The sequence below is a fragment of the Parambassis ranga genome, unplaced genomic scaffold (assembly GCF_900634625.1).
Source record: "Parambassis ranga unplaced genomic scaffold, fParRan2.1 scaffold_21_arrow_ctg1, whole genome shotgun sequence".
In the NCBI taxonomy this organism is placed as follows: Eukaryota; Metazoa; Chordata; class Actinopteri; family Ambassidae; genus Parambassis; species Parambassis ranga.
Genome location: NW_021144767.1, coordinates 5,991,904 through 6,063,992, shown reverse-complemented (window position 1 = coordinate 6,063,992; position 72,089 = coordinate 5,991,904). Strand labels below are relative to the sequence as shown.

The window sequence follows — 72,089 nt, the reverse complement described above, 5'->3', positions numbered from 1 at the left end:
CGGCACCCTCGGCTAATAACTTTTAGATACAACTCAGGGATGTAAATGCTATCCAGGTATTTAGATATTTATTATATATTTGAATTTCATACTTTCACTTACTCAATTTATCTTTAATTTCTATTGTCTGTAACAAAAAAGAATTTCCCCTCTGGGATAAACAAAGGAATTCTGATTCTGAATCTGAACTTAACTGGCCGGTAAAGAGCAGCCGCTATGTAGGCTAGGTTATTTATGTTACTACACAAACATAACACTTTACAATCAAATACCAACATTAAAATACAATACAAACACTCAAACAATACAAACAGTCGTACTCGCCGGCAGAAATTAAAATTGCAGACAGTTAGCGGAGTAAATTATCCTGCGGATAGCCGTCCAACAGCGATGTAGCTCGGAAAATGGAATGACGTTGACCATAGCAACAGCGCAGTGACCGGGTCATTCTCCGCCTCCAGCAGTGGTCCGAGCTGAGATTGGCCAGCTCGTTGCCACGGATGTAGGCGGGAGCTGGCAAATTGTGGTAGAGGACAGCTCTGTCATTGGTCGATTCATGGTCAATTCGTGGTAGCACTCGGCCTCGTGATTGGCTGTCGGCGGAGGTGGGGCTAGCAAATCGTGGTAGAGGGCGGCTCTGTCATTGGTCAATTCGTGGTAAATTTGTGGTAGCACTCGGCCTCGCGATTGGCTGTAGGAGGAGGCGGCTTGCTCGACACACGGGCGGCCGGAGGCGCCATACGGGCTCTACATGTTGTTTCAGAGACTAATTCAGACAGGTTAACTGAAACAGAGAGCATTGATTAAGGGTGAACTTCCTGTGTGTGCAGACAGTGGAGGGGGGTTCAGGTGTTATAAATTGGCATCCCCATGGTCCAGATGAAGAAGCGGTTCCAGTTCCTCATATGCTCACTTCTGCTAGTCCATAGGGGACAGTGGTCCTATACACATAAAGCATACATACTTAATGAATTTATGTGTTTTTATAGAGGACTTCTTCATATTGTCTGATTCTGGTGTGAGCACATGTTGCTTTAATCTACAAAGTGAAATTGTTATTTGTTGCCAGTCATACACTCTCAGACTCTGGATTCCATTACAGGACAATGTGGACCTCATGACAGTGTTGTATGGAAAGCCAGTTCAGTTCATTTCTAGTTGGAAAGCTGCCCTGTGATGACACAAACAGAGCGATGACACCAACGCTAGCTAACGTGGGTGGGCGTCGACTTTTGTGGAGGTAGTAGTTGGTTGATGAAACTTGGTGAGTTTCAGTGATATTTAGCGAGTTCCTGTGAGTGCCTGTGAGTGTCAGTGAGTACCTTTGCGTGACAGTAAGTGGCACTGAGTGTCAGAGCAGAGTTTCCAGCTTGTTAGTTAGTTAGCTCTTCATAATGCTGAGGCCATTTTTGGTCTCTTCATCTTTCTGATGTCACAGAAGATGAAGAGAATGAAAGAGAGGAACACCCCAGTTTGACTGAGCTGTCCCTCAGTCTGCTGGTCCTGGCCTGGAGGCTGCGCAGTCTCTTTCCTGATGGCAGCAGACTAAAGAAGCGGTGTGAAGGGTTGGTGGGGTCTCCTGTGATGCGGAGGGCCTTTCGGGTGAGACGGCTGTCGTAGAGGTCTTGGAGGGAGGGGAGAGGGACGCTGATGATCCTCTCAGCTGCTCTCACTATGCGATGAAGCGTCTTCCTGCAGGTGGCGGTGCAGGCTCCGTACCACACAGTGATGCAGCTGGACAGGATGCTCTCAACAGGCCCTCTGTAGAAGGTGCACAGGATGGAGGGAGGGGCTCTGGCTCTTTTAAGCTTGCGGAGGAAGTAGAGGCGCTGCTGTGCCTTCTTGGTCAGTGATGCACTGTTGTTAGTCCAGGAGAGGTCCTCAGTGATGTGCACACCCAGGAACTTGGTACTGCTCACCTGCTCCACAGCAGCACCGTCGATGGTCAGAGGGGTGTGCTGACTGTGTGCTCTCCTGTAGTCCACAACCTTTGTCTTCTCCACATTCAGGGAGAGGTTGTGGTCTCTGCACTACTCGACCAGAAGGTGCATCTCATTCCTGTAGTTTGTTTCATCTCCACTGGAGATGAGACCCACCACAGTTGTGTCGTCCACAAACTTCACAAAGATGTTGGAGTTGTGTGTTGGCGTGCAGTCATGGGTCAGCAGAGTGAAGAGGAGGGGGCTCAGCACACATCCTTGGGGAGCCCCGGTGTTCATTGTGATGGTGCTGGATGTGTTTCTGCCGACCCGCACTGTCTGAGGTCTCCCGGTGAGGAAGTCCAGCAGCCAGTTGCACAGCAAGTAGTTAGCCCCAGCTGGTTCAGTTTGTTGATGAGCTGCTGTGGGATTGTATTCAGACTTAAAATTACGCATAATTATGAGCGTTGGCACTTGAGCGACAGACGGTTGCCATATCACAGCACGAGTTTCTCCCCTAAACTCAGCTAGTGCTACCCCTCTTTGTCCGTATTTTGAGTTTTGGCGGACACAACATGGCAGCGATCAGAGTGTCACCGAACAAACGGGTGATGTCACGGAAGCTCTGTCCATAGTTTTTACTGTTGAACTTAAAACATAACACGACGAGGATGGGATTCGAACCCACACGTGCAGAGCACAATGGATTAGCAGTCCATCGCCTTAACCACTCGGCCACCTCGTCTGTTAGATCACTATGTCTTCACAGCTTCGAGCGAAAACACGCTGCAAAACTTGAACAAGGTCATAGAAGCGCGATGAACTTTCCTCCTCAGTCTTTGAAGGAGAACTTGTTTCTGTCGCAACTTTTGCCTTAAACATAAGCATCTTGTTTGAAGACAAACTTTGACAAACATTGAATGTCTCTCAGAAAGGGCAGGCTGACATGCTCAAACTGGTTGAACACAGCCGAGCATTTGACAGAGATGGAAGGATCATAAGAAGGGAGAGTAATTAGGGCCCTAGTGTATGGAGCCAAATTGGGGTCATAAGTTTTGTTCACCTGAAAAAATAAATTTCATTCAAACACTAAAACTTGAAACTGAAAATTTATGTTTTGATGTTGATTTTTTTCTGTTCAAAATTTTTTTTTGAATCAACTTTGAAATTCTTTTGAATAAATAGTTTATTTTCAGGTTTCATGTCAATAATTATTTTCATATTTACCATTTTATTTTTTCCACTTTCGCCTCTCCTTTTTTCACCTTTGAGGTTTTGACCCCGATTTTGCTTGGGGTGGGGACATGGGTGTGGCCTGCTGAGTGACAGCATGACAATGAAGGCTAAGGGCTTTGCTCAGCCACGGTGCATTCAGGGAACATTGGACATGTCTAAGAGTTACCTCAACACGCGCTATCTTTCATATTGATGTGACCTGCTGCAAAACATTGACACCAGTCAAAGTATAAGATGCTTCAAAGCAGACCTGGTAACAATCACTATTTTGAGTCAACACATTATGGAATAATCTACAGTTTACAGTTGACAAATCTGTCAGTGATCGCGTGCCCGCAGTACTCATGGCGCATCATGGCCTCCGCTCCACCAGGGCCACAGACATCAATGCAGGTAAGAATTGGTAACTATTTCTTTTCTATCTAATGAGTCTTTCTGAGTTTGACCTCAGCAATAAACAGACCTGTCATTTATGTAACATGAACAAAGGAAAGACGCTTTTATTCTGCACAGGATGATAATGACGCATGTTGCTAGCTTAAACTGTCTTGCGCTAACAGCAAATAACCTATTTTTTTGCCCGTTTTATCCACGTATTTAAGCTTCCCCTTCGATAACTGGTGATACAGCTAATTTTAGTTTTCTGAAATGTCTTTGTTAACATCTGTGTTTCAGTCATCGGTGATTGCAGCTGCACAGACCCTTATCAATGTACTGACACAGAATGTGTCTCAGGGGCAGCAAGAGCATGGAAGACAACTGGAACAAGCTTCTCCTTCTGTAGAACAAGAGATGGCCAGGTTTTAGATTTTAATGCAGTCTCATTTTCTATGTTAATTAAAAGTATTTTGAATGGTACATGTGATGCTGTGTAAGTATATGCAATATTCATATTTTATTTTTATTTTAAAATTATTCAGATCTTTCCCTGGATTTTTCATTCGGAAGAGGAAAGATTCCAAAGAGCTGTGGTACATCATCTACCAAAGCTTGGAAGCCATTTACTTTCTACACATACCTGCTAAACCAAAATGCAGAGACTACCCCAAACCCATCAGAAGAGTTTGAACTTACCCTGGCAGGACTTGGAAAAAGGCATCTCACCATGTCAAAGGATTTAAGCCATGAGGAGGTATTGCAGTAATCAAATATAATTGATTAATAATAATTTTAAATTAGAATTGACAGATGATACCTTATGTAATTGTAATTGTCTTAGTTTGACAGACTACTCCAACATGAGTACCCAAAGATGCATGGGCTTAATAGAGGAGGATGGCTGCTCTATAAGGCTTCAGGTGGAGCAAACCAATAATATAACAACTATAATACATAGCAATGTGTGTGATAATGCCTTTCAAGTGCAAAGACACACAAATACAATAATTTTTGTGTTTACAGGTGGCCAGGGGAGGCGGCGACTGATCATGATTCCACCTGATTCTCATGGATACACTGGCTCTCACATTCGCACTGTCACAGGGCCAGGGAAAAACAACTTTGACAGTTACCTTTTTTGGGGAGGCAGGAGTGGACACAGGTGCTCTCAGAAAAGAGTTTCTCACAGGTAAAAAACAATAGCTCTTACATTTGTTGACAGACCAACAAATAGACATTGATTGGGTTGTGGGTGTGTACTCTCTTCTGCTTATGTGTTTATGCTGACACAGACACTGAAACTGCTAGGACTATGACCATAAGTGTTTGTAATTGTGTATAGAAATGGTGGCAGGGATCGAGAGCCGTTTCTTTGATGGACCGCCACATCAGAGGAGCCCCCGGTATTCTCTCAATGACTATGACAGTGGCCTCTACAGGTGTGCTTATGTTCTTAGCAGATAAAGAGAAACAAATCAATGTTTTTAGCATGACATTCACTTATGTTTGGTTTGTGTTAATAGGACTGTAGGCGAGATTATTGCTGTCAGCCTTGCACAAGGTGGACCAGCCCCTGCCTTTTTCAGCCCGTGGACCTACCAATACCTGTGTAGTGGGCAGATAAACCCAACTCTTCTCACCAGTGATGCTGTTGCAGATGTCCAATTGAAAAGTTTAATTGACCAGGTATAGGATCTATGTGATGGAAGTATTGGATTGATCCTTTCTTCACTTTTAGGTTGCGATGTCAACTGAAGATTCAATCAGGGACTTAACTGCTGAAATCTTAAACTGTGGATACACTGGTGTGATCTCCATTCAAAATAAGGATTCCATTGTTTGGTATGTTCTAATGTGCGTTTGTTTATGAAGGCACTGGTGTAGTTAATAGGTACATGAGTAAGATTGTGTACTCTCTACTGTTTTAGTGCCATCGTACTTCACGCGGTGCTGAGGTTGCAGCCTATGATGGAACAACTACAAGAAGGCTTGAAGCTGTACAACCTTCTTTCACTGATGAGACAGTACCCAGATATCTGCCAGCCCCTGTTTGTTCCCATGGAAGACAGAAAGGTAAAGACAAACATGAGTTACTATAATTATGAACAAGAAAAACTTTCTAGAAATGTATAAAACTTAAAAGCTGATACCTGTATTTTCTGTCGTCCTAGGTCAGTGCTGAGTTTGTCTTGGCTTCCATTCAGCCACAACTGAGTGAGAAAGATTCTACTAAGCATCAGATGGAGCTGGAGATAATTAACTTTTTGCAAGACTTCCTGTATGAGGCTGAAGGTATTTCTTATAGTTCAATTTTGTTTATATAGCATCTTTTACAATCAAAATGCTTTACAGGAAGTAAGGACAGTGGTAAGGAAAAACTCCCTTTTAACAGGAAGAAACCTTGAGCACAACCTGGCTCACAAGGGAGATCTGCCCTCCTTTGTTTATATTAAACAACCACTTAGATGTAAATAAAAAACACATTGTAATGTAACACTTATTTTCATATTGACTCCATAGATGGAGGACTGGCTCATCAAGATGACATTGATGGCCAACCCGTCTTCACACCTGCTAAGTTTTTACAGTGGATCACAGGGCAAGGTCATGTTCCGCTTCCATCAGAGAAGAAGGATTTCGCACTTATTGTAAAGTTTAATCATGACTGTGAGGCAGATTATGGAAGGCACAACGTCTGCTACCCGGTTGTGTCTGCATGTTTGAAAAGTGTAGTGTTTCCTGTGAAACACAAGTGTTATTCCGACTTCAAAAAGCTTCTCATTGAGGCTTTTTATTTGGGCCAGGAATTTGCCAATGTATAATGTAAACTGAATTTGTCTTTCAAAGGATAAACTACAACCTTATGTTAATTTTTCCTCAGATGTTCATTTTCAATGTTGTGCAACAGTTTTAGTCTTTTGTTCTGATTAAAATAGGCATGCATGTCTAATCCGTTGCAATATGTCCAAATAGGGACACTAACACAAATTACTGGTTTGTTGAGTTTTATTCAGTAACAGAGTATCTTACATATAAATGATACATCATGGTGTAGTTTTAGTATCAACTGTAACATTACAAGTAATGTAATTGTAATTGTCACAACAAGTACAATAAAGTGGTTGTGATAACAAAAAGATTGATTGAGACATGGTGCATTCAGGGACACATCTCACTGACCACAGATCAGATGTTACTGTTGCTCCTGAGAAGTTTAATTATGACTGCAGTGCAGCTTTTTAGCATTACAATGTCTGCTAACCTATTGTGTCAGTGCATTCAGGAAGTGTTCTTTTATTGTGAAACAATCAATACATCAATACTTGCCCTAAGGCCTGCCATATCCTGCTCACTGAGTGGACATTCAACAGGTGGAAGAATCAAATTTGGCATTCAATCACTGGCAACTACCTGGCATTTAAAGCGTTAAACTCCTCCAATGATGTCATGTTTGGTAGTTCTGAGCAGTCCTGAAGTTGTTCCACATATTGATGCAGAAAAATATGAATCTGTTCAGTTTTTAGAGCAGTTTTTAGAAGCGGACATTTTTGTCCCTGATGACACAAAGGGTAGTAAATGTGTTTCCCAGTGTTCTGGTGATGGATCAGAAACATTTACATTTGAATTCTAAAATTTGTGTTGAACTGCCCGATTGCCCTTTTTCTCCTCAACCTGTGACGTCGGCGGAACTGCGATCACTCACCTGCTCCTGCCCGGGACGTTAAAAAGAAGCAAAGACACAGAGAAAGACTCAGAGAGACACTGCAGCGCTACCACGCAGCTGTGGACCTTTCTGAACCAACCCTGAAGCACAGCCGGTCAGAGCGCGCTACGATCGCTGCGTTTAACTGCGCTAAATCTTTGTGGCGCTGTCGCGGTGCGTTCAATGACGCCCCGTAAATGTGCGCTTTTACACGTTTATTTTGTGTTTAGTTATGTTGATAAGATTGATTTAAACATGTGGTAAAAGCATAAATTATTAGTAAAACACTGCTTCAAACTAAAGCTGTGGAATCCAAACATGTTCAGGGACATTAGTGGCAAACTGTCTGTTAACATACAGTCCTTAATTTAAAGTGCACTTACCTGCATGGTGTGCTAAGCAAGCTGCTACAGTTCTCACTGTTAATGTCATTTTAAAACATGTTCTGGTCATCTGGAGTATTGTTGCTTCCACCAACACTAAACACATTTATTGTAAATATGTAGCTCATGATAGGACCAACAAGGCAAAGTTTAAATGTTGCTGTGTTACACATTTACAATAAGTCGTGGTGTGTTCACTGACGCTCCGTAAATGTGCGCTTTTACACGTTTATTTTGTGTTTAGTTATTTTGATAAGATTGATTCTGACACTACACGATTCAATAAAGCAAAGCAGAAATAAACCGAGTTTCCCTGTGAAGAACATTCATAGACAGCCATTCAGGTATTGTCTGAACCACAATTCAGTGTTGGTGGATTCAAAAAGAGGAAATATGGAAAAATGGCTCTGACACAGGTCAGTGTGACTCTTCAGCTATAAGATAGGTTTGTAGTTACACAGTAACAAGTTTGAACTGATGAAGCTGCTTGGATGAGCAGCGAAACGTCTTCTAGAAAACTCTACAAGTCCAGACGCCTTGCTTCAATCTTCTCTACGAACAAGTTTGAATGGTTTTTACATGTTTCACTTGAAATTCCCTCAGGGTCCAGCTGGGCTCCTTTTGCTCTGTTGGGACAGTGACTAACAGCTCTCCATAGCAGCATGGATTGCTGTCTGCAGGCCAGTGCTGTTCACACTTGGTCTAGAAAGAAGAAAACATCTGATTGGCCCTCATATGACCATTTATTAACCATGTTTCCCACCAAACAGAACTGATGAAGCTGCTCTAAGCAGCATCCACACATAAGAAGACTGCAGGTCCAGAGGCCTCGCCTCAACCCTGTGAATGAAAGTGACCTGGATGACTGAGAAGCTTCATCAACAAGACAAATGATTAACAGCAGCTTCCAAGGAGCGGCGTGTCTGCAGCCGCCCTCCAGAAGGCTCTGGCTGCCGGAGGATACGATGTGGAGAAGAACCCGCGTCAAGAGCCCAGAGCCCCCACTCAGAGAGCTCATCCTCACTGCCCGTTCAAACAGGAGCTCTGTGATCATGCTGCTGCACACTGCACAGCTCCACCTGGTTCACTGGGGTTTGTTTTGTTAATGTTAGTTCATGTGTTTACTTATATACTAAAGCAGTGATAAACCTATATTTACTAAACATATAAAACTATAGAAACAATACATGAATATTTTCAAGAATGACTTTATTAATCCCTGTGGTTAAATTACATGATGAGTCTGATGGCGGACTGCAGGAGTCACCGCCTGTACCGTTCCTGGAGCAGCAGAGTTTTTTAGTGTTATCATTCCATAGGTCATCATGCTTTTACACATAATAAACCTATACTTATTAAAGCTATTTATAAATGATATTATGTATTTATTGTAAAACATTTATTATATGACATGACAGCCATGACAGCGGAGCTCTGGAAGTAGTCAGCTCCATGTTTGATTATTCTAGATGCTTTAAGGCTGTGAACCCCTCACTGCACACTTTAAACTCCGTTCTCTCTGTTTAAACACTGTCAGAGTTCAAACCTTCGTAGGAAATAAGTCCAGTATTACAGAATGAAACCAAAGATCAAACCTGCTTTCAGCAGCATTCTGCATTCTGGAGATGGACTGACACTGGTCTACGGACTATCCGGACCAGAACTCAATGAGCTGTAAGAGAAAACAAGGTGAGAGGTGAACTGGTTATAGGAGGGACCACTGTAATGCAAACATGTGATTTGCTGATTCTGGTGTTTTTAGGTTTGATTTAAATTTCACAAAATAATTTATTTGCATTCAATTATTTTTGATTGTAACCATATATAATTCATACTTCTGTCTGTGTTCTAAGAGTCTTAAAATATGTGGTTTCCTTTTTATTTACAGTGTGCATGTCATGTGACTTATGAACGTACAGTTTGTGCATATATATAAACAGTTTGATTTCCAGGTTGATGCAGCAACAGCTGCTGCTCTGACACCATTGTTCATGTCTTCCTCTCTCTGCACTGTGTTAACACACCTGAATGCTGCAGAGCATCTTCTTCTTTCCTGCTAAATAAATAATGGCCCTGTGGTCTGGTGGTGTCGGTTCACCTTGGACAGCGATGGACAGGAGGACAGGAAGGTCCGGCTGCTCTCAGCTGGGACCTGTGTGTGTCTGGGTGCACACACACCTGCAGTCTGCCCACAGTTACTGACGTAGCCACTCCGTCACACCCCAGCTGACACATGACCGCACCAGGTGGCTGCTGGTATGACAGATGGTGGTTGTCAGCATTCCTCGTTAGTATAGTGGATAGTATCTCCGCCTGTCACGCGGAAGACCGGGGTTCGATTCCCCGACGGGGAGAAAGACTTTTACCAGCAGATAGGATGATACTGACCCTGTACATTGCTGCTGCAATAGAAAACATTTCCCAGTTTGGGATAAATAAAGTATTTGTTCTGGTATCATCATGGTCTCAGAGAGAAGAGCTGAGTGTGTCTGTTCTGATCTTTGTTGTGTCTCTTCTCCTCTGTAGTTTCTGCTTGTTGCTCCGTCACACGCCCTCTGCTGGTGAGCTGCGTCATTACACACAACCTCTGCTGCTGTCAGACTGTATAATAACCACTTCTGATAGGTGCAATATTCACACACCACAGTGTACAACACATTATTTATTTAGTTATTTATTTAGTTTCTCCACATATCGACACTAATGCTCCAGATATTTCACGTTCACCAGCTGCAGTCTGAATATTAACACCATCATATAGCATTTTCAAGTCCTCATACAACCTGCCCAAAATTCCATCCACTCCACAATCAGACAACTCACTCTTCTTTGCAACAGCCAGTAGAAGGATTGCAGCAGGTTTTGATCTATATTTTGGATGAATGTTTCCTAATGTATAATAAAACATCAGCAACTTATTCTGGGAAGCATGAGATCCACGTGCATTGCAGATTTCAAATAATGATCTGTAAAGCAGAAGGTGGGGCTGAAAATAAAGGCTGTGATTTCATGAGCTCTCCATCTATGATGTCATAGAGAGAGCCACTTCTGTATTTTTGTGGCTCATCTATCAGTTCTAACACTTTTGGATGGGACAATAACTGTTCTGAACTTGTAATCAGAGGTATGTATTGAAAACATTCAGGAACTGTGGCAAGAACCCTTTTTGTCCCTTTTTCCTGCAGCAGGCGGTATAGCCAACAGAAAGCTCCTCTGACTCCACACACTTGACATTGTTCTTAATCACATTGTCCTGCCTGTATGCTGTCCAAACAGATGTGAATGGATCCTCAATCCGGTCCAATACTGCCAACGCTTCCTTTTCAAGTTCACTTCCCTGATGTTGAAATACAGTTTGTAGCTGACTCCTCAGACTAGTCACCAACAGAGCTTGATATTGCTGCATTGCTGCCAAGACATCATTCACACCTCTGCAGAACAGACAAGAAATAAGAGCAAATTAAATACAAGCAGTCCATGTTTTTAATTTATTAGCATGCAATCTCTATTACAAAGTGTATTATATTAACATCCACACAATGATGCTATTTAACTCATTATTAAGGCATTCAAAGTACATTCAAATCCTAATTAGATAGCAGAGAGCAAATACAAGGAATTATTAAACATCACATCTCATAGAGAAATATGACTAATGACTAATAGGGTCACTGTAAATGTATTTTTTATTTTCAATATATATACACAATATTTGAAACACAATGTTTTCAATTGCAGGCATCAGCCCAGATGTGCACCATTCAGTGAGAGTTAGGCTTGTCCTTGACATGCAGATAATCAACAGAGCCACAAATCAAAACAGATGTAATAATGTTGTATGTAGACAGACCTGTGAAAGATGGTGCTTTCTCTTGCAGTCAACATAACAGCAGTAGCTTGTCTGGTCAGACGGTTACACCTGATGTCCTCCTTAAAAAGAAAATCACTGTTCCTCCACACAAAACATGATGCTGTTATTAAACTGGACAGGACTCACCTCTGACTGACTTGATGCAGAGAGTCTACAGGAAGACATGACCCCCTGTTTCCAGCACTGCTTCATCCGTTCGCTCACTGGTTTCCCCCGTCGCTCAGCTGGACTGTATGCCCACACGGTTCTGTTCACCTGATGAAGCTGCTGTTGTCTTCTCTCCCTGTGAATGGTTGCTGCCATGTTCAAGGTGTTCGCGGTGGTTTCTTCCAATGTGACCATAGTGAGTTGTAGACTCCATATTCTTTGGTGCATCCATCAATTCCACAAACAAAGTCCGGACTACGACTATGAGCCGTATTTATATGACTCAGTAAAGACTTGAGAGTGAGAGCTACAAACACAAAGCAGATAACACAGCGCCAAATCATTCCCTGTTTTTAGCCTTAGCTAGCAGCTAGCTGCCTGCTCTGCATGAAGCCGACCTGCTGACACGTCATGATGAAGGTACGTACCACAATTCCATGTCTTATAACAACAGAAACCACTTACTATTTATCAATTATCCAGATATGCCGATATATTATGAAGCAATATGACCTTATTTACGTAAATATAGTTTGTAAAAATGCAAATTAAACGTATTTAGGCTTAGTGCCCCTCCCCGCTCCCTCTTGGAATATGGTACATTCCACCTGTCGCGTTTTTTTCCACTTGGAGTCCGTGAAGCTAAACTTTAAGCTAGAGGTTACCTGCTGCTGCTGTGAAATCATAATTCTCAACAAACTGTGGATGTCAGACTCATAAAATGGACAAACTGGACGAGGTTACACCTGCCACAGTCAGAGGTATGCTACAAGGGTTACTTTGATGTTGTGCTGGTGTTAATGGTGAGTTAATGTAGTTAGCCTAGCTTAACAAGTTGTGGATTCGCGGCTAAAGTTTAGCAGCTAAAACACATAAAACGGGCTAATCTAGTAATAGCTTATGTCTCATTGAGCTGTGGGGCCATTCTCTCAATGTCAAGGACTGTAAACACTGAAAATACAGCAACAACTGGTCATTTGTAAGACATGAATACATGATGTTAAGTTCACATACTACTCTTGAAGTAGAAGTAGCAAGAAATAAAAAATGTGGAAACAGGTGCTGACAAAATATCCTCACCTACTATGTAAAAATCTGAAGGAATTTAATGATAACCTCTGTTTCTTGGCCCTGACTAACTTTTCTGTTTTACAGCTGCTAATATTGGAGAAGACTTGATCCCATCGCTTTCCCGAGATGACGTTAAAGACCTCTTTCCTGGTCCTGAACATTTCTGGAGGCGCCGGGCTATATGGCTTGTAGTGAATCAAAATGAAAAGGTCAGATCTGTCTGTCACAGTATAACAGGACTGATAAACAGCACATGGTTCAATATCACTATCTGTTTCAAATACATTTTTTAAAAGTTATAAGTGTTTTTTTCATTCCCCAAAATGATAATGTGACTATGACAAAAATGCTCAATAAATGTTTGTGTAAATGTGTTTTAGGTGGATACTGCTCTGGAAATTCATCAATCTCCCCCACTGGAGGCAGTGACCTTTCAAAAGAGGAGGCAAATACTTCTAAATTTGTGACTATGTCCAACCCAGAATACATGGTGTTCACGGACAGTGAGCTTGAACAGGTGCGACGCTCCTACTTCGAGCAGAAAGGACTGGGAACTGAGCACAATGTGACCTTATCCAAGGAGCTCTTTTGCCGACTCATAAGAAACACTATGACTGATATGATCTCCATCGCCAGAGCCACAGAGGACTCCAGATGCCCTGCCAAACATGAGGTGCAACCAAAGTTCCACCTTCCAAGAAACCACGGCAAGAAGTCAGTTCTGGAGATTCCAGTGCATCCACCATTATTCTGGAACATTCACCTGTTAGTTCCATGGGCATCCCAGTGTCACCTAGAGCCAGCACCCCAGTGCAAAACGGGACAGCAGTGATGAAGAATGTATGTATTGTATTAAATATAATTTTGGATGAGTTCATTCATATGGCACATTCTGGACATTCAGCAGCTTTGGAATGTTTCACTATGTGTCCAAGAGTGTCTGTACTCTGGTCCAATATTTTACTTTTATATCAAGCAACACAAACATTAATGAATTAATGCTACCACTTACTCAGTTTATTATACTGACAACTTGCTTGTTTGGATATCTCATGCCCTCTTTCCATCATAATGTCCCTGTAATGTCTTCAGCTTGTTCAGTTGATGTCTGGACAGCCAGAAAATCCAAGCAGGACACTACAAGACCCTCCAAGAAATGTACAAGTCCAAAAAGCCAAACAAAGCTGCAGTAACTCAATTGCTGAACCTTGAATCCGAGTCTCGAAGACGCTTCATCACCTCTGACGTCTTAAAGGATTCTAGAGGCTTACCCTTGTTTCAGGGAACTGGATCACGTAAGTAATGTTGGTCCCACTTAGTTCACATGGCTCAGTTTGTAGCCTGACATAAATAGCATAATGTTCATATGTCTCACACATTATAGATTTGTTTGGCCTGATGGTGAATCATTTTAGATAGAATGTTAGACTTTTTTTTAATTCTTCACTGAATCTGTTTTTCAGGTGCTTGACGAGCTGCAGCCAATTCTCCAACCAACCAACTTCCAGCACATATCAGAGATGCAGAACAGATGGAAAAGGTCCAGTTTTATGGTGTGATGAAGAAGGCCATGAAGCCTCCAAAAACTTTGAATGGAGGTGAAGTCATGATGCATTTAGTTCTTTTTACATAATAATGTCTCAGTTATTTATGTTACAGTTACTTATAGTACCACGTTGTATTGTGCCTTTTCCATTCAACCAGTGGAGCATATCACAGCTGTCTCCAGAGCCCTGCCACTGCTCTGTCCGTCCAGCACTATGCCACCAAAGAAACTGGGCTCAAGCAGCCAGGCTCTTTTCCATGTCCTTTCGGTAAGATTGTTCATAATATATTCCTGTTTTTCATACATTTTATATTTAGTTTAGTTACTTTGAGATAAACTTTGATCATTTCCAAAGTTCCAGGGGAAGGGGAAGTGTTTTCTACAGTGTGCTTAATGTAGTACTGACTTCATTGGCTCTAGCTGTGCTGCAGTCAGCATTTGCAGTGCTGAATGCTAAGGGGATTTATTGTGACCATAGAATTTCACTAATGTCCTCATCCAGGTCAAAGTTCTGTTTTTCTAATCTTCTTCATTTATTTGTGTCATCCAGACTTCTGAGGATCCTGATGGGTTCATGCAGCAGCGGGGCCTGTCTTCTCCTGTTCTGCTCGTTTCTGAGGACAACTGCATGATCGCCGTTGGAAACACTCCAGTGAGCACCTTCACCATGGACAGACTTAATGAGGGACTTCTCTACCTCATGGCATATTACTATGCCCTGCACATACCCAAAGTGCATTTCTACACTCCTGTCAGTACTGCAAACAGAGGTACACAACCATTCAGTCCACGAGCAGGATTTGACCCCCCACTACAAAGAAGCGATTGGTGAGTGGAAGTCCTTCCCTGAGTGAGTGAGCCCCTTTGTTTGTAGAAGCTTGTGTTTGATTTTCAAAGAAAAGTTCATCACATTCGTCACATTTGTTGTTGATGTTTTTTGGAATGTGGAAGTGGTCCGGTTTTGAATTAAATACAATATATTGAATGAAAAACTTTTGGTGTCTTGATTTAAGACAACTTCACTTATATTTGTTATACTGTTTTAAGAAATGATGTCTTATTTTAACTACATTTGTGCAGATTAAGGTGTCATTTCCTAAAGGTACTTTAGTAGATAGACTTAAATTCTAATTTTAAGTAACTTAATCTTAAATTAGTGGTTTTTCATTTCTGGTTTTAGAACAAAATGGATTAATTGAAGGTTTTCTGTCATGTTTTAAGTTGCATTTTAGTCTTACAGAGCCAAGAATTTTGTGCCTATTTTAAGAATTCTTGTCAATGTCTGGAGTACATCTTCCAAATCACAACGGTTACAGCACCTCTGATTGACCCCACACCCCTGTGAATAACCCAGGAAGCGGAAGACCTTAACACACATGGAGGAGGCACATGTTAGCCCCAGTGGCCTAATGGATAAGGCACTGGCCTCCTAAGTGCAGAGGACAGTGGACCAAACCAACCTGTGTGAAAATGCATCTCAATGTTTTCCCTAAAGAAGCAAAGTCCACATGTCGGTGTGTCTCAGCAGCTCACTGTTCATGAGCACTATGCTGCACTGAACTGATATACACTCTAAAAACTGTAAGCAGGCTCTACTCAACGTCTTTGGTGAAACATTTTTACACTTCAAAATATTAAGTAAACATGAAACTAAGTATGTCACTTCTTTCATTATGAGTTAAGACTCCAATAAGTTCCATTAAACTCACAGTGATGTATCCAGACTTCATAGTAAAGCCTTTCTTCTTCATGCCTCCTCCCACCTTACCCATTAAGCACATGTGTTTGTTACCAGCAGCATGATTGTACCAACCAGCTCAGAGGGGAAGAAGAAGGAGCAACACCACATCAGGAAGGTCCTGCAAACCTGTGGCTACCCCAAGTGGGCACTCAGCAAAGCCACAAAAACAAGACCCCCCAACAACAAGAAGGAGTTCATCAAACATCAAATGATCAGTTAACCATACGCCTTACCAAACAGAAAAGTTTACAAATGATCCACTATTGTAGCTCTGATGACATCAGTAATTCTATTTCTTCTTACCCTTCCTCTTCATCTCCTCGTCCTCTTCCTCTACATTCACCTCCTAGTCTTCCTCCTCCTCCTCTTCCTCATGTCCTCATCCTCCTCTAATCTCTCTCTTCTCAGTCTTCTCCTCCCTCCATTGTTCTCCACACTGAAGCTTACCTGTGGCTTATTGACAGAGCTCATGCTGATTGCAAAGTGAACTAATGATGTAAAACAGTTCTCACATGTGACAGTGTAGCCAGACAGTTGGTAAAATAGTGTAAATACCAGCCATACATGTGTGTAGTTTTACTAGGAGTGTGTTGATCATTGTGATCAATGATCAATTGTGTGTAAAGCAGTGAGTTGTGTTTACAGTTCAGCAAAAAGATGCTGTGCAGTGGATTATATTTATACATTTGAATGATGAAGAATATTACTACTTTATGTAGTTAGTGTCTGAATTGCAAATCACAGCATGTGTCCAAGACAAAACATTCTCTCATTTCACTGAAAATAACATTGATTTGTCTTTGTGTGTTTTTAGAATGGCTATGACAAAGAAGCCCTACCAACAAATGGAGACAACTAAATGCAAAACAATTGCAATTAAAGAAAAAAAAATGGCTAAATGGACAATTGAAGATGGAGAACTAAATGTGACCCAAGTTTTTACAAATTGTTCTCTTTGACGATTTGGCCTCCAAAATTAAAATGGGTAAAAGCTATGTGATCAAAAACTTAGTGACCAGCACAAGCTCACCCAACACCCTGCTGTGTCGAAAAAACACAGTCATCTTTTGCTGCCCTCCTGTTACTGTGGATGGCCATCTGGAGGAAGAGGGCAGGAAGACACTGCAACCACCCCCACCAGAAGTCACTACAGCAGATTTGATTGCTCACCCTGAGCAATTTGAATATGTGACAACATCAGGACATGTCACAGCTGTAAGTTTCGTATGACGGCCTCCTCCCAATCTCACTGAAGCATTACATTAATATTGATTTTGCATCCACATGATTTCACATCATATTTAATTAAGTGTTGATGTTGATAAACATTCTTAGTGATGATGATTCTTAGTGGATTATATTTATACAACATCTGCTATAAATGCAAGATCCTGCATCTATTCTGCGGAACGAAATTCTTGCACTGGTTTGCCCCTTTCTTCCATGAACTGTTTCTTCTCGTAAATCAAAGAAACGCCTCAGCACAGCACCTCGGCCTAACCATCTTACCTCAGTGTGGTAAGGCAGGCTATAGATGTGGTCTTTCTCTCTGAGAAGGCTGTCAAACTGACGGTGGTTCAGTTTGGATGACCACCTTCATGACATTATCCATCTTTAGTGACTTGCAACACAAAGCCTCCTCGTGCAAAATACAGTGAAAAGTCCAAAAATCACGTCCTCCATTTGCAGATTGCACTTTTTTTGCCTCCTTTTTTTGCTTTTTCCTGAGGGCGCACCATCTGTAGCCAGGCTGACAGCACGGGCCCAGTCCACTCCGACCCTGTCCAGCGCGCCGACAAGTGCAGTGAAAATATCAGCTGCTGTCGTTGTGTCTGTCATCGGCACCAACTCCACGAACTCCTCGGTCATGGTCAATGTGTCATCAACTCCACGGATAAAAATGTCCGTGCTTTCATCAATTGCAACTGAAAACGCAATAAATGACTTTACTTTTTGCTTCAACTGGTTGTCCAAATCACCCAAAAGATCGGAAATCCTGTCAGCAGCTGTGTTTCTTGTCAGGCTGATATTTGCAAAAGCCTGGCGCTTTTCAGGGCACACAATCTCCGCTGCCTTCATCATACATGTTTTACAAATTCGCCCTCGTTAAATGGTTTTGAAGCCAGTGCGATTTCATTAGCACTGAGGTAGCTAGCTTTAACTGCAGCGTCACTGATGTCGCGGCTGTGAGTAAACGCAGACTGCTGTTTCTTCAGACCTGCCAACAATTCATTCACCTTCTCTCTTCTCCACTGTCCTTGAAAGTTGTCATATTTGTCGGCATGAAGAATCACATAGTGCACTGCAACATGCTGTGAACACACCAACCATACAGCTTTTCCATTCACTTCCATGAATAAATAGGAGGATGACCATTTTTCTTGGAACACACTGCAATCTGCGTCCACTTTTCTCTTTTTTGACAGAGACATGTTGGGACAAAGATGGTGCCAAAGCACGGAAAAGTAGAAGCCATAATAAATATTGCAGGCAAAACAAAGTAGCTCATCCAGACTGGCTGCACTTGCTTGACCTACTTGCTCTGCCCCGGTATTACGCCATCCGGTGGACACAATTGGAACAGCGGTTTCTTTTATTGAAAAATTGCAGCTTATTTTTTACTTACAAAATCATCTCGGGGGCTGGATTAAACCTGTTTGCGGGCCTAAGCCCGTACGTTTGACTCCCCTGGCCTAAATCATCTTTTGTCTTTTAGTCCTGTGGCATCAGGACGCATGAGAGATACAAAATACAAACATTGCAACACTGGCATGACTCTAAAGATTCAGGAAATGTATAATTTACCCATATTATCTCATTCTGAGGGGCTTATGTCAGGTGGACAGTTATTCTAAGAAAGCAGACCAAACAGTAAGCAGACTTCAGTGAGATTACACTTATTTTATGCATGTCTTCAACTCAGTGGCAATATAGAATAATCATTTAGCTCACAGTGAGGTTACAACTATACAACCTAAATAAATAATTGTATGAATATATCTGATATATTACTACATTTGGTAGTCTGTTTAATCTGTATGAAGTACAGTATTTGCACTGGCAAGATTCTTGCAACACCACCTCTGCACTAAAACAGGGTGAACACATCATCCTAGGCTCCTGCGTAAGGTAATGTCCCATGACATAATGAGGTAAGCAGTCGTAGTGATTTTTAATTACAGTTTTGTAAATATATCAAAATCAAGTAAGCTGTTAATGTACATAGTATTATGGTTTCTGTTTCTAGTTAACTGAATTATCATGGCCACTAAGCAAGTAAATAACGGTCCAGATCCAAAGCAATGAAAAATGGAATGCATCATCCACTACTCTGATGACAAAGACAAGTTTATTTCACTTCAAGGAGTTGACTCTTGGAAAACTCTGCTCAGGGCAGCTCAGATACAGAATCACACACCGGTTTTAGAAATATTGGAAGACCTTCCTGAGGGTCGGAATCCATCACTCTACTACCACAGGAAGTGTTGTAATATCTTCACTATGAAGAAACTTCTTGATGGCATTCTTAAAAAAGAAAAACAATGTGCTAGTGGTTGTAGTGAGGAGAAAGAATGTAAGAGAGCATTTAGAACTACGTCTTAGAATCTATGACTTTTGACAAGTGCATATTGTGTCAGAAAACTGGCAAATGTGTAAAAGTAGACAAAATAGAAGAGCCATTGGTACAGTGTAGAGAACTGCGAGCTGATGAAAAGATCCGAAGGGCAGCCACAAAGACAATGGACAGTAGTATACTGGCTATAATGAGTAGAGACCTTGTAGCAGCTCAGGGACACTAGCACAGGTCTTGCTACAGATTATACACAAAACAGGACGTCCCTAAATATGTGTTAGTCTGTGATCAATGTGATGATGTTGATGGTGCCTGTATGAAGCTGCTGTAAAAGAATAATTTGATGAGTTATTCCAGTTCATCAGGGTGGAGCTTTTTGCCAATCCTAAAGTGATGTCTATGGCTGAACTAACTTCTAGACTGACTGCTTCAATGAAATCCAAAGGAATGACCCAAGTCAAAGAAACAACCAAAAAGCACATACGGCGAAAGCCCGAACATGAGTTTGTTGGAGCCCTGCACATCTTCACTGATGATAATGGAAAACTCCTGTCAGGGTTTGTGGTGTGGGAGGACACAGTTGCAGAATGCAGAGCGGTTTAAAGTCCAAGAGTCTTTATTTAATGCCAGGAGGGCAAAACAATGCAAAAACCAAAAATCTCACTCAGTGTGGTCAGAGGAAAAGTACAAAGTAACTAACTAAAAATCACACTTAGCGTGGCAAAACTAGATTAAGAAAAAACAGGCACATGGCGAAAAAGGCAAGAACAAAAAACAAAGCATCAACAAGGCTTCTACCTGGAGCACGGTGAGGTCAGGCAGAAGTACATGACATCGAAGGCGAGGATCAAAGCATGGCATGACATGGATGAGACATGGACAGAAACAACCCTACACCAGACGAGACGAACTAGCAAAGACAGAGGGGAAGACACAGACTATATACAAAGGGACCAGGGAAGACAACGAGGCACAGGTGACACACATGAGGGCAGGGCGGGTAATCAACAAGGAGGGAAAACACAGGAAGTAAAACACAACACAATACACAAGGAGGACAGGACTACCAAAGTAAAACAGGAAACACAAGACAAGACTAGACAACTAAACACAAACCCAGGGAAACAAAACACCAGGACTACAGGAAGATAACAATAACTAAACACAGATTAAACTAAAAACCCAAAACAAGGAAAACAAAACCAAAAATAAACACCAGGTCATGACAGAACCCCCCCTTCAAGGAAGGCTCCCAGACGTTCCTAACAAAAATACAGGGAGCCAAAGTTCCAAGTCTCTGAAACGAAAAAAAAACTCAAGGTCCAGAGTTCATGAAGGCCCAGGCCATGGGCCAACAGGGGCAATGGAGACAGAGGTCCTGTAAAATGAGAGTCTGGGGTGCTTGAGGGACAGAGTTAGAAATGGAGGGGACAAGGACCTTCCGGGGTCCGGGCGGAAGTACAGTCAGCGGAAGTACAGAAGGACAGTCTCCTCATGGAGGACAGTCTCCTCATGGAGGACAGTCTCAGTCTCCTCATGGAGGACAGTCTCAGTCTCCTCATGGAGGACAGTAATATGCAAAGTGTTCAATCTTTGTTGACACAGTTAGAAGAAATCTTTGTTCATATCTTTACCAATGTCAAACTAAGAAGAACATGTGCTTTGTGTTGTTGACACTTTTCAGTTCCTCTCTAACTACCACACAGCTTTACAAAGCTAACAAAGTTCTATTCAGACTCATCCCAATCCAGAGCAGTTGTTCCACAGTAACACCTGCAGGAGGACGTCATCACCCAGTATGTGACCTGCACTGTGAGCTGTAAGGTCTTATACAGACAGGTGTGTGTCTGTCCTCATCAAGTCCAATCAGTATCATCAAAGACAGCTGGACTCAGATGAAGGTGTAGAACCATCTGAAGGACGATCAGAAGAAATGGACGCACCTGAGTTCAATATATGAGTCACAGCAAAGGCTCTGATACTTAGGACCATGTCATATTTCACTTTGTCTTTTTAATACATCTGCAAACATGTCAACAGCTCTGTGTGTTTCTGTCAGTATGGGGAGCTGTGTGGACATTAATGAGGAAAAATGAACTTCAATGATTTTAGCAAATGGCTGCAATATAACAAAGTGAAACATTTAAGGGGGTCTGAATACTTCCTGCACCCACTGTACACATAACAACTGAATGTGACTGAAACAACAGCTCTGTGTGTAATATAAATATACAAACTAATGTGATTTGATCAGAACATTTTAAAAGACATTGATGATCTGTTCTTATTGTCTAAACAGGAACAGTTGAAGCACAGCTTGCAGCCCCTGTATCTCAGGCTTCTCAGCTTCTCTTCAGCTGTCGTTCTATGTCAGCCATTTTGTCTCTGTTAAAACAGTGGGTGTTGTGGAACAAAATCTAAACCTGTAGATAATTAGCTGCCCCTTTGTAATAATATTGACACTTTTTCTGCTAATTGCATTATGTAATTGTTGATCACAATGAGAGGTTAACAGGAGTACAGGATTACTAATGAATTTTGAGTTCATTCGATTAGCTTAAATCAGTTGTTGGTAATGTTTGCTGACAGTCCTAGTATCTGGATCATGGCTGTTTCAGGCTGTTCACTTTAATGAAGATGTGTTAAAGCACCAGAGCTGCTGAACTCCTTGTGTGTGAGAGCCTGTTTGGTTTATGTCATTTGAAATTGAACATGATCAAAGTGTTGTGCGTTCACATTAACTTTATTAATACCCATGGAGTCATTGGGTTGTGTTAGCAGCATATACAAGAAGTGACAGTAAACACAATGCATGTGTTGATGATTTTCTGTGTTGATACCCCAGTATTTTCTGAGCCAGTCATCTACAAAGTAAGTTACTAACACAGCCACAACTGTTATGTTGTGTTATTTTAAATGATACAATGATTCTGTACATGGTTTGTAAACCTTCAGCTGTAATGGAAACAGTAGTGCTTTTTATATTGTTTGAATGGAAATGTAACCGTGCCCTGACAGATTTGTTTTCTTCTTTTCTTCTTCTTAGAATTCTTTTCTTCTTTCGCATTAAAAAGAAGAAAATTAATCATAATATTAATTAATAATAATTAAGAAGGAGAGGTTGGTGTCTTTAGATAAGCATGTGTTTCAGAGATTCAGTGTAGTTTTGAGTGTGAGTACCAGTATGTGTTTGGCATGGTGTGCTGCTGATTTTGATTGAGCTTTGTATTCTTTCAGGTCTTGTATACATTCAAAATGAGTACTGTGATTAAGTTTGTGCGGCATTATTATCAATACGTAGGGAGTGGCAGAGATGCGTGATTGTCAGGGCTCCTTGTACAAACAGAGCACAGTGTTGAGTAATAGGGCATAGAAACTTCAAGGTCCGCCAAAGAAACTGTTATTACTAACAGCAGCGTTACAGTGAGGAAACATACAATAATTATTCTATAACCCTATTCCCAGTTTGTTGGGGTGTTGTCAGAGCTTATTGCCTTTGATTAGGTGGTTGTTGTTGCAAAGAGCGTAAGGGAACCACACAGCCTCTGCTCTCTTGTTTCTGTGGTCCTGTAATACCTTTCATTCTGCTCTGTAGCCACTTAAGGTTTATATCCATTTTGATGTTGTTGTTGTCACATACACACTGTCACAAATGTTTAATTGAACGCTGGCTATCATACACAGGAAGAGGGATGCGATAGACGTGTATCCAGTGATTAGCCTGGCTGCCTCTCTAAACCCCTCTGGAAATGGTAAAAGCATTTTTGTAACTTCTATACAGATCCACAGTTTACTAAACATCGCAGATTGACACTAAGAGGAAAGATGTTTTATATAGGCTACTATGAATGAGCTGAGACACTCCATAAATCATGTGTACAGGTGTACCTGAAGGGGCAGATGGAAGCTACAGACAGCAGGTCATCAGCTCTAACAGAAGAGACGACTCAACAAAAAGGCACGAGACGTCGTACAATATGTGGTCTTAATAATACAGTTACATTGTTCTAAGTGTTTTGTTGTTGGATTTCAGTTACCACCCCCATGTACGTTGGTATCAGACGGTCAACTGTGCAGTTGCAAGAGTGATCTTGGTGAACCCAGAAAGTCAGCGCTGTGATTTCTTCTCTGACAGAGTCATCTACAGGTCTGTCAGGACCAGACCACCAGTGTTTGCTCACTCACTTTCATCACATCCAACATTCAGTGGAACTTTCTGTCCAGAGCATTTTACACTGGTGGTAGTGGGTACATGTTCGGCATGCCAGTCTGTAAATTAGACAAACAAACGGTGTCACACAGTTCCGGGTTACAGTTTAATGTAAAGGGCATCTCATTCAGTCACTTTCCTTTGGTGCTACTGTGATTGTTCTGTATTCTGTTGTTTCTGAATAATACAGCTGTCTCATAATTGGATTTAAAGGAAATCGACATTTAATTTGTGATTACATTATCATGAAATTTGATTGGCCTAACATTATACTAATTTAGCAAAGATATCTTTACTCTGCTGCAGTTACATTCATTCATGTCAGGGAACAAACTTCTTTGTTTGCACAGACTCAATATACCCGCCCTCATTTGTGTCAGATTTTCATTGTATACATTACATAACAGTAGAATAAAGCTTGCCCATCTGATTCCTAAGACCTTCTATCAGCAGCAAATATGTAACTTGGTTGTTGGTGCATTTCTTGACTGTCAGTATACATGATTCCTTGTGGTTGCTCACCTGTGGGAAGCTTCCAAGGAATTATAGTGGTTTATTGGTTCACCCTGACAAAGAATGAGGAGGGATATAGGGGGAGATTATAGAGTTTGAGAGATGATCATGAAACAATGTAGAATATTAATGTTCCCTTTTGTGTTTTTGCAAATTGAAATCGTAAATTGCCTTAAATGCTTCAGAATTGCAAACAAGTGACCTGGTATGGAGGAAACTTGGAGTGTGTTGATGCCCTCTTTTTGTTCTGCAGTGGCAGAGTGAATGGTCGTCAGTACAGAGCCGACCTGGAGCTTTACCAGAATATTGTTGCTGAACAGTGCTGCTGGGAAATGAAGTCCAACCAACCCGTTCTCAAACTAGTCAAACAGCAGCAGGGACACTGGGAAAGACTTGTCAGGACTAAGGTACTCAACTTGTGTTCAGTCTACAGCAGAAATATAGAATTTTTCCACATCATCTTTTGATTGATTTCAAAGGTGATTTATCTATATATATATATCTAATATTTTTGTGAGTCACGACATGGATCACCTTGACGACGAGGAAGAAACACCAAACGGTAAGCTGCTGGAGACTGACTTAATTTTTGTGATAATACCTACTTTCAGTGAGAATGATTCGCCCTCTTGTGGTTTTGTGGTTTATAGGGAACACAGGAGAGGACAACTGCTATGTGAATTCAGAGAGCGGTAGTGAAAGTGACTGAACATCTAGCTGTGCATGCATTCATACTTATTCATCATAGGATCACAGGACTGTTATAAAGTTTACACAGTTAAGTGATCTGATTTATACTATAGAAAGAGATTTTTGCTCTGAGATGCAGAGAGCCGTTTGTGTTTCATGCAAATATTTTACATCAGACAATGTTACTTTTGAATTATTAGTCTGTTGGAAAAAAAATATTCTCCCTTGCTGTCATCAAAGTAAATAGTGTTCAGTACAGAGTAAGTAATAAGAGTAATCAGAGTAATTAATTCTCACCAAGTGGCATCAAAAAGTATGGAAAAAAATCATATAAAACAAATAACATAAAAAAACTATGAAACCTGTAGTAATATACAAATGCTCCACCATAGTATAAAGTATAGTTCACGTGAGGAGCAATATTGTGGTTATTATATCAAACGGTCATTCTGCCTGTTGGCATTTTGGAGAGAGAGAGAGAGAGAGAGAGACACAGTTTGAACATTTCTAACTATTTACCAGTGGGCATTATGAAAATGTACAGTTTATTATTTATAAAAGATCAGCAGAAAATACAGCAGAAAACACTCTGACTGCAGACACGCACACGCGCACACTCTGACTGCAGACACGCACACGCGCACACTCTGACTGCAGACACGCACACGCGCACACTCTGACTGCAGACACGCACACGCGCACACTCCGACTGCTCGCACACACACGCACGCACGCACTCCCGACTGCTCTCTGACTGCACACACACACTCCCGACTGCACGCACACACACTGACTGCACTCCCGACTGCACGCACACACACTGACTGCACTCCGACTGCACACACACACTCTGACTGCTCTCTGACTGCAGACGCACACACACACTCTGACTGCACACACACACACACACACACTCTGACTACACACACACACTCTGACTGCACACACACACACACACTCTGACTACACACACACACTCTGACTGCACACACACACACACTCTGACTGCACTCTGACTGCAGACGCACACACACACTCTGACTGCACACACACACACACACACTCTGACTACACACACACACTCTGACTGCACACACACACACACACTCTGACTACACACACACACTCCGACTGCACACACACACTGACTGCACTCCCGACTGCACGCACACACACACACTGACTGCACTCCGACTGCACACACACACTCTGACTGCTCTCTGACTGCAGACGCACACATACACTCTGACTGCACACACACACACACACACACTCTGACTACACACACACTCTGACTACACACACACTCTGACTGCGCACACACACACACACACTCTGACTGCTCTCCGACTGCAGACACGCACGCGCGCACACTCCGACTGCACACGCGCGCACACACACTCTGACTGCGCACACACACACTCTGACTGCTGTCGTGACCTTCCCTGGTCACCCCGGATTGTCAGACTCCGTCTTCTGTAATCAGAACATTGAGTGAAAGAAAATACCCTGGGTTTTGTAGTTTCACCTTTGCAAAGGGAGAACACAGTGAACACAGGCCTTTCAGTCTGCTTCACTCCCCTCCATAAGTGTTCTGCCCCTCCCTGGACACAGGCTCGTGGAGGTACATTTGCATAATCTATTTGCATAATAGATCAACAGTTTTTCAAGACCTTCGTTGGTATTACCATATTGGGACATGTTGCCCTGTTATTCCCACCTACCAATTATAATAATTGGTCTAACATATTTATGACTGTGAAACACTCTGTATCCCTCCTATGTTGGATGATTTATCTTACGTCCGATGCCTCCCAGTGCTTCGCCTTCACCGCATCAAAAGGGTTCCAGGAATGATAACATCCTCCCGAACTCCCTGTAACGGAGGATGTGTTTGTGTGAAAGAGTGTGAAAACCTCCCTTTTTCTCTGAGTGAAAGCATACATACAGGTAAATATGTGCTCTGTATCATGTCAGTGCATAGGTAACCTTATATAATTCCACACTGCGCACACACACACACACACACACACTCTGACTGCTCTCTGACTGCACACACACACACACACACACTGACTGCACTCTCACTGCAGACACACACACACACACTCTGACTGCACACACACAGACTGACTGCACTCTGACTGCAGACACACACACACACACAGACTGACTGCACTCTGACTGCAGACACACGCACACGCTGACTGCTCACTGACACACACACACTCACTGACACACAGACACACGCACACTCTGACCTCCTGACGGACTGTGACTAACCCGTCACCTTCTCTCTCTCTGTGTGTTCAGAGTCGGATCCTGTCCATGTTGCTCTGCTTGTCATCTTCCTCTTCATCCTCCCAGGTACAGCTGGACTTGCAGGTCCTGGTCTGGGGTCCATGTAGAGTCAGTGACTGTTCACACCTGGGATTAGCGTGTGAGGTGACCACATCACATGGCACAGCTGTGATTGGATCACATGCTACAGGCAACCTTGCCTGTTTGACCTTTGACCTCTGTGCAGCTCTGTCACTCTGTCTCTGCTTCCTGTTTTCTCTCCTGTCAGGTTCATGACAGACCTGCTCCTCCCACTAAGCCACTCCCCCCTGATCCCGCTCTAAAACCTCAGCCACAGGTAACCTTGCCTGCCGGTGTCCATGTGCTGTTTCCGTGTTAATGTGTGATTATTAGAATAATTAGGTAATAGTGTATCATTTATGAAGTCCTCTCTATCTACACACTGCCACCATCAGGGCAGACTGAGAGCTACAGCACTGGCCTGTGGCAGATCAGTAAAGATGGAGAATTCTGTGATGTCACTCTCTTTCCTGGTCATCACTGCCCCCCGACCCCCCCACCCCCGGCGGTTTTCTTTGTTGAGTGTTTGTCTGCAGTTCATGTACAGATCAGATCAGGCTGCAGCTCCACCTGCTGGTTGGAGGAGAAACAGCATTAAATATGATGTGGAATATAAAAGTACTGTAAAAGTCATAGGACATCTTCTGTTCGTACAGTAGGGGGCGTCACACTTCTGTCTGCATGCTGTGATCACTTAACAGAATTTCACAATATAGCTCAGTACACAGCATCCCATTGCTAAGGCTCTACTCTTCCTCTTCTGCTCTTCTTCATCACTAACCTCTCAGCTGCTAGCGAGTCAACCAGCTCCACCCAACAAGCCACTCCCCCCTGACCCCTGCACAACTGGACAGGTACGACCTGCCTCTGGCTGCAGCCTCTGATAGTGCTGAGTAGAGAAGCCGCTTGATTGATCAGTGTAATGTGATCAGGTGGTTGATCACTGTGATTATTGAACTCACCTGAAATCTGGTGTAAGCTGATTGGTCAGGGACACAGGTGAGCGTCAGGTCCTGGATTTATGTATGATTCTGATAACATTCCCTGAACTACAAATTCTCAGGGTTAGTTCGACCCATTTAATCAATCAACAAAACTAATCAGCTATTTGAACGACTAATCATGGTTGATGACATTTGATGAAGATTCCACTTTAGATATAGCGTAAACATATAAATTCTTCAAGTATCAGGTTCCACTCAGACCGGTGCTGCCCAGGAAGCCTCCCCCGGCCTGCTACCCCGACCTCCTACAGCCCCCCGACTACGCCTCTGACATCAAACCCCAGCGGCACAGAAGTGTTGCACCAGCTGCCTCTCCTAACAGGTACAGTGGTTCATTCCAGACCAGGAGAGAAAGACGTTTTAAAGCTCAAACTGTAACTGTGTGTCTCTGCAGACGGCCTCCTCTTCCTCCCATTCCACCGTCTAGCGCCTAAGATGGAGGCCATGAAGATGAAGATGATGCTTGGTCATTGGATTTAATCCTCCTCAACGCTGCTCTGTAAACAATGGTGCCTTGCTAAGCAGCCCCTCAGCACTGATCATGTCACTTCAAAGCCTGGAGCTACGCCTCGGGTCAGTGCCTTGCTCACAGATGGAGTCATGTGATGACTCACAGAGAGCTGCCCACACTCTCTGAAGACGGACTAGAAGTCCTTCAGATCGTAATCAGATTACTTTACAGACTGAGTCTTCATCAGATTGTAATCAGATTATTATTTCTATGGTTCAGGCTGAAAGGTGAAAAATCTTTAGTCTGAAGTTTTGATTTTAGAATGAATGGGAGAAGTTGAGCTGCTGAAATGAATAGACGTTATTGAAAGTGAGATGTTTTAGATGTTTTCTTTTTCTCTGAGCCTTTTCAGTTAGAAGGACCTTTCCCCACCTTTGCTGAGGTGGCCAGTGAGTTTGTGGAAGCTGACACACTTCCTGGATCTGTGCTGGACTCTGAAGTTAACTGAAAGCCTTACCAGCAGCACCTGTCTGTCTCTGTGTCTCTACAGTCTTCATCTGTCTAATGTGTCTTCAGCTGCCAGAATGTACTCAGTGAGTTGTCTGCTGTTGTATTGTTATGCCAAAGAGGATCAATCATTCTGAATTAAAATATTGATCTGTTGAGAGCAGAAATCACTGAGAATGCTGTTTCAGCCCTGATTCTTCATCTGAGTTCTGCTAAAGTTATGTGAGGCAGAGCACTGATATCTGAACAAAACCTGGTCTGAAAAGGTCTCACGCGGTTTGGTCTTCAAAGAGGACCAGGAGTAAATCAACTCTGCTGGGTCAGCTTTAAATCACACAATCGGTCCTTTTGTCAACACCTGCCCAGCAGCTTTCACCCCATCCAAACCCTAACACAATGGGGCCGTCAACTAGTCCTGCACAGTGTCTGGTCCTTAACTGACCATTAACCAACAACAGGGATCTTAGTCATGTGAGTCAAGATCCCCCCACAGAGGTCCTGAACACATAAAAACTCAGATTCCACACCAGAACAGCAGCAGGACCGAAGAAGCGACGCGGGGGACGAAACGTCTTCAAAACACCATCCTTGAGTCCAGCTGCCGCCATCAGACTCCTGGACACAGCGGCTCTGTTCCACCTTCACTCAAACCAAGTGTGATGTGAAATAGGAGCAGCCAGGTAGCCGTTCTTAGCTAACCTGCACAAAGGGGAGGGACGGAACTTTTGTAACAGTTTGTCTCAGCTCAGTGTGAGAGAGCGGCCTCATCACTCGGTCGTCAACAAAGAAATATGAAACAATGGAAACACTCATGTCACATCTTTGACTTCAAGCCACAGAACAGTGACTCACTTCCTCTGAGTCTGAACGTTCTACTAGTCTTCTTACAGATATCAGATCTATCATCTGATACCATCAGTTCATTGTTCACTGACACTGATTGAGACAGTTTGGTTCTGTAAAGAAAATGTATCCTGTCCACAGCTGAGTCAGCTGATCACATGCTCTCACATCTCTTTTCTCTGTATTCTGACCACATGACACTTCCTTTCATCACTTCCTGTATTTCAGACCCATCGTTTGTCGGCTCGTCTCTGGACCAAGCCGAGAAGAAACTCTACTTCTTCTTTAGTGAAATTGGGAAAGAGTTTAACTTCCTGGACGAACTGCAGATCTCCCGTGTGTCTCAAGTCTGCAAGGTAACATAAAAAGTGACAGCAGGATGTGATGTCATCTGATGCTACAGTCTGATGCCTGTGTGTGCAATTACAGGACGATGTGGGAGGACAGAGGACTCTGCAGAGGAAGTGGACGTCCTTTGCCAAAGCAAAGTCCCCCAAACAGCTTCCCTTCAACATCCTCCAGGATGTGTTCACACATGGTGGCTGTCTCCTTCCTGCTGGTGCTCTGCATCTGCGCCCTGATGATTGCTGCACTTTACGTGTGGCAACAAAGACAAGCCGACCGCAAATCACACCGTCTGGTCTGTCCAGAGGAGGGCAGCAAAAACAACAACTGTCTAGAGATCTGCTCTCTGAGCAGCCCAGAGGACCCTGGACCAGACCTGAAGGTGGTCGAGTGAAAACGTGTTGGTCCATACACCTCTCCTCTTCCTCCCAACCTGTGTGGCCTTACACTCTGTGTAATGTGCAAAGTGGACTTTAGCCTGTAGTTGTTGAACACACTGTTCTGCTTCGTTTTCACAGACGACGGGATTATTGTTTGATTGTAATGATGGCTGGGAGATCAGTTATCAAGTGATCAATATTTGCACATTTGTAATGTTAGTTTAATTGATTGTGTACAGAGCTGTTGTGTTTGTTTACAATAATGCAGGGATTGATTGTTTATTGTTTTGAATTGATCTCTGACCTCATGTGAATCTGCAGCTTTAATAAATCTTCCTCAACAGCTGGTCTCCTGTTGGTGGAAACACTGCCACCAAAATTTATGACGTCGCGCCACAATCAGGAAGTGCTTTGAAGGCCAGACGGTCCCATTTACCAACGGTTGAGGATCCTCCAGTTTTCCTGGTTACCACAGCGCGGCAATACCGTTACTATAGTAACAGACCTAACAAAGCCAGTGGTTTCTTCGGGCGAGCGTAAAACACAGTAAAGAGAACTGTCGGTGCTGGTCGAAGCTGGAGGAGGTAACGTCAGTGTCATCCCACAAAGTCCAGCTCATGCTGAAGCCTGACTGTTTGTCACATGGCCCCAGGTGACGTTAGGTTGATGTTAAAGAAACTTAGAAAAGTTGGGAGGAAGCTGCTGTTTACTTCAGTTACAGTAGACGGTTTTATGTGTCTGACGACATGTTGTTGCCTTTTCTGCTCCCTCCGCACACACAATGGACATGAGGAGATTCCAACAAAGACACGGAGAGTTAGAGTTGTTTTCAGCATTAACCCATATTGTAATAAAGCCAGGTTAGCTCCTGTTAGCCTGCTAGCTTCAGCCTCGCTGTGCCAGTGCACATAGCCACCTGCTCCTATTCTTATCAGCAAGAATAAAACACATGTGATGGACCGTCAGGACACAGTGGAGCATTATATGAACAGGAAACACTGATGTAGCAGATGAGGCAGGGCGTCATTATAAACACATCCACAAGGTTTGTTGTGAATTCAGCAGTTTTATAAGCAAATAAAGATAAAGACATGCATTTTTGTAAGTTAGTATTTTTAGTGTTTCTGTATTATCTGCATTAAGCAGAGTTTGGTTCATGGTCCAACAACTTTTTGAAACTCAGATGAAGAGAACTGTGTTAAATCAACATGCTGATGTTATTTCATTGATGATATATATATTTAAAGCTCACTTATATTGGTTGTTAATTCAAAAGTATGCTTGCTGAGGTGAGTGATGACGGGGAAACTCTATCAGGTGGACATGAGGGAGATTTGCCAGTGTTTTGTCTCTGTAAATGAGAGAAGGCCTCAGATATGGAGGTTTTGTATCATCTGTTAGTGTAGTGCCACCAGTGTGTTTGACAAAACTGTTGTTTCACTTGGAATTAGTTTCTGTCACCGTGTTTTAAAATCAATGAGTGTTTATTGAATCTGTCTCTGAAATAGTCATTAAGTGTTTACTTCTGTAGCTAAAATAGTTTAACAACCTGTTAAAATCTGCAGGAAATCTCAACTACTTCATATTATTATATTTCATAATATACTAATGTACCTTTTTTCACCACCAACCCACAGAAGGTGTCCCCCCCGTAATGAAGGGCGTCTTCATTACTGTTAGCAGTGGTTGCTAGCACAGTTAATCTTTTTTTAGTTCACCTTTAACCCATGTAGGAGCATGATTTTTGTTTGTGTAGTGGCAGTGGGATGATTGATAAAATAAAAACACAGCAACATGGAGTAATTATTTATTGTTGTAATCGCTTGGTGGGACCGGGTGTGTTCAGGGATATGACTATATATCAATATATAGTAATAGATCAATCAGTTAGATAGTGAAATATATTAGATACATTGATACATTTATCAGTTTGAGATTCTTTAAATATGAGTTAAATATATTACTTGGATGCAAACGATGCACATTTATTTTTTATTATTTATATCTAAGAATTTCATAGCATTAAACGCAGTTAATCGCAATTTGTCATTGTGTACATTTTAGTAGAAGAAAAGTTATTGATCACGTTTCTCTGGCATGTGTGTGTGTGGAGGATCTCTTGCTGATTCGCGTATCACAAGTTTTGAACCCGGACCCTCTCGCACCCAAACCGACGATGATTCCCCTACACCACCATCCAGCTTTGTTCTCTGCCGCAAATGCTTTAATTGTGTTAAACATTTTAATCGGATTCATCATGATGTTTGATTAGCCCTAATTATTATGTATCCACTTCAAATGTAACTTTGTAACAATTGTGTGCAGTGAAAGTGAAAGTTTAATGTATTTTATTGTGTCAGCCATGTAGTGTAGTCGAACGAGGCTGCACGGAGATTCAAATGCCAAACGATCCATGAACCAATAACACACACCGCAATTCATTTTATTCACCACTAGATGTCCTACTCGAGCACTGTGTCATTGAAGCCTGGAGTAATGAACCTTTTTCTTGAATCAGGTGTCGAAGCTTCAACAAAGCCTTGAAAACCCATCACTAGCTGTAGGTATTATCTGTAAGACACAAGAAACAGATGCTGAATTAACTATACAATGATCGGATTGTGGGTTTTTAATGATTGTTTATTGTTAATGTGTGATGGTGTGTGAGCTCTTACCTTTTGTTGTGGCCAGGGGTGACAGTCAAAAGAGTCCCTCTTGGAACAAGCAGGCATTTATGGTTCCGGACCAGTCCACTCAGGAAATAGGTGCAGGGGGAAGGACAATTTTAGTTATGAGTTTTAAACCAGCTTTTAGCTTTTAATAAAAAGGAATTCCATGTATTTATTGTACATATGTGTTGTATTTGGTGTGAGGTGTATGGTGGGGTAAGTGTAATGGAGGGAGAAGGAGATCACCTATCTGGGGATGGGAGAGGACTCCAGGTGTGGCAGCAGCTATTTAAAGCGGCCATTTTGTACGTATGGTGGTTTTTCTGTTGTGTGCTGTCAGGACCACATGCTGCCTGTGGTTCCCAGCATGTGGGTACATTTATTGATGTTTGTTATGTGCTTGCTAAAAAACATCTACATAGATGGTACATCCAACTCTGTCTCTTCTTGTGAAGTTGAGCTGCTACATGGCCATCCTAGAACTGTGTCACAGGAGTACAAAGCTTTCCACCTGAACAGGGACTTGAACCCTGGACCCTCAGATTAAAAGTCGGATGCTCTACCGACTGAGCTATCCAGGCTCTACATGTTGTGTCAGAGACTAATTCTGTGCGGACAGGTTAACTGAAACAGAGAGCATTGATTAAGGGTGAACTTCCTGTGTGTGCAGACAGTGGAGGGGGTGGAGGAGGAAGTCCTGTTCATATCAGCTGACAGGACCAATTCTGGTGTAAACACATGTTGCTTTAATCTACAAAGTGAAATTGTTATTTGTTACATGTCAGTTTTCTCTTCCAAGGACTCAGTTTAGCATGACATGATCAGCTTGATGTTCATATATGTGTTACACATTATTACTAGATGAGCTGCAGTGAAACATCCAAGCGACCACGTCCCAGCACATATCAGAGATGCAGAACAGATGGAACAGTCTTATGGTGTGATGGAGGCCATGAAGCCTCCTAAAGCTTTGAATGGAGCTGAAGTCATGATGCAATGGTCTTTCTTATATAATGTCTCATAAGTATTTGTTATAATATTGTGTCATTGAGCACTTTGCATATCACTGTCCTCCATGAGGAGACTGTCCTCCATGTCTAGATAAGGTTAGGCTGTCTAGCAACTATTGCCCTGCACACTGGCTCCCAACAATGCCCAGCTTCAGCCTTGCTTCAGTGGTCTCTATGAACATGACCTGGATGACATGTAAATATACAGTGTGCTCTTTGTAATCTGTATTCTGGCTCTAAAACAAGTGCCCCTTGTGAGAGTTGAAGTCACAATCTTCAGATTATGAGGCTGACTCGCTGCCTACTGCACTAACGAGGCTCAGAAAGAGGTGAAACATGGTCTTTTCTCTTTTTCTTCTTTAAATAAAGACATCTACAGTGCTCATGCTGGCTACTGCACCAACAAACATTCTTAATTTAAATCAAATGAATGTGTTCTATAAAAAGGCTCTAAAGGTAAAACATCACAGTAATTCTTCCTGTGACACCTTCACTACCAGTGATGGTAAGTGCTCTTGTTTCAAATGTGATGTGCACTGTACCACTGAAGCTCGTCTGTGAAGTGTAGTGCCTCTGTGTGTATGTCACAGTGATGTTAACAGAAGTCAGATAGGTCTGTTAACACATATAAAAACAACATGCTGAACAACAGCATAGATGTGAAGGTGAATATATGTCCCCTCACATGTTCCTCAGTTAAAAGGGTCATTGCATTGGCCGGGAATCGAACCCGGGCCTCCCGCGTGGAAGGCGAGAATTCTACCACTGAACCACCAATGCTGTGAAAAGCTGACATCTAGTGGTGCCATCGCAGGTTGCAGCCTCCTCATTCCAAAATCAATCCCTCCTCCACATGAAGTCAAAAGTTATAAATTCGCCTCATTACATGAGCGGTTGTGTGTAATGACGCGGCTCACCAGCAGAGGGCGTTTGACGGAGCAACAAGCAGAAACTACAGGGGAGAAGAGACACAAGCATCCACAGATCAGAACAGACACTCAGCTCTTCTCTCTGAGACCATGATGATACCGTCACATATCATCACTGCACATGTTTTTGGCTGCACGTCTGGAAATGAGAGGAGACAGAACATTATCATACATGTTGCATAAGTAAAGTCACATGACATGCACCACTGTAAACAAAGGAAACCACATATTCTCAGACTCTTAGAACACAGAGCTGAAGGATGAATGTAAGACAGCAGTTTGTTGCTCTCTGACTTTTCTGCCATGTTCAGTTCGTAGCTGCAACACAAGCACAGTCAGAGTGTAGTTATGATCAGCTGAGAGCGGGAGGCGGTCCGTGAACACACCATGAGAACCGCGGAGACTCAATCCAAGGCAGCTCCTCTGCAGGCTGAATGTTCCGCTCGTGTTTTCTGTGTGTGGATGAAAGAGTCCAGATGAGTGTGGGAGCAGCGCTGCAGGCCGACAGTGAAGGAGCTGCTAGCGGACTGTGTCTCTTCATGTTCAGCTCATGTGGAGCTCTGATGATCTCTGCACTTTGCTGCTGGAGAGAGTCCGCGCGCTGCGCAGCGGCTTCTCCCTCTTCTTCCTCTCAGAGATGAAGTCAGACTATCAGAGCTCCATCAGAAGCTGTTTTCCAGCTGAGCCGCATGTTGCTTCAGAGACTCAGAGGACAACCCGACATCTGCTGACGTCACTTTGTCCCAGAGTCCGGCTGTTGCAGCAGCATCAGACCCTGATGATGGTGCAGACAGACTTCTATCAGAGCTGCTCGCTGCTTCTCTCGCTGAGCAGGTTGAATAAAGTCCATCACTGTTCTGTTTGTGTCACAGCTGTTATCATGTAAACAGACACAGACAGAGCAACAACAGGGAGGCTGCTGTACATGGAGCAGCAGACCGTTAATGAGCAGATCACTGCTGAATAACAGAAGCTCTAGTTCAGCTCCACACTTCAGAGCTGCAGCCTCAGCACTCTGTTGTTTCATCATGTGACTGTTTGCAGTCATGATAACCTGCGGCCGCTTGCTGACGTCATGTGATCGTTGTTCCTTCCTGCAGCGTCACACAACGGGGGACTCAACAAAGTCTGCACAGTGACAGAGAGCTGTGCGCACATGTTGTATGAGTCACATGTTCTGATCAACTCAAACATTTCAACCATCTTCAGCAGTTTTTAATTACATTTTATTGATGGAATGCAGGCAGTGAGATTCAGGGTATATAAATACAGTTTATTTTATTTCTTATATTTTATGAGCTCACACAGACATGAATAAACTCCATGAACTCCACAGTCCTCCTGAACAGATGTGTGTTATCTTAAGAATAACATGCAAAGAATATTGGAGAATACAGACCATAAATCCACAATATAGAAGTAATATATACAGTGAAATAAAAGAAGACTGAGCCATCTGAGGCTGCACTGCAGCGCCACCTGCTGGCAGAGCGCGGTCACAGCAGGGACACAGTTAGTGACATACAAGCTGTTTTTATGTCACAGTTCTTTACACGTGATGAACACAATAAATGAAACAAGTGAAGTGAAGGAAGTGCGAGTGAAGGAGTGCCACTGCGCCACTGTTCTCCACTTATTTGAGGTGCTTGCAGTCTTTCCTCAGTTCATTTTGTGCTCTCTGTAATTATTTTGTTCTTTTTAATACAGTGTGATAGTATCACTCAGCTGCCTCTACACACAATAGGTTCAAATAATACAAGAGGGGGTACATTTTAATGGGGACCTGACACTAAGATAAACAGTCAATAATGGAGTATATACTTTTTCAATGAATAAATTAAATTCATACAAATTAAAAATCTATTTTGTAATCATATATTCACAGCTCATTTAGATTCAATTCAGAATTCTGACTTTAAATTCTGACAATTTAGACAATTTCTTTCCCCAAAATCCTTAATCTAAACTCAGATTTCTGATTTTTGAGATTTATCCTGCTCCTGCAAAGTCTGAGGGAGAAATCCAATAAATATGCTGTTTAAAGTTCAACAAATGAGGCACATAAATAGGACTCCTGCTCTACTGAATCACCTCCATCTCTACCACTTCTTCAGCCTGTCTCCTCTGACTGGATGCAGAAAAGAGGAGATAACTGATTTGTGGATTCCTGGCGTTGAAGAAAGGATTGATACACGAGGGAATTCTGATGATAAGAGGCAGCACCATGGAGGTGGTCACGCTGCAGAGGGCTTCTCTCTTCAGCGTCATAGTAAAGATGATATGAAATATGATTGATGACAGCTGGAGCAACAACAGTGAGAGGTAGAGTCCTATGGTGCATCTGGCTCGGTGGTTGCTGGACTTTGTGTTCACTCTGAGTGCAGCCCGATACACACACACATAGCAGTAGCAGATGGCCAGCATGCAAAGACACATTATTACAGACAGGGGTCCAAACAGCAGCAGGTCCTCCTTTGTGGCGAGTGGGAGGCGGCCTCACACACGAGACCACTGGTTGGCTGCTGGGAGTCAAACTTCATCTGGCTGAGCACCAAGCCAGACCATAAGCGCTCATGGTCCCGCTCAGCAGCCAAGTCTCACTGATGCTCATGTAGATGTTGTGAGTGTTGACCAATCTGAGGTAGTGAATGTGTAACGGGTACCGTAGCAACGGCACCGGGCTGCCAGATAAACTCCTGAAATTCAGGAAAGAAATGATGAGGCAGGGCGACAGCGTGTCAGTTCACAGTGCGTTCTCTGCAGTCATTTATTTGGACATTTCCTTCAGAAAATACTTATAACAATAACTCTTATTGTTCAGACTCATTATGTCCAATGTATGTGCAATATTGAATGTCCGTTCAACATGAATCAATCATAAATCAACATCAATAAATTACAGTCCATCCCAAAATAACATACATTTCCAAAAATGTCTTTTCTTACTCTTTATACTCAAAATGTATGGACTGTTGTAATATTAAGCTATTCAAAATGTTTTTACAACTTCTATTAACAGTCTTTAATATAAACTGTCCTTCGATGAGCATAACTCATTCACTGTAATCACCATACTGCAAAGACCCATCAAACCAAGGTTAACAACTCTTTACTTAACTCTGTCTTACTCATATTCAATCCTAAACATTTTATTCACAACTCATTTGGCGAAACAACTCATAACCAAGTGGGAGCAAACTTATACGGAGCTCACTTGCACACACTGCGCGGAGGGATATGTGTGTGCCAAGCTAACAAAGTATCTCAGGCTCAGCCTGCTCGTCACGGAGCACAGCAACTAATTAAACCCATGTTTCTACAGAGCTATTTGGCCAACATAACTCACTCAACTCTTAAACACATTTTCACATCGTGTTATCCTTATTCTGTGTCATTTTACACATCACTAACCTGAAATTCAGGAAAGAAATGATGAGGCAGGACGACAGCGCGTCAGTTCACAGTGCGCCCTCTGCAGTAATGAGGAAAATCCACCTGTAGCACAGAGAAACCCAGCACTCGACGCTGCCCCCTGCTGTTCTGGAGTGGTTATTACAGACCCATTTTTTTAAAGGAAAAGCCTTACAAAACACACACTTTACGTTTCTCAAGTACATACCTATTCCAAAAACAAACAATACATTACAAACGTGTTATTCCCAAAACACAAATGTGACACTTTTGTGGCCGTCACAAATGCCATGGCAGATAAAATCACAGTCATTTACTTTTTGTAGGACCGTGTAAGGGCCAGTGTAACAAGCCTGCAGAACTGACCCTGGATACATGCTTGTACATAAAGTCTGCACTATATGCTTGAAAGGGAGTGGAAGGAAGTAGAACTGATCTGACACCACCCGTCTCCATCATTCATAGAACATAACCTGTAGCTGCTTCCTGTCATACTGTAAGCACATACATAACAACAGCACAGGATGAATCTATGCATAGAAACAGAGAATCACACAATATACTACAATCATCCATAATTTAATATAACTGATTATTAGTATTAACCCTTTGACTCCACATACAGACACACAGACTCTTCCTGGTGCTTCTCACCATCAGGACTTTAAAGTTGCCATAACCTCTCAGACTGTTAGACTTCTCTCTCAGAGTGAAGAGTTTCTGGATGGTACCAGGTAAGAAGTTATTATATGCTTTAAACAGGATCTGTGCTGTGCAGAATGTAGCAAGAAGGACCTAATACTGACCCCTGGTGGACACCTAGAAGCAAACTGCCATCTGCACATATTGCACTCTATCAGTTAAACCACTTTGACCCAGTTCCAGGCAGATTTCTTTATTGTGCAGCACATTTGAGATTTCTTCTGCTGCATCAGTTGTTGCCATTGAGGTTGATCTTTTCAGTCTAAATCCATGTTGGCTTTCATTTAATAACTGATGTTCTTCAATAAATGTTTCTAAGCGATCATTAAACAGTGTTTCAAGGACTTTAGAGAAGTGAGGCAGCAGTGAGGCTGGTCTGTAGTGTGTGAAGTTGTTAGGAATAAAACCCAAAATATCAGCTGTTCATCACTCAAGTGCTTTTATTCCTGCAGGAAGGAGCAGGTCCTGTTTTTATCTGATGTCTTGATGTGTGGCTCACCTGAACATCTGATGAGAGACTAAAACTATCAGGAGGACGCTGCCAAACCACCACAGACAGTCAGTCCTGCAACAACAAGTGTTTGTCCTCACAAGTGTGTGAACTGCAGGAGAAGCACGCTCGTGATAAGCACTGCAAAACATGCCCCATGATCTGCATGAGCCTCTGACTTCTGTGACCGGGCCAGTGGTTTGCACTTTTGTCCACTAGGTGGAGCCACATGCTCAGACAGGCTCAGGTCTGCCTCCTTTCCCATCCACACAGCATGCTTTAAAAACATATGTATGTGTATAAATATGTATGAGTAGTAGTTTATAACACAACATGTGTGGGTGTGTGATGACACAGTTTTCAGTCTGGTTAGTAAAAAGTCATTAATAAGTCCAATTAGTCCAAACCCTCATCTCTCCTGTTCTCCAGCCTTCCTCACCACCACACACACACACACAACAAACTGTGGTGACAGGATGATACCAGATATCATGGCACTATTGAACTCTTCATAAGAATTCTTTTCTTTTCTGTTAGCAGTGATCAGTCTCATCTGAAGCTCCTCCTTCATGGTGTGGTTACAAACCACAGCACTCAGCAGTCTTATCTGAGGGCAGCAGGGGCTGATGGGAGTTTTGAGCAGCTCGTCCTCGTTTGGCCTCAGCTGCATCAGAGCGTCACTTCTCTGTGAGTTCACCAGAGGAAACATGCTTCTCCTGCCGGCTGCTGCTCTCTGCTGTCTGTGTTCAGGTGAGTGTTTCCAGCCAATCAGGCGCCGACGAGCCGCACCTGTAACAAACACTGACCTCCACCTGTCTCTGCAGCGCTGGTTTCCATGGCAGCAGATCTGACCCAGGACGATGCCTCGCTGACCAGGAGAGTCGGTGGACATGTGTCCTTCAGCTGTGGAGGGCTTCAACAGTGTAGTGACAGCTTTGTATTCTGGTACCAGAAGAAAGACCAGGACACATTCAGACTGATTCTCTATATTGATAATGATAATGGTGACATCTATGGAGGTTACAGTCATCCTCAGAAAGATGATTTCTCAGCTGTACAAACACAGAAGGGCTGGAGCTGGAGCTCAAGACAGTTAAAGAGGATCATTCAGCCACCTACTGCTCCTGTTGGTGGAGTGGAAGGTCCCACAGTGAGAGATTATGGGAGCAGCCTGAACAAAAACCAGCAGAGAACAGAAAACCACATCAGCTTCATGTTTCACCTCCATCTCAGACTCAAACACTCAAAGAGCTCTGAAGCATCGAAAGCTGCACAAATGCATGTTTGATCCCAACAAAGGAAGGAATGAGTCCATGTGACCAGAGGGGGCGCTGACTGGGAGTCTTCCAGTCGGAGCTTCACATGTTAACAGAGGAAGTTTAGAACCAGCAGGAAAAAGCTATGATGAGGACGCTGTGGTGCTTTTTACAAACATGGAGATTTTCAGTGTCTCTGTTTTACACAGACGTTCCTGCAACATGGAATTCTGACAGACTCCTGCCTCCTGATTGGATGCTTCACTCAGCAGGTTTTTGTATGAGCCTGTTTCACTGTGTGAGGATCTTTGGTCCTGGAACTAAACTGATAGTAACAGGTAAGAACTAACATTTGTTTTTACTGTTGGAATGTTGAAGCTGTTTAAAGTCACTTTCTTCATGGACTGTTTCTACTGAATCAAAATTATACAATATATAAAATACATATTTTGGTTTTAAAGTAAATGATGGTAAATAGACATCAATATGTAATAATTATAATATATAATAACTCATCATAATGTGTTAAATGTGATCTGGTAAATATTTTATCTAGCATGTCCATCAATAATATTTCATGAACAGAAATGTATAATATTTGACATATCCACACATACTGCCCGTGTCTGTTAAATCAATATTTTTGTTATCATGACTATTACAGTAAAATATTGAGACATAACTTCAAATATGTAATATGAGGACTTGAATCATATTTCATACATAAATCTGACCAATTAAAACAGATTAAAACAGAAGTGATTAAATAACATGAATTATATGTGACAGATTCATTATAAAGCAGTTTGGTTATTTGTTACATGTGTGTAAACTTTATATATAACCTCATATTATAACAGTGTATTTTTCATAATAACCAGTTGTAGGTCAGCTACAGTTTATAGTTCAATGTCAGAAGCTCTGTCATAAATTGATGTTTTATTTGCTTTTAGCTTCCTTAAAGTTCAGAATGTTTTATGTGCTTGTTCTTATATTTAGTCATCAGATGCGTCATGTGACATGTCCTCCAACATTCCAAGACGTGCATGTTAGGTTCATTGTCTTTGTCTTTCTGTGGCAGCCCTGTGATAGACTGGCCACCCATCAAGGCCTGTCTCCCACTGACAACTACTATAGACTCCAGCCAGAGGTGAGAAACCATTTTGAAACCAAACATGTGGCAAATGTTTTAGTCAAAATAACGATTTAACTGTTCACATCAGAACCCGTACAGGTGAGAAGCCTTTATCTAGCACAATATGAGGGAACTGTTTCAGTTGTTTTTAAAATTGAATGCTATTTGTCACATGAAGGATGCATAGATAAGAAGCCATGTTTGCCAAAGAGGAAAATGTTCTGAAACATCTGTGTGGAAAAGTTCCTTTGGGGAGTTTTGCTTGAGTCAATGATGTTATATCCAAATGTTTCTGAAACGGGTGAAAGGACAAAGAGACTAAACTGGACAGAGTAGCAAAGTTCAGTCTGCACACAGCTGACAAGAGAAAAACACTCTACAAGCGATCTCAGGAACAGGTGCAGTTTTGTGAGGAGTGTGAAAAGCGATGTCTGCAACGTAAGATGAGGTGGGAGATTGCTATGCATAAACGGGGATCTGCTCGTGCAGTTGATGGCTGTATGCACAATTTTTGAACAAAATGTACTAATGACGTATTCCCTTAAAGCTTAATGAATTATTTTCAGGGTGTCTTCTATGTAATAAATATAAAAAGTTACAATGCTATGCGTATCCATAACGTTTTAATTAGGGATGTCCCGATCAGGTTTTTTTGCCTCATTTTGAGTATCTGCCCATACCGAGTGTGTGTGTGTGTGTCCAGAGTGCCACGCTAGGAGATTGCACACACGCAGCAGCTCATCAAGGTCTCGAACCACGATCTCTCGAGCCAAAAGCAGCTGTCATACCCCTACACTACAGGACACAGAGCCACCCTGCACAGAAGGAATTCACTTTGAGAGTCCTAATAAATATATTCGAGTCCTGATCGGGAGGTAATGTCCGATTCCGATCGAGTCTGAAATCACGTAATCGGTCTCACACTGTGCTGAGGCTTGCTTCGGTCACGTGACTAGTGACGTTTGAACCACTTCAGTGACGTTTGAAGCAGTTGAGTGCTTCGAACGGCATACGAGTCATGTGATTGGTTCGGGTTGTGAATCGCTTGGTGGGATCGGGTGTGTTCAGGGATATGACTATATATCAATATATAGTAATAGATCAATCAGTTAGATAGTGAAATATATTAGCTACATTGATACATACATCGCAATTTGTCATTGTGTACATGTTAGTAGAAGAAAAGTTATTGATCACGTTTCTCTGGCATGTGTGTGTGTGGAGGACCTCTTGCTGATTCGCGTATCATAAGTTTTGAACCCGGAACCTCTCGCACCCAAACCGACAATGATTCCCCTACACCAGCATCCAGCTTTGTTCTCCGCCGCAAATGCTTTAATTGTGTTAAACATTTTAATCGGATTAATCATGATGATCACTTCAAATGTAACTTTGTATACAAATTTTGTGCAGTAAAAGTGAAAGTTTAATGTATTTATTGTGTCAGCCTGAAACCATTCAACCATGTAGTGTAGTCAAACGAGACTGTGCGGCGATTCAAATCCCAAACAATCCATGAACCAATAACACGCACCACAGTTCATTTTATCCACCACTAGATGTCCTACTGGAGCACTGTGTCAATGAAGCCTCGAGTAATGAACCTTTTTCTTGAATCGTGTGTCGAAGCTTCAACACAGAACACTGTGCAGTGACACAGCTCCCCATCAGCTTCAAGTAATGTTCTCACTCTGAGCAGCAGCCAGGTTCAAAGTCTTTAATGCAGCCATAAAATGGTGGAAACCTGTGCAGTAACATGTTATCATCCATCACTGATTAACAAGCAGAGATCCAATGCAGCTGTAGAGATTGAGTTATGATGCACAGATGGTGTTCAGGAATCATACCAACATTTCTAACAGCATTCTGAGGCCGTCTCTCAAAATGAAGTGTTTCCAGAAACCTGTCTTCATATTATATAAACTGAGAATACCTCATCTGCTCACTTCTTTCATCCACCCACAATCAATCTGCTCAGATTATTCATTTTCAGGATCTGGACCACTGTGCTGGCAGAACAACCAAAGCATTGATGTGTCTGATCGTATCAAATAATAATTTTCTGCAAATTTGTAAATCTGTTCTTTGCTTCTGTCACAGTCTCGCTGTGGGTTGTGATCTAACTACACAAAGTCCTCACACAGTTTATTCATAGTAACAGTCAGATAAGAACATCAAATGTTACATTTATAGTGAGTGTAAATGATGTGTGGAGCTGATGGATTTGTTTTCACTGAAACACACTTTATTAAGAAGGTGTGTTTCTCCTTCCTTACAGTCAGATCAAGGTCTGTAACTGTAACTGATAAGAACTCTGTGCTGGTTCAGTCTGTGAATGTTTGACCTGAGCTCTTTGTTCCAAAGGTCAGAACACCGTCATCATATTTCCTTAAAGAAGCCTTGAGTGTGACGGTGAATCCAGAGAGCTGAGCCTTTCTGTGCATCAACAGAGCGTTGAAAAGCTGCTGCTGTGAGTTCCATGTTTGTTCTTTCTCTGCTGTTTTCCTGCTGATGGACGTCACCTTCACTCCTCGGCTTCATCCAGATTCTTTTCTCCATCAGGAGGTAACAAACAGCAGTTTATTGATCAATGTTGTTGTGTTACTGTGACTTTTGATTGTGTTTGGTGTGTGTTTGATTGTGTGTGTTTGATTGTTGTGCTTCACTTGGAACATTTACTGTATCTGTTCGTCTCGTGCCGATCATCTGATTGTTAGAGAGCTTTGTGTCATTCTAACAGACAGTGTGATTCAGCTAGTGAGAGGCGTTCACTGTCCTGTTGTGGAGGACTGCTGGCTGCTTCATACAGTCATTAAACATGTTCCAGATGTTTGAAAATGTTCACAGTCAGCATGAAACAGAAAGTCTGTCATCAAACTGCTCTTTGTAGAACAATGCAGCATCTGTTAACACTGTGTCTCCATCATGTGTTCAGTCAGATACTTTTGACTTTTTACATTCTCACTGTGTCACTCATTCATGTTAAACTGTAGATGGAGCTTTTACTGAGCAGCAGCCAGGTTCAAAGTCTTTAATGCAGCCATAAAATGGTGGAAACCTGTGCAGTAACATGTTATCATCCATCACTGATTAACAAGCAGAGATCCAATGCAGCTGTAGAGATTGAGTTATGATGCACAGATGGTGTTCAGGAATCATAAGAACACTTCTAACAGCATTATGAGGCCGTCTCTTAAAATGAAGTGTTTCCAGAAGTGATGAGCTGCAGCAGAGAGCTGCATGTTTTCATGGATCTGTGAAAACTCTCAGCTGTTTTTAAAGCTTGGAGAAAGATGGAGGTCCTGCTTATAAACAGTCCAAAAGCACTTTTTATGAATCCTACAAAAACATAGTTTTATAGATAAGTTACAATCCAATGTTTCAGACATCATATGAAATCTTTAATGTAAAATGCTTCTTCACTGTTTATCATGACGTTATTTCTACACTCTCTGTACTCTGACCCATGTTTACTTTGTCTCCATCTGCTGGTAGAATCCAGAGTGACAGTGGTATTCAGTGGTGTAAGTGTTGGGGGGAGTGTTGTGTTTGTATGAAGGTGTGTGCTAGCAGGTCCCAGGTGTCTTTTTAGTCATTTCATTTTAGTCTTTTAGTCTTTAAAAACGTGAGGTCAGTCCTGATCCGGTCCGTTTGGGATGAAATGAAATAAATGATTAAACATTCCAGTCATTAAGTCACAGCATCTGCTCACATAAACAGCTGCAGCCATTTGAAATCATTTCAGTTATTTTTTGTACGCACAGCACCCCATGTTGACAGGAAACATTTCTGCAGATGAAAAAACAAAAAGTGAAATATGATTCAGATGGTTCTAACCTTCATCTGAGTCCAGCTGTGTTTGATGATGCTGATTGGACTTGATGAGGAAAGACACACACCTGTCTGTATAAGACTTACAGCTCACAGTGCATGTTAGAGCACATGAGGAGCATGAGGTCAAAGGTCAAACTGACTCTGACTGTCTGTGGGACCCTTTGTATTTTTCATCAACAGAAAAATGATCCAACCAATTATTGTTTTAAACTGAGACTCACTGGCCCTGGCTCATTGACTGTGATGAACATATATCTGAACACATTTTCATTGACCCACACACACACATTTCTATTATATACAGGATGTTTGGGTCTACTGGACCCAGGCATATAAAAGTGTGAAAAGTGCAGTGTTGTACCCTCATACCTGGGCCTGCTGTTTGACAGTCCCAGGTAGTGAAAGTGATCTCAGTGAGTTGTTGGATCAAATAAATGTAATTATGTGCAGTTTCATTAACATTTGTGTGTTTGGTTTTAAAACCTAAACTTAAAATGTAAACTTGTTGAAGCAACACAAACCAACTAAGTCAATGCAACACAACATTGTTGAGTAAACTGAACGATCACCAACCTGATACCTACACCTGACACCGGGTGGCAGCACTTGGCTGTGTGACATGCACAGTTCCCCTTTGATGAAGTTGTCCAATTTACTTAATATAGTTACGTCAACAAGTTCCACAGAACTTAGTTGTGTTCAATCGAAATAACTAAATTATGTGAAGCTAACAAGACTGTGTTAAGTCGTTTCAACATAATCTGACATTTATTACACTGACACACCTAACACCAACTAAACAGCTCACATTTCTACACTGAAATAAATGTGGATTGATATTTCCTTAAAGAGCTTGTCACGTTTTGCACTCAGAAAGTGCCTGTAATCTTTATTCAGGAGTTTAAATTAATGAGTAAACATTACATTAGTACATGTTAATTAGTTCCTAAAATATGGACTTGAATTGTGCCTTTATTATGAGAATAAATATATAAATATTTACTTTCAAATGTATTTCTGTAGATTTATTGTGATACTATATTTGAAAGATGTCGGCAAGAAAAACACACGAGGAGCAGGAAAAAACAGGACACAGGTGAGACACATTAGGGCCAGCAGGTGATCAGCAGAGGAGACACAAGGAAGAGAAGACACCTGAAACGAGAGGCATGTTAGAACTACATGAAGCTGCTTGGAGGAGCAGTGAAACCTCTTCAGACAACTCTATAACTCTGCAGGTTCTACACTTGTTCAGCAGCTACTTCACTTGCAGCTAGTTCAAACTTTGAAGGTCCAGCCACTGTCACTGACGGTGTCTCCTTCTCTGTTTCAGCTGAAGACACAGCTGGACTGATGGCAAAGCCCGCTGACCGTGAGTACAGTCTTCTCTCTGTACACCACACACACCTCAGTGCGAGTATTTGGGTTTTTACTGACCTGACCTTTGACCTCTCTGACCTCACAAAGAGGGCAGAGTCCAAAGGTCAGCACCAGTTCCTCTTGAACACACCATAAACCAGCTGATAGACTGATGATCTTTATTCTTTGACTGATCCCAAACTGGGAAATGTCAGGCACTCAGCGTTCTATACACCCTGAAGCCCATCAGTCCTCACAGGACAGAGGGCAGGGGTTCCTGAACGCACCACAGAGGTCATCATCTTTCTCTGCTCTCCTCTCAGACACGCACTTTGTGGATGAACACAGAGCCGACCTGATCCAGAGAATCAGCAACATCGACCCCATCCTGGACCAGCTCTTGGGCTCGGTCATCCAGCAGGAAGCATATGATCGGATCAGAGCTCAGCCCACCAGCCAGGACAAGGTCAGGGAGCTCTACACGTCCCTGCAAGCTGGAACAGAGGCCAAAGAAAAATTCTACCACATCCTCCAGACGCACGAGCAGCTGCTCATCGATGACCTCAATAAGACGTAAGCTCTGTGAGGACACCCAGGCCTGAACACCAGTGTCATCATGAGGGAACAATATATATTCTATATTTTACTCGTGTTACCTTTACTTTTCCCTTCGTTTACATATAAACAGAGTTTTCGGCTCTGAAAGATCTTGAACCCAGGGATCCACATAAAGAAAAGACACCCGGCCTGTATAGGCCAAAATAGGGTTACAATAATATTCTCATAACAGAATATGTCTTTACATATAGATAAGGACATATAAACACATGTATACACAACCATGTACCATGTAAAACATGGCCTCTCAATGATCATTATAAATATTCTCATTATCAGCTTAACTGATTATAAATATCAACATTAACATGAGACAATTTGGCTGGACCATTACTTTCCATACTAGAACTACTCATCTCCCATTTTCTTTTTTTTAAACCACTCACTGTCAAAAAAACAGAGAGGAAAATGTATTTTAACATCGTAATATGAGCAATATTTTTAAGCACAACACATGAACTGAACGCCTCCTTACTCCATATTATCATTATTATTATCAATTATTATTACCATATTACCTTGATCTTCATCTTTCTCCATCATAAATGTCCATTGTTTTAACGTCAGTTTTCCTTATACACTTCATACAGTTTCTGTATGTGTATTTATATGCATTGTGCCAGAAAACTCTTCTACCCATGACACATGTGAGCCAGGGTTGTGTTTGCATATAGAGTTAAACAGTCAGAGACAGTGTGGCTTATCAATGACTAATTCCAGTTTATTTCAGCCATATTGCAAATGAAACAGGTCTCATACATCAGCAACAACACAAATAGATTGAGGACTCTGCAACCAACACCAAAGGAAAAAACACTTAGACATACTGTCCTCCAGATAATAACAACCAATACTAATAATCATATCCAGCACAAGGCTGCAGTTACCTCTGGCATAGTTTCAAACCACGTTAGACATGCTGCTACTCTGGAGACCTTAAGAGGACTGTTAGGACTATTATACAGCGATTAGCCTGTTAGATGCCATGCATTAATTATTATTATGATGAACTAATTTCATTAGTGAACTTTACATGACTGACAGGCTTCATTACAGAATAGCTCCTTATATAGACGTTCTTTTTGGCTGCCATCTCTTGTGTCTCGAACTCACTGTCTCACATGTGTTTTGATGCTGCCAACCAACGTAGCTACACACATGACAGCCTTTGATATAACACAGTCAGAATGTGTTTCTTCCTGCAGGGTGGACCATGGTGGAGAGCAGACGTTAAAACCTGATGTGAGGAAGGGTAAGTTTGACTCAGTCTTTCCTCATGTTATTGTGCATGAGTCAGTGTTCTATCAGTCCATCAGAAGTCCTGTCTTTAATGGACATTTGTCTCTTGTATTCAGTCACAGTGTCATTGCACACTTACTGGATCCTTATTGTTCTGACCCACATATGCAACAAGAAAAAGGCTTTTGTCCATCAAACGTCTGGATGCGATGTCATTGGAGTGAATATGGACTGTGACCTGCTAGCATGTCCCAGGTGTCTTTTTAGTCTCATGTCCTCCTCACTTCCACTCTCACATGAGCCAGATGATTTGTGTGTCTTTAGTCTGTGTCTGAGTACCTGTTGTGTTGATGTGTTTGTGTAGCTGGAGTCCATCTTGCTTTTGGATCAGTCATTGTCATTTGTAAGTAGCTCTGTATATATTGTCATGTGTAGCTGCAGCTTGTAGGAGGGAGACGCCCTTTTTCTTTGTTCTGTTTTTGGGTCAGGAGTTTTAGGTTCCAGCTTTGTCATTTTTTTCTTTTGTTAGGGAACCTTAGTGTGTTTTAGTGTCTTTTTGTTTGTTGATTTGGGCACTGCTCCCCTCTGAGTTCATGACCTACAGCCTAACACTGAATCCAGCCTGTGTACCAAACACTGCAGTGTTTAAGGTGCTCTAATCACTTGCTTTGTCTGTCAGACTTACCATGCAATATTCAGATTTTCGACTGCTTTCTTTATGTGTCCACACTATAAAGTGTTAAATTAAAACTTGAAAGTGTACATTTTAACACCTGTTGAGAGTTATTTCAACTCTGACAGGTGTTAGAAAGTAACACTGGCTGACAATAGTGTTAAAACTCTACACTAGTGTCAGTGTTGCAAAAACAAAACTACCACATTACACTCACACTAATACTGACACTTGATTGTCCATTTAAACTCATATGTTTTAATGTGTTTCGTTATTTTAACATAGAAGCTCAAGTTAAGTTTATTTATTAGTTGTTTGTACCATGAGTGAAGGTGGTTAGGGGGAGCAGTGAAATGTTTACAGAAAACAACAAAGACCATCCATGTGTTCAGTTGCCTTGATTTACTCTCTTAGCCATAGCATTGCCAAGATGAATTCGTTTTTTTGGATGATAATGGATCTGTTTTGCTTTGTAGGAACACACTGAACTACCTGGGAAAGTTAGTTAAGACAGACAAGGTCTGCCTATATGTGTAAACACACACTAACACTACTCACTGTCTTTGACAGATGGGATGGTTCCAGTACCGGAGTCACGCCACATCACATATTACCAAAGAATTCTTCAATCAAACTTCAAGGGCAAGATTCTGTATACACGAGAAGGCTGGGCAAACGATAAAAAGCGTCTGGTTGATATCTACACAGAGCTGTACATCACAGCCGGCCCTGACATACACATCAACACACAGCATGAGGTCCAACAGATCCAGAAAGCCTGGAGGCCCAGAGACACTGAGACATCTGTCAAACCCAGAGACATGTTCCAACATCCTTCTGGAGAATACATACCTGTAAAAACAGTGCTGACCAACGGAATCGCAGGAATTGGAAAGACCTTCCTGGTGCAAAAGTTTATGCTGGACTGGGCTGAAGGAACAGCCAATCAAGATGTGCATCTCATTTTCCCCTTCTACTTCCGCCAGCTGAATCCACTGATGGGAAAACAGTTCAGTTTGGCAAACCTCATTCATAAATGTATCCCAGAGGCTAAGGGCATCAAAGAGGAGGCTCTTAACTACATCTTTACTGCTTTAGAATCATCAGGAAACGGCAACTACGACGACAGCGAATTCAAGCTTCTCTTTGTGTTTGATGGACTGGATGAGAGCCGCCTTCATCTGGACCTTCATGTTGATGATAGTCACTCTGTTGATGTAACTAAGTCCACCACCACCGATATCTTGGTGAAAAACCTCATCAATGGAAAACTGCTGCGCTCTGCTCGCATATGGATAACCACACGACCTGCAGCAGCCAAACAGATCCCTACTGACTGTGTGGATGTGGTGACAGAGGTCAGAGGGTTCACTGACCCACAGAAGGAGGAGTACTTCAGGAAGAGGTTCAGAGAGGAGGAGCAGGCCAGCAGGATCATCTCCCACATCAAGACATCACGAAGCCTCCACATCATGTGCCACATCCCAGTCTTCTGCTGGATCACTGCCACAGTTCTGGAGGACATGTTGGAAACCAGAGACCTGCCCAAGTCCCTGACTGAGATGTATGCAGAGTTTCTGATGTTTCAGGTAAATCAGTCCAAAAAGAAATGTGACCCTGAACAACTGTCCAGGCAGTGCATTTTTTCACTAGCAAAACTGGCTCTTCAGCAGCTGGAAAAGGGCAACATGATCTTCTATGAGAAGGATCTGAAAGAGTGTGGCATCGATTTCAGTGACGCCTCAGTGTACTCAGGAGTGTTCACAGAGATCTTCAAAGAAGAGCGAAGAAGGAAACAGGAATTCACAACATTCTGCTTTGTTCACCTGAGCGTTCAGGAGTTTCTGGCTGCTTTCCACCTCATACGCTGTTTCATTGATGGGGACGATGAAGAGCTGGTGAACTTCCTGGGAGAGAAAAGTTGGTCATCTCTGGATGACATCCTGTACAGAGTCATGGAGAAATCTCTGAACAGTGAAACTGGCCACCTGGACCTGATGGTTCGCTTCCTTCATGGTCTCTCCCTGCAGTCAAATCAGAGACTCTTAGGAGACCTGCTGGGTCAGACAGAGATCAGTTCAGAGGCCATCCAGAGAGCCATCAACAACCTGAAACGGAGAAACACTTATAATGTGTCTCCTGACAGAAGCATCAACATCTTCCACTGTCTGATGGAGATGAACGACCTCTCAGTGCATCAGGAGATCAGAGAGTTCCTGCAGTCAGAGACCAGATCAGAGAAGAAACTCTCTGAGATCCACTGTTCAGCTCTGGCTTACATGCTGCAGATGTCAGAGGAGGTTCTCGATGAGCTAGACCTGATGAAGTACAACACAACAACAGAAGGACGATTGAGACTGCTTCCAGCTGTGAGGAACTGCAGAAAGTTCAGGTGAGTCCAGATGTGACCAATCAGTGTAGATTACTGGTTTAGTTCTTAGACACATTCACACTGTGTGTTTCTCTCTAACAGAGCTCCTTGTGTTCATTGACACATCACATCAGCTGTGTTTTTGTCTCAGATGTTCTTCTACTGTGAAAACATTGTTTTGTATGTTTCTGTTTGAAGCCGTCAAATGAATGGACAATAAATGTGTCTTTATTTGTAGTTAAAACAGCTGCATGTGGCCAAAGAGCTGCACAAACTACATAGATACAAAGACTGCAGCACAACATCATGGTATGCAAACATGCAGACACATACCATTACACAAACAGTTCAATCAGGATGTCACACAACAGAATAACTCTTAAAAGTCTCTGAATGAAAGACAAGAATTTATCTTTCAGCAATATCAGCTGGAAGAACCTACAACAGAGGAATAAAGTGAAATACACTGTCAAAATGAGACGATGAGAATGATCAGAACTATTGTTACATGTCAAACAGTCAGATCAAATGAGATCACTGCTACTACTTAAAGTGTCCCTTTCATAATGTTCTGATATTTCTGTCATCACAGACTTCCTGACTGTAAACTCTCAGAGACTCACTGTGAAGTTGTGGCCTCAGCTCTGAAGTCCGACCCCTCCCATCTGACAGAGCTCGACATGAACCGGAACAGGCTGCAGGATTCAGGACTGAAGCAGCTATGTGCTGGACTGGACAGTCCTCACTGCATACTGCAGGTTCTTAGGTCAGTTAATGTTATTATTAGGCTGAGGTCCAGTGTTTAAATCATCTGTCAGGACTGACAGACAGAAAAGGACCACAGACATGTGTATCTTCAGTCACTGTTGCTCTGATGACAAATCAGATCTACTCATATGTTCAAATGTTGCTCAGTAATTCAGTGAATAATTATTATTTTCTTCCCTCCCAGTAACAGTCATCTGTATGTTTTAATGTTATCCCATATTATTAGATGATCAGTGGTATCAATGGCTCTATCAATGTCTTGTATTGTTTTATTAGGTTGTGTGGCTGTGGTTTGTCAGAGATCAGCTCTCTGGGATCAGCTCTGAAGGCTAACCCCTCCCAGCTGAGATATCTGGACCTCAGTGGGAACCACCTGCAGGATGTGGAGCAGCTACGTGGTTTTCTGGAGAGTTGTGGACTGCAGACTCTGAGGTCAGTCTCAATAGTTTTATGTGTTGTGATGTAAAGTGTGTGGTGGGGTGAGCTCTGAAGTCCCAAGACTGCAGATCCTCGGGTCAGGGTAAATCTGGGTGTTGATCCAGTCTTCACATTTCATTGTTGTATATCAGCATGAGTTGTAGATATAACTAGTACAAATGAGTTCCAAAATAAAATTGTTGGAACTTTCTGGTGTAAAATATTTCTGACAAACATATGTGAATATAGAAAACACTTCAACAACATGTAGCGCTCCCCTCTGTAGTCATATTGATGATGTTATGTGCGATCACAGACGGAGATCCAGAAGCAGGTACATTTACTCACTTTAATAGAGAAAACAAAAAACTACCACTGAGGCGAAAACTGAGCTGAGTCCAAAATATAACCAAAAACAACCACAAGGGCGAACTACGAGGTAACTTGAAGGAGGAACGAAAAACAACCACGAGGGCGAAGCACAACTCAGGTCCAGGGCGAGAAACAACCGGGTGGCGTGGCTGGAGGCCTAGGCAAAAAACAAGGTAAGTCACTGGTCACTTAGAACGGACAGAAAGGTGGCTGGTTGCTTAGTACGAAAATAGCAGTGAAGAACTGGCGCCGAGGAGAAGGGAGGCGGCGCTTAAGTAGCCGGCGGAATGACGGGAAACGGAACCCAGGTGAGAAGAAGCCACGACTCCACCCAGCTGGACCATCGCGCCTGGAAAGAACAAAAACAAGGAAACGAGCAAGAAATGAAAAACACAGGAAGTGCCAGAGGAGCAACTCTCACCACATTACAGATGAGGGCAGGCTTTTAGGTTCTTTTAAAGTATTTATCCAATGTTTCTTAACCCTGATTAACTCAGTTTTAATTATTATCTTGGATGTCCCTTTAATACACACAAGTGCAGTGTTTGACCCATCAATCAAATGGCCATCTTTAAATTATATTTTTAATGAAGATCTTAACTACGTCTGCATATGTCTCTGCAATTGAATCACTGCCCTTTCTCAGGTGAGTAATAAGTAACACAACACAAGGTTTTAGAAAAATAATTCTCAGTTATTTAAGAAAAGGTTAATGCTGGTGAACTAAGAACATGAAAATAAAATTAGAATATTGTTTTGGAGCCTTAAACATCAAATGTCACTTTTTTAAAGAAAAACACTCCAGCTGTTTGGAGGCAAAAACACAATATAACCTTTTTTCTTAACCCTCTAATGAATTCAGAAACTCAGTTTACCAACCTCAAGGTCACTTAAACAAAAGTTGTGGCCCCCACACCTTAATACACTCTATAAAGCAGCAACTTAAATGATTACAGACTGACGTATACCGCAGCAGGCGAAAGTCTTCCCGCCTCTCAGTATGCTGCTAGACTTCTTCTCACAGATTGTCCTGTCAACAACCTTAAGACACAAGTTACACACCGTTTTGTGCACTGCTAACTTAGAAATGAACACAGAAAATCTCTGTGTTACACATGTTTCTCCGACACACCTCTCCTAGTCTGTGTCACACTGTGCTCACGGTCCTGTCACTTGTTATTAACCCCATCTATGCTGGTGGGGACATCTTTCAGCAACATTCTTTAACATAACACAACAAACATGTAACACTTTTTTACCCTTTGAAATCACATTTTAAATGCTTACACATTTAAACTTGAACTGAAATGATCAACACTCATTAAAACATGTGGGGATTTTAAACTGGGTTACAAACAAAACACATTTAGGAATGAAACCTTCTAGATGTAGGCTTCACTCAAGAGATTAAATGATGATGGATTGTGCAAGTACATCTATAACATTAAACTGCAACTCATTAAACAAGACGAAAATATGAATTGACACACTATGAACACAAAGTTAACTAGAAAGCATTTCCTGCAGAAAATGTGAGTTTGGTTGCTGCAGCTGAAGCATTGCTCTGAATGATGTGAAGGATTGCTCTGAATTGCTGGAGAATCTGCAGTCTGAATTTAAGTTGCTGAAACACTTTGAATAGATGAAGCTGTTTTATTGTGAAAAGTAGAAAACCTTTGAACATTAGGAAGTTATGAAACAGAAACTGCTGAAGATGAACAATATGAAGTCACTGACCTTAAAGAATAGCCTGGAAATACACCATAAAGGTCTGAGGCTGGAATCATATCTAAAGCTAATAAGGACAGGCTGTATGGTTTTAATGTGGAAAAGTATCAGAGTTACCTCCCCCAGAACATTTTGGATGAAGTAGAAGCCATTTCCTGCATTCTGGTGGATTTCAACAGCTATTATACTGACAGAAGTAAAGGGTTAACTCAACAACTATTATTGAGAGATTCAATAACTCCTTATTTATTTTAAGCCATGATGACAAATATAAAACCAACTGAAAATGAAACAGTTCTGTCAGCCTCATGGTGGCACTACACTAACAGGTTATTAGAACAAAATGTTTACATCTGTTACTGTCTACCTCTGTGCCACCATGACTTTAACCACAAAAACCACATTTCTGTTTCACTGTATTCCCAATGAGGCCATCAGCTGCACTGTCAGGTTTTAGAGACTTCACAGAACAGATCAGATTAAACAGATTAGAAACAGATTACCCAAAGCCTCCAAAAAAAGCTGCACAACAGGTAACTTGGTTCACATGAATCTGTGCTGATGTGTCTGCTTGTGTTGATCAGCACACAATCAGTTCACATGAAGTGACTGAAACACAGAGGGAGGATCAATATAGAAGGAAACCCGCTCCCTGTCTCTCACTCCTGGCCTGCCCTATATGCCATAACGTCTGCTGCACGGTGTGCTTGCAGCTGAATCTCAGACCTCACCTGGCAACAATACATTTTTTTCTGATTGGCTGATTCCTGTTCTCTGCCATAGAAATGACAGATGATTAATAATAAAAAATGTACAAACATAATTCACAAATTATAACCACTGACATTACTAAGCTTAGACAATAGTGTCCTTTCATGTTGTAGAATTGTTTTTTTTCATTGCACTGCTCTACTTCTTACAATTATTCAGTATTGTTAAATGTACACATTTCATTTCTTTCAGACTGAGCAGCTGTAACCTCTCAGAGAGAAGCTGTGAAGCTCTGTCCTCAGTCCTCAGCTCCCAGTCCTCTAGTCTGAGAGAGCTGGATCTGGATAATAATGACCTGCTGGATTCAGGAGTGAAGCAGCTGTCTCATGGATTAGGGGGTCCAGATTGTAGATTGGAGACTCTCAGGTCAGGATCCAGCTTTTTGATCATCAGTTAAATTCTGCTTCATGTTCATGTTGAAGATCTGTTGGATTTTCCTTCTTTCTTCTTGAGTTCATGACATGTTTTGTACCTCCAGTCTGTCAGGTTGTCTGATCACACAGGAGGGCTGTGCTTCTCTGGCCTCGGCTCTGACCTCCAACCCCTCCTATCTGAGAGAGCTGGACCTGAGCTACAATCATCCAGGAGACTCAGGAGTGAAGCTGCTGTCTGCTTTACTCAACAGTCCAGATTGTAGTCTGAAGACTCTCAGGTACACAGAGACCACAGAGCATGAGTCCTCCTCAGTCTGTCAGTTTAGCTCATATATCCACAGCTGTTGATGGATGGACTGAAACTGCAGAGAAGAAATAATCACTGATCCCTGATGTTCATCTTCCTCCATCATTAAGTGTCCATCATGTTAACTTCACTTTTCTTTCTACACGTTCTTCATGTCAAAATACATACAGACTGATTTTCAGTCACACTTAGTGCAGATCAAATACTAAATGATGCCCTACTTATTAATGTCCTCAGCTGTAAGAACCACTGAATTATTTCCACAAACAAATGTTCCTGAAACAATCCATATGTGAAGTTTCAGAGGAGACAACAACACAATGGTATAAGGAGGAGTTCCTTCAGTCAGAGACAGAGAGCAGGGAGACACTACAATATTATCACTGTAAAAACTACACACAGACATGAGTGAATGTATTTATTTGAAGTGTGTCAGAAACTCTTCCATCCATGACACATGTGAACCAGGCTTGTGTTTGCATATAGAGTGAAAGGAACAAACAGTCAGAGACAGTGTGGCTTGTTTGCTGCTTTGGATAAATGCACAATGCTGAGATCAAACCTACACTGTTGCTGCATGAAGAGGATTTTACAGTAAAGCACTGACAGAGAGCAATATTTCACAGAATGGAGGACATGAATAAACACAGAGCAGATCAGGAGAGACTCTTCTGGAGTCGACACAGATGAGTTTCAGTCTGTTTGTGTGTCTCTGACAAACTGAGGAACTCTGCTTCATGTTGATCAGCAGTTTGGACTCATGTTGGTTAGAAAATCATTCTGACTGTGTTTCTTCCTGCAGGGTGGAGCATGGTGGAGAGCAGTGGTTAAAACCTGGGCTGAGGAAGTGTAAGTTTGACTCAGTCTTTCCTCATGTTATTGTGCATGAGTCAGTGTTCTATCAGTCCATCAGAGCTGTTGTAGCGCAGCCTCGGCGGTTGGATTTCTTTGGTGTTTACTGGAGTTTATTACTCCCCAGCAGGAGTTTTAGGTTCCAGCTTTGTCATTGGTTTTCCTTTTTTCTCTTGTTAGGGAGCTTTAGTGTGTTGTAGTGTCTCTGTGTTTGTTTGGGCACTGCTCAGCTCTGAGTTCATGAACTGCAGCCTAACACTGAAACCAGCCTGTGTAGCTGCCGATCTGAGAGTGGGGACGAGTGGGGAGGTGCAGACATGCTGTGTGTGGGTTTCCCCTCAGCCTGGGACATAACAGAGACAACCAAAGCAGACAAAAGACAAAATCCAATAAGAGACCACAAAGGGTAGAAAAGGTCCAAACACAGGAAGAAACAGCTCCACAGTCCAAAAGCAGGCAGGACTCAGACACAAAGAATCTCATCCAAAGGGTCAGACTGGACTGATGGACTGAAGAGTGAAGACACTGAGACACTGAGCTGTGAGCAGCATTATTAGGGTTAGGGTTAGGGCGAGAAACGCCACTGTTTAAGAGTTACCACCAAAATAAGTTTCACACGGGGTCTCTGTTTAAAGCTTTTAATCAATTAGTAACAAAACACGTTATCCGCCATGTTTCCCTGCACCGCTTCTTCCCTTTTTTCCCAATCTGCTACAAACGCCCTGATTTTCAGCACAATGCAGCATTTCCATTCAACCAATCACGGGGCAGCTTTCCAACTGTCATGGCGGAGCCCTGTCAGTAGATAGAAAGTATGTCCAGCCGTCTTTTAAATGTTTTAGCTATGTGACATGAATAACTTTGACAGTATCCATGAGGCAGTCCTCTTTTCTTCCATGGGAAAAAAGCAGAAGCCTTCCATACAGAATCCCGAAACTCAGCTGGAGGGAAAATACCGTCCACTTCCTGTTCACATACTATGACAGCCGGCGAAATAATATTATTAGATATACATATATAAACACATAAAATGAGTTTTGTGATGAAATGGATTTATAGCTTTTTGGGTGGAAAAAAGATTTGATTGTTTAATAAATGTTTAAAATCAAAATATAGATTAGATTTTTTGATGTTATGACAAACTCATGATGATATATTACAGTTTGAAACATAAACTAGAAGTTTCATATAAACCCTTTTTGGGAAAGAAAACACTTTTTTCTGGATTTATAGCGTTTTGGAAGCAATCTCTTCATTTGTTAGGCGGGACAGCCGAAACCAGTTAAACAAGCTTTTACTGACAGCTCTGAACAGACCACATTAACTTATCATTCATTTTAGTGCAGCCGCCACAACTTCCATTTCACAAACCATTTTTTTAATCTTCATTTATTATATTTCCTTTTATTTTGCTTTTTGCTTTGGTTTCATTCTGTAACACTGGACTTATTTTCTATGAGGGTTTGAACTCTGACAGTGTTTGAACAGGAGAGAAAGGAGTATAATATTGTTTATTTATTGAGTATTGTTTGATTCACACCACCCACTGGAACACAAACTGGGAGTCATCAGGACCCTGCAGCACAGAGCACAAACTGTACCAACCAGCTCAGAGGGGAAGAAGAAGGAGCAACACCACATCAGGAAGGCCCTGCAAACATGTGGCTACCCGAAGTGGGCACTCATCAAAGCCACAAAAACAAGACCCCCCAACAACAAGAAGAAGGTCAACACCAGGCGGAGAAAGAACATCTCCATTCCATATGTGTCAGGAGTATCAGACAAACTCCGCAGGATCTTCAACAACCATGACATCCCGGTCCATTTCAAACCGATGACAACACTGAGACAGAGACTGGTTCACCCGAAGGATAAGATTCCCAGGGAGAAACACAGCAATGTGATATATGCAGTCCAGTGCAGTGAGGAATGCTCTGATCTGTACATTGGAGAAACTAAACAACCACTCCACAGAAGAATGGCTCAGCACAGGAGAGCCACCTCCTCAGGACAAGACTCAGCTGTTCACCTCCACCTCAAAGACAAAGGACACTCCTTTGAGGACAACAATGTTCACATTTTAGACAGGGAGGAAAGGTGGTATGAAAGAGGAGTCAAGGAAGCATCTATGTGAAGCTGGAAAAACCTTCCCTTAACAGAGGTGGTGGCCTCAGACATCATCTTTCTACCACATACAATGCAGTGATTCCATCCATTCCCAGGAAGTTTGCACATACTCACAGTAAGAACAAAGGGCTGTCAACCAGTCCCCCTCCGGCAGTTTCATAGTTGTTAGCCAGTCGTTAGACACACCTGGCCCAGTCAGCCAGAACATCACAGGTAAGTATGGAAACATTTAGTGCTATTGTTTTTAAGTTTTTTAAGTTTTACCCAGACCCACCCACTGAGGTCTGTAACCACATATAAACCATGTTTCCCCACCAAACAGTTAGAACTGATGAAGCTGCTTGGATGAGCAGCAAAACGTCTTCTAGAAAACTCTACAAGTCCAGACGCCTTGCTTCAATCTTCTCTACCCTGTATGGTTGTGTGTGTGTGTGTCTGCCTCTGCATGGATCAATACAGTGAGGTTACATTGGTAATTGTTAATGGGAGCGGCCATCTTTGATGATGTCATCAGAGAAGTCAGTCAGAGCACCTGTGGAGGTTACCATGGAAACGGCTTCCTCAGTTTTCGGCTTCCTCCCTGGTTTTGTGACTTTTGCCTTTTTTTTCTCTCTCTCCCCATTCACCGTCTATGTCGTTCGCCCATTGGTTTTTTGCGATTTACGTGAAAACCGTACATCGGAACGGAAAGAAAAGTCACAGCACAGGTGTCCCGGTACAGCCGGACGTCCTGTAAAAGTTTCAGGTCGCTCACATTAAAGCTGTGGGACTAGTTCCGCTGAAAATGTGTCCAGAAGAAGGAGAATAATACAGAAGCGGAATAAGTATTTACAATAGTAACAGTGGAACAATATCAGGATAGATCAGGAGGTCTGAGTCTGGTCTTTCAGTCCAGATCCTCCTCCAGACTCTGATGAAGGAGCTTTTGGATGATGCTCTTTATCCAATGATACAGTTGATGCTGCTGTTCTTCTCATGTTCTAAATGTGTCGTCTGTCTTTACTCACATTGCTGCAAATATCCAGTTTGTGTTTGAACACAAAGCTGATAGTTGTGTGTTTGTTCATTCAAACATTAGTGACAAAAAGTCTGATGATAAACTTTGTATGAATGAACAACACATCAGTCAGTAAAGACAGAATGAAGCCATCAGATGTGTCAGATGATAAACTGCAGCTGTGTCTTTTTCTCTCCATCAGATTTCTGTCAACTTGAAGTCGACACAAACTCAGTGAACACAAAGCTCAAACTGTCTGACAACAACAGGAAGGTGACACATGTGTGGGAGGAGCAGCCATATCCTGATCATCCAGACAGATTTGACTGGTGTCCTCAGCTGCTGTGTAGAAATGTTCTGACTGGTCACTGTTACTGGGAGGTCGAGTGGAGAGGAGAGGTTAAAATATCAGTGAGTTACAGAAGAATCAGAAGGAAAGGACACAGTGATGACTGCAGGTTTGGAGGAAACAATCAGTCCTGGAGTCTGAGCTGCTCTGGTCTTGGTTACTCTGTCTGGCACAATAACAGAGGAACATCCATCTCCTCCTCCTCTGTCTCTCACAGAGCAGCAGTGTATGTGGACTGTCCTGCTGGCACTCTGTCCTTCTACAGAGTCTCCTCTGACACACTGATCCACCTCCACACCTTCAGCACCACATTCACTCAGCCTCTACATGCTGGGTTTGGGTTCTGGTCTCCTGGTTCCTCAGTGAGTCTGTGCTGTGTGTAGAAGCAGAGTGTGTGGAAGTGACAGCAGCTTCAACTTTGTGCTTTAAATGTTGATGATGTTTCACTTTCATTTGAATCACTGACTGTGATTTCAGGTCAGAACATGTTTTTGTCTTAGAAGCAGTGAAATGAAGAATGTGAAGCTGAATTTATGATCATGAACTTTGACATGTCCTCACAAATGAAACCCTTACATTAAGAAATGCATGATTCCATGTTGTTATGGCTCTGATATTAAAATGTAGTATTATAATAAGAGTTAATGGACCTAAGTGGAAAACACTATTTAAAACTGCTGCAATACAAACACTAATAACTCCAACTCAATATTTTGGATAAACTTTGACATGACAGATATAAAATAATGCCTGAGCCTCCCAACTTGTAAAATAACTTGTGTAACCCGATTGGGATATAATTTGTCCATGAGTTGATATACAGTAGATTAAACTAAAGGGATAAATTCATTAGCCAATAAGGATGTTGTGTTTTCTTTTTGATAGTTTTATTTTACTGTTTATTGCATTTATTGTTATGCTGGCATGTATATTATTTATGTTGGAAGTGGCCTGTAAAATGTGTGACACAGGGGATTGTGTTTTATTTTTTATATATATAAACATTGTACGTGAGTGAATCACGTGTGAGGTCAAAGGAGAGTGGGAGGGGTTGAAGTTGAAGTTAGAGAGAAGAAGAAGGAACAAGATGGAGACTGGCGAGTAAAGAGCGTGTGAGGAGCAATGGAGATAGTTGGACTGTTTAATGGATTTTGATAGACTCTAGCACCATTCGGGTGAAAGTGTTCAACACGGACTCTTTCTGAAGACTGGACAGTGTTAGAGTTTTTCCCGTTCGGGTGGAATATTCGACGGAGATCAAGGCTAATTAGTTAGCTGCTAAATCAGTAGCTAACTCTCGTGCTGGGACTTGCTGGGAGGCTGGCGGTCCGCGAGCGCAAGTGGCGGAGTCGGTGCGGAGCCTAGACGTGAAGAACAGGACCAAACATTCTGCAAAGCTGTACCGAGTGAGGAGAAGGTGTGGCTGGTGTGGGTCTTCTGTTTCCTCTTCTGCTGTTGGGACAGAGTTTGGACTGCACACGTGTGTGAGCTCAGCGTACAGGTACCTTGACTTTATTTATTTTGCCTGCGGGCGAAGGAGCCATTTGTTTTCGGCTACAACGCACAGAGCGACGATTTTATTTTGGTTTTTATGACTATTGACCATTGCCGGCTTATAAAGAATAAGGTTGTTTTATTTGGGCCCTTAATTAGTCTACTGGAGTGTTTTGTTATCTGCTGACATTTTTTCGTTTGCTGTTTGATTAAGAGTGTTTATGGTTTGAAATTATATATTGAGGGAATTTAACAACAATAATAACATTTTTTATTTTTCCAGTAACCCCAGTGTTGTTATTGTGCATTTTTGGTGTTTCTTATAGTCAGGTAACACTTTTATTTATGTTGAAGGGAAAGTAAAGCGTTAATTACCTTGTAAACTACTAAGTGAAAGGGTAATAATTCCTATTTTCTGTTGCTGGTTTGTATTGCTCCGTAGAGAGAGAGAGTTAAAATAAAATAAAAAATACACATAAGGTACATTTAAAGAAGTTAATTAAAGAACTCAGGTTAGCCACCTCTCATGTTAATCTGTTAAGCTAGAGAGGCGCTACATAAATTGGAGGCACCGCTGGGATATTGATGTGTTGTGTATGATTTATTTTATTTGGTTAGCCCAGTGACTTTTAGCATTTTTGATTTGGTAAAGAGAGATAGTCTACCGTTAACATGGCTACTAGAGCTGAGTTGGCATTAGAGTTAAAAGGATGGTGTCGAGGTGCATCCTTGGTTGAGGCTCATGCGGTTTTAGTGCTCATGCAAGAAGATGTCAATACTGATGCCATTGAAGAAACAACGCAAACTGTGAAGAGTCTGGGACGTGTGCGAGTAAGAGGACGCAATTTAAGTCTGCGACACAACCAGTACCTTGTTTTGTGTGAGTGCAAAGAAAGAGATAAAGAGATAAAGTTCCTTTCGAAGTGTTCCCTATTGAGGGTGGGGGGCCATGGTTTGTTGTTACTGTGAATGATGCCTCACCAACCGTGGCACAGGACCCAGGGTTATCTGGCTTGAAGCAGACAACAAGTGGACCCATGGAGGACTTTCGCCTGTTGGTTCCTGAAAAGGAGGCTGAAGTTAGATCCACTGAAGCTATACTGAGAGCTGTAAGTGACTTACTCGACAAGACTAAAGCCTCCAGTGACCATGGAGCTTACCACCGCCTACGAACATTTTCTGGATTGCTACCTACTCCCGCTGGAGAGGAGCAGTTCGAACACTGGATTGGCCAGGCACGGCTTATGGTTGAAGAGAGTGACTGCTCTCTCAGAGAGAAGAGGCGGAGAGTAATGGAAAGTCTTAGGGGCCCAGCTCTTGATATTGTTCAAGCGGCACGTGCAGGTGACCCTGAAATAAATCCAGGAGACTGCTTAGAGGCGCTGGAACATGTTTTTGGGACAGCAGAATCAGGAGAAGAGTTGTATTTTGCCTTTCGTTTGTTGCAGCAACAACCAGCAGAAAAGCTCTCTGACTTCTTAAGACGGCTAGAACAGTTGTTAAACCAAGTGATACAGAGAGGTGGTCTTCCCTCTACCTGTGCTGACAAAGTAAGGTTAGAGCAGTTGTTGCGTGGCGCTATAGTTTCAGACTTGATGTTGGTCAATCTCCGCCTCAGAGAGAGAAAAGATAAGCCCCCAACATTTCTCCAATTGTTAAAGGAAATATGTACAGAGGAAGAGTATGAAGCTTCGCGAAGAAAGCTTAGTACTGTTGTGCAGAGTGTGCATGCAAAGCCAGCCGTTGAGGCAAAGCAGCTTGAGATCCAGCATTTAAGGTCCGAGGTAAAAGAACTTAAATCATTAGTCGCTGCTGTTGCTTCTAACTCAATACAGGACATTTCAGTTAAGTCTGAGAAGCCTCCCCAAAAAGCAGATGGGGAAGTAGCTGCGCTGAAGAAACAGGTAAAACGCCTGCAGCAGAAAGTCAAAGGTAAAGTGATGGAGACTCAGGCAGATGTTGCAGCAGTAACCACATCCAACTCAGCTAAGCAATCCCCACCAAGATCACACAAAAGTTTGGAAGAATACTTTTGCTACAGATGTGGAGAGGCTGGGCATTTTGCAGTGAAGTGTCAAAATCCAGAGAACCAGTCTAAGGTTATCAAGAAACTAATCCAAGCTCTGAAGTTGACAAAGAATCATCAGTCATCAGGTGATGCTACAGTTAGTACAGTCAACTGCGAGGTTAAGGAAAGTGAGGCAGATGTGTCTGGGGATGCAGGAATTCCTGATGGGTTGGTTGGACCGCCTAGCCTGGTGCAGCTAGAAGTTAATGGACAGCCCTGCACTGCCTAATTTGATAGTGGCTCTCAGGTGACGATAATATTTGATCCATGGTACCAGAAATACTTGGCTGATGTTCCAATCCGGCCAGTATCTGGTTTATCTCTGTGGGAATTAAGTGAGACAGAGGTCAGCTACCCATATCGTGGTTATGTGGTAGTAGACCTGGAGTACCCAGCTGAGGTGGTAGAGACAAGGCGCAACGTAACTGTCCTAGCCCTCATATGTCCCAGTCCGGGGGCTGGAGACCAGACTCCTGTCATTGTGGGTACCAATGCAAGCCATGTCCGACGATTGGTGGACCAATGTAAGGACAAAGCTGAGGTCATGCGAGCACTAGGCTTTCGGGTTAGTGTGAAAGAAGATCCAGTCACACCAGAGGGTGTTACAGCGGCAGTCCCTGAAGACGACGAAGCTGGTTGTGTCCGGTGGATGGGACCAGGCCCATTGCTTTTATTACCCGAGGGTGACACGCAGGTAGTCTGCAACGTTGAACTGAAGACACCCATTGAGCAGGAAATCTTGATGATGGATTCCTCACCTGCAGCCACCCTGCCTGCTGATGTGTTCGTTCATTCCATGGTTGTCCCTAGCGAGGCCTTGGAGGTCAACAGTTTTCGAGTGCTGGTTAAGAATGACTCTCCGAGAGAGATTGCTATACCTGTGGGAACAGTGATGGGGAGCATCTTCCACATTGATTCTGTTGCTACCCTTCCTCCTAAGGAGAAAGTTTCCCCAGATTTTGATGCGAGCATGATAAACTTTGGCGACTCTCCTATTTCTGAACAGTGGAAGAACAGGCTGAGACAAAAACTAGCTCAGAAATCTGATGTTTTCTCGACACATGAGTGGGATGTAGGGTTAGCCAGAGGGGTGGAGCATAGAATCCGTCTTGCGGATTCCAGGCCTTTCCGTCAGCGTTCCCGTCGGTTGGCCCCAGCAGACATCGAGGATGTACGAAAGCATCTGCAAGACCTGCTTCAGGCCGGAATAGTGAAAGAGTCGCGAAGTCCCTATGCATCTCCAATAGTGGTTGTTCGAAAGAAAAGTGGAGCTGTGAGGATGTGCATAGACTACAGACTGTTGAATACCCGAACCATACCTGATCAGTTCACTACACCATGCATTGAGGACGCTCTGAATGCCCTGACTGGGAGTCAGTGGTTCTCTGTGCTCGATCTGCATTCAGGCTACTACCAGATTGCTATGTCCGTGGAGGACAAAGAGAAAACGGCATTTATTTGCCCGTTAGGATTTTTCCAGTTTGAGCGGATGCCGCAGGGCATTACTGGAGCGCCAGCAACCTTTCAAAGGTTAATGGAGAAAGCCGTGGGAGATATGAATGTCCTCCAAGTGTTAGTGTACCTTGATGATCTCATTGTGTTTGGAAAAACGCTCGAAGAACATGAGGAAAGGCTGCTCAAGGTACTGGATCGACTTGGGGAGGTTGGGCTGAAACTTTCAGTCGACAAGTGTCAGATCTGTCTCCCAAGGGTCAAGTATCTGGGGCACATAGTGTCTGCAGAAGGTGTTGCTCCTGACCCAGACAAAATAGAGGCTGTCACCGCCTGGCCCATGCCGGTGAATTTGAAGACGCTACAGTCATTCCTTGGCTTCTGTGGCTATTACAGACGTTTCATACAGAACTATTCTGCTATAGTTAGGCCATTGACAGACCTCACTAAGGGATATGCTCCTACACAGAAGAGCAAGAAGCTAGTCCCAGATGCAACCAAAGTTTACATGAAAGAGTCAGAGCCCTTTGGGCAAAGATGGGATAAGTCCTGCACAGACGCATTCCATAAGATTATTGACTGTTTGACACATGCTCCTGTCTTGGCTTTTGATAATCCACAACAACCCTACATACTGCATGTTGATGCAAGTTTGAAAGGACTTGGTGCAGTGCTTTATCAAGAACACCCTGAAGGCATGCATCCTGTCGCTTTTGCAAGCCGAAAACTGAGTACAGCGGAGAGAAATTATCCCATACATCAGTTAGAGTTCCTGTCTCTCAAGTGGGCCGTGGTTGACAAGTTCCACGACTACTTATATGGAGCTAGATTCACTGTTTGCACTGATAACAACCCTCTTACCTACGTGCTGACTACAGCCAAGCTCAATGCAGTAGGGCATCGCTGGCTGGCTGCTTTGTCAACGTATGAGTTTGATGTCCAGTACCGACCAGGTCGGCAGAATGTTGATGCCGACCTATTGTCAAGAAACATGACAGATGTGGCTGAAGATGGTTGGGTGACTATACCGCCTTCTGGGGTCAAGACTGTGTGTCAGAGAGCCTGCATTCTTGAATCTCCCCATTCAGTCCCCATATATGCCGCTCAGCTTGGTGTGTCTTCACAATGTGTGCCGGAGCTGTATGCCTGCCCGACCCACTTGGAGCTAAGGTCGCTTGAACTCTTGCCTAGGGAGAGGCTAAGAAAGGCTCAGGAAGACGATGAAAGTATTGGACCAGCTATACAGGCAATAAAGAGTGGACACTGGGCTGATGAGACAACAGACAATCCCGAGCTGGCAAGATTGAGAAGAGAAGCTGGGAAGCTTTCTGTGAGAAATGGATTGCTGTACCGTTTTAGTAAAAGACCATCCGGAGAGGAGGTCAGTCAGCTCCTTCTTCCTAGTGAGTTCCGAGAAATGGTTATGCGGGCGATGCATGATGACTTGGGGCACCTTGGACAGGAAAGAACTGTCGACCTGCTCCGCAGCCGATTCTTTTGGCCAAAGATGTCTGTAGATGTAGAACAGTATATCAGAAACTGTGGGGAGTGTGTTACCCACAAGACTCTCCCTCAGAGAGCTGCTCCATTACACCAGATCACAAGCTGTGGGCCTATGGATTTGGTGTGCATGGATTTTCTTTCAATGGAGCCAGACTCTAAAGGCACAAGTCTTAGTGGTCACTGATCATTTTACTAGATATGCTCAGGCTTTCCCCACCAAAAGTCAGAAAGCACAGGTTGTGGCAAAGGTCCTAATGGAAAAATATTTTGTCCATTATGGACTTCCATTCATTCTGATCAAGGAAGGGATTTCGAGAGCCAGCTGATCCGAGAACTGCTGAATCTGATGGGGATACGCAAGTCACGTACCACACCCTATCATCCACAAGGGGATCCACAACCAGAGAGGTTCAACAGAACTTTGATTCCCATGCTTGGTACACTGGGTAGGGAAAAGAAACGTAGTTGGAGCCAGCATGTATCGTATCTGGTTCATGCATACAACAGCACGAGATGCGATGCCACTGGCTATTCCCCCTATCATCTGATGTTTGGGCGAGAACCGAAACTCCCGGTTGACATATGTTTTGGAACATCCCCTGATGGTACAGAAGATGTGTGTCACACCCGCTATGTCAACAAGCTAAAAGAGGACTTGAAGCAAGCTTATAAGCTAGCATCTGATGCCGCAGACAAAAGGCACCAAAGAAACAAGAGGCTGTATGATCGTAGGGTAACCTTTCAATCTATGGAGATTGGGGAACCGGGGTTCTGCTCTGGAACCTTGGTTTGAGAGGCAAGCACAAGCTGGAGAGTAAGTGGATCCCTGAACCTTATGTTGTCATTGGGAAAATGCCAAACTTGCCGATGTTCAAAATAAAACGGGAGGATGGGAGATCAGGGACCAAAACCATTCATAGAGACCACCTTCTTCCTATTGGGCAGTTTGTGCGAATGTCACCGATCCAGCAAGAAGAAAGCACGCCAGCCAAGCCCAAGACCAGAGCTGATAGTCAAAAAAGGAAACCAAGGGAAGTGGTTCCAGAGACACAAAGGTTTCAGGAGTTCTCTGACTCGTCCTCTGACATGGAGTATTTTGTTACTCACAGAGATAGCCAGGCAAAGTCCACCCATAATGTGGTAAAAACTGATCAGCCAGCGATGGATGTGGAACCTGACTCTGAACCAGAGCATAGTCATGGCCCTGAAACAACACCTGGTTATGAACAAGAGCATGACAGAGATCCTGAAGTGACTATGGATGAAATCTCAGATTGGGAGGAGGAGGAAGGTTGCTCTGATAATGAACCCAAGGGATCTGGTAGAGCTGACATTTTCGATGAGATTCCGGAAGATGGACTAGAGGCTAGAGCTGAGCCTAGACCGAAAAGAGCCATTAAGCCTGTTATTAGACTCTCATACGATGAGATGGGTAAATCAAGTGACAGACCTTTAACCATAGCGCACCGGGGTATTGTCATAAAAATTGGAACGCACTAGAGACTTAGTTATTATGCTCATACTCCATATATTTGTGTCTGATGAGGACACTCAGACATTTAAAAGGGGGAGGGTGTAACCCGGTTGGGATATAATTTGTCCATGAGTTGATATACAGTAGATTAAACTAAAGGGATAAATTCATTAGCCAATAAGGATGTTGTGTTTTCTTTTTGATAGTTTTATTTTACTGTTTATTGCATTTATTGTTATGCTGGCATGTATATTATTTATGTTGGAAGTGGCCTGTAAAATGTGTGACACAGGGGATTGTGTTTTATTTTTTATATATATAAACATTGTACGTGAGTGAATCACGTGTGAGGTCAAAGGAGAGTGGGAGGGGTTGAAGTTGAAGTTAGAGAGAAGAAGAAGGAACAAGATGGAGAATGGCGAGTAAAGAGCGTGTGAGGAGCAATGGAGATAGTTGGACTGTTTAATGGATTTTGATAGACTCTAGCACCATTCGGGTGAAAGTGTTCAACACGGACTCTTTCTGAAGACTGGACAGTGTTAGAGTTTTTCCCGTTCGGGTGGAATATTCGACAGAGATCGAGGCTAATTAGTTAGCTGCTAAATCAGTAGCTAACTCTCGTGCTGGGACTTGGCTGGGAGGCTGGCGGTCCGCGAGCGCAAGTGGCGGAGTCGGTGCGGAGCCTAGACGTGAAGAACAGGACCAAACATTCTGCAAAGCTGTACCGAGTGAGGAGAAGGTGTGGCTGGTGTGGGTCTTCTGTTTCCTCTTCTGCTGTTGGGACAGAGTTTGGACTGCACACGTGTGTGAGCTCAGCGTACAGGTACCTTGACTTTATTTATTTTGCCTGCGGGCGAAGGAGCCATTTGTTTTCGGCTACAACGCACAGAGCGACGGCCTGGCCAGCAACGTTTGTTTTGGTTTTTATGACTATTGACCATTGCCAGCTTATAAAGAATAAGGTTGTTTATTTGGGCCCTTAATTACTGTCTACTGGAGTGTTTTGTTATCTGCTGACATTTTTTCGTTTGCTGTTTGGTTAAGAGTGTTTATGGTTTGAAATTATATATTGAGAGTAAACATTTTTTATTTTTTCAGTAAACCCAGTGTTGTTATTGTGCATTTTGGGTGTTTATTATAGTCAGGTAACACTTTTATTTATTTTGAAGGGAAAGTAAAGCGTTAATTACCTGATAAACTGCTAAGTGAAAGGGTAATAATTCCTATTTTCTGTTGCTGGTTTGTATTGCTCTGTAGAGAGAGAGAGTTAAAATAAAATAAAAAATACACATAAGGTACATTTAAAGAAGTTAATTAAAGAACTCAGGTTAGCCACCTCTCATGTTAATCTGTTAAGCTAGAGAGGCGCTACATTAGTACTACACAATTATAAGCACAATGTAAATCAATCATAAAATTGGTGCACAATTCTCAAATTTAAGTCTCGAGGCTGCTCACTTGTCACAAAGTTCCTGCCAAAAATATTCATAATCTAAGATATTCTAAACTTTCCATGACCTCTCCAAAAGTCCATACACCATTGTCAAAATTAGACAGACATACAAACTACAGTCTGAAATATGTATCACTTACCTCAGCCATTTTTGCAACTACTGTTTTGAGCCTTTGTCCGAGTTGACCGCCTCTTTTTTGAAAGACATTTGTCAGTTTGTCAGAATAGATGTCCAGCTGAGACATAAACTTGGACTGTAGTGGGATGGTGGTGATTCTTTTAAAGTCAGCGTTGATCTGTGAAAAGTAATATACACAAAGACTAAACAAAAATGTCACAATAAGGAATGTTAACAGCAACTCAGAAGGCAATATAACAGCACTTACCATTACAAGTCTCTATGTATGTGTCAATAGGAAATAGGACGAGGACCTATAAGAATACACAAACACCACTGAGTTTGCCACATGTCCATAATTGAAACACATCAAAATAAAAAGAGCAACATATAAAACATCACGTTTAACATAGTGTAATTAGGCCTGTCACCATAACAAATTATAATAATAATGTTGATATTATTATTATTATGAGTAGTGGTAGGCCTATTACAATAGCTTATCTGAGCATAGTTAATGGAGTTAAGTCAACCCAGCATGTCATGAGCAACAGAGCCAAACAACACGCACTCTCTACATGCTGCTGGGAGTGGGCTCATCTGTATGTGTGTGTGTGTCAGCATGTGTGTTTGTGTGAGCATGTGTTTGCGTGTGTGTATGGGCATCGGGCCGCTGCAGACAGCTGCAGTGAATTTTACAAACGCCACCATGTGGACAGAAACACATAGAAACTGACAGCAGAGATGGCACCAGAGGACTGGTACCGCGAGTGCCTCCAGTGAGAAGGCAGAGAACTGCACTCGTACAACACGGACTCTCTCTGAGAGCAGGTTCTATACATGAGCATGTTTAGTCTTGTGGTGAATTGTGTCGAAGTGTTGAACCGGTGTTGAGC

At 42.5% G+C, this 72,089-nt stretch overlaps 1 protein-coding gene, 2 long non-coding RNA genes and 3 other non-coding genes across 6 annotated transcripts; 4 read left to right on the top strand and 2 right to left on the bottom strand.

Annotated features, from left to right (window-relative positions):
- Nucleotides 1-2,582: 2,582 nt before the first annotated feature.
- trnas-gcu (transfer RNA serine (anticodon GCU)) lies at nucleotides 2,583-2,664 on the bottom strand. Its single transcript has one exon. It is a non-coding gene; the product is annotated as a tRNA-Ser (tRNA).
- A 7,237-nt stretch (nucleotides 2,665-9,901) lies between these two features.
- Nucleotides 9,902-9,973, top strand: trnad-guc (transfer RNA aspartic acid (anticodon GUC)). Its single transcript has one exon. It is a non-coding gene; the product is annotated as a tRNA-Asp (tRNA).
- A 14,826-nt stretch (nucleotides 9,974-24,799) lies between these two features.
- Nucleotides 24,800-27,374, top strand: LOC114429834 (uncharacterized). Its single transcript, XR_003669953.1, has 3 exons — nucleotides 24,800-24,854; nucleotides 24,943-25,069; nucleotides 27,296-27,374. It is a non-coding gene; the product is annotated as an uncharacterized LOC114429834 (long non-coding RNA).
- A 7,887-nt stretch (nucleotides 27,375-35,261) lies between these two features.
- trnag-ucc (transfer RNA glycine (anticodon UCC)) lies at nucleotides 35,262-35,332 on the bottom strand. Its single transcript has one exon. It is a non-coding gene; the product is annotated as a tRNA-Gly (tRNA).
- Nucleotides 35,333-48,229: 12,897 nt separating this feature from the next.
- Nucleotides 48,230-51,009, top strand: LOC114429839 (uncharacterized). Its single transcript, XR_003669957.1, has 3 exons — nucleotides 48,230-48,241; nucleotides 49,492-49,538; nucleotides 50,769-51,009. It is a non-coding gene; the product is annotated as an uncharacterized LOC114429839 (long non-coding RNA).
- Nucleotides 51,010-64,162: 13,153 nt separating this feature from the next.
- Nucleotides 64,163-68,332, top strand: LOC114429891 (uncharacterized). Its single transcript, XM_028398500.1, has 2 exons — nucleotides 64,163-64,414; nucleotides 65,471-68,332. Exons 1-2 carry the CDS (start codon nucleotides 64,163-64,165, stop codon nucleotides 68,330-68,332), a joined length of 3,114 nt encoding a protein of 1,037 aa, XP_028254301.1.
- Nucleotides 68,333-72,089: the final 3,757 nt, after the last annotated feature.

Bases quoted from the DNA above. Each gene is read 5' to 3' on its own strand.
- LOC114429891 (XM_028398500.1), top strand. From the start codon at position 64,163: ATGGAGGACTTTCGCCTGTTGGTTCCTGAAAAGGAGGCTGAAGTTAGA. The intron at 64,415-65,470 runs GTAATGGAAAGT...CCATGGTACCAG, and splicing joins TCAGAGAGAAGAGGCGGAGA to AAATACTTGGCTGATGTTCC.